The sequence below is a fragment of the Trichosurus vulpecula genome, chromosome 3, assembly GCF_011100635.1.
Source record: "Trichosurus vulpecula isolate mTriVul1 chromosome 3, mTriVul1.pri, whole genome shotgun sequence".
NCBI lineage: Eukaryota > Metazoa > Chordata > Mammalia > Diprotodontia > Phalangeridae > Trichosurus > Trichosurus vulpecula.
Genome location: NC_050575.1, coordinates 438,898,141 through 438,970,229, shown reverse-complemented (window position 1 = coordinate 438,970,229; position 72,089 = coordinate 438,898,141).

Genomic DNA, 72,089 nt, shown 5'->3' with positions numbered 1-72,089 from the left:
GGACTGTTCACATCCATAAAACCAGAGATTCTTGACATAGCTCAGAAAAGTCCGCATCTATTTGAGAAATGGTTCTATTTATTTTCCAGAAGAACATGAGGGAAGGAAGATTTTTGAGGAAGGGATAAAGAAAAGTCAAACTAAAGAAAAGACCCTTCTCCTAAAGTCAGTCTTTGCTTTGCTAACTAAACTGGTGTGTGGGTGTGTGGGGTCAGTATATGGGGGTAGGTTGCTGTAGATTGTAGTATTGTAGGATAAGAAATTTAGAACTGAAAAGAACCTTATAATTCATGTCCCATATTTTACACATAAGGAAACTGAGACAAGGAAAGGAGGGCAAATTCACAGAATCATAGAAGTAGAGAATTAGAAGGGGCCTTAACATCCATCTAGTCTAACCTACACTTGAAAGAAAAGTCCACTATATCGTGCCTGCCAAGCACAGAAAAAAGGTCGCAAATGTAATAAGTGACAATGCTGGGATTTGAACCCAAATCCTCTGAGTCAAAATCCATTGCTTATTCCCCTAGACCACTTTGCATCCTTTGTTCTTAACTCACCCAACACCCATATGCACATGAGAGTACAAAACCTATTCCAGAGACCTCGAGAAATGAAATGTAGACCATCTGAGTCTCTGCTCCTCTTCCCTTGGCCAAACTAGGAAGCGGCAGGGCCAGTCAGCATGCATTTATTAAGCAATGATTATAAGCCAGGACTTGAACCCAAGCCTTCTGATTCTTAAGCCTAGAGTTTAGTCCACAGTGCCTCTCAGTGAACAGATCAAGATTCCCTGATGGGGTACAGCCGTCTGTCCTTCCTTAAACATAAGGAATAGATATATAGTTACAACTCAGACACACGTTTGTGTGTATGCATGTATGCATGTGTGTATACGTTAGTGTGTGTGTATATATACTGTATATATGCATGCAGTATATACTATATATATATATATATATTTGTATATGATGGTACATATAGCAGGTAAATATATTATGCAGGAGGCTATATGCTATATATAATCCATTACTTTTACATATATTGCTGTGTATGTATGTGTGTTACATGTCAGTATATATTAACATACACCTATGCACCTGAATGTATATGTACATATTGATATATTTACACACACACACAATCCACACACGTATATTTGTATATACTGAGTGTGGTTTAATGGGAATACTACTGAATTTTGAGATACAGGACCCGAATTTGTGGCAGAGTAGACGGAATGCTGGACTTGGTGTCAGGAAGACTGGTATTCCAATTTCCCTCCTGACATTTGCTGGCTTGTGGCCTCAGAGAAGTCACTTAACCTATCTGAGCCTCTGAAAAAGAGGACAATGAGAGTACAGCAACCTCACAGGGCTGTTGTAAGGATGACTTAGGGGAACATGTAAAAGCAGAAGCCAACCTTAAAGTGTTATAGAAAGGCTACTTACTGCTTCGGTTACTTTTATTATTGCTACTAAGAATAAGAGTGATAATCCTGGCTTTACCATTTATTAGATGTATAACCTTAGGCAAGTCACTTAATGTCTTTGTGCCTCGATTTCCTCATCTGTAAAATGAGGAAGGTGGACTCAGTGACCTCTAAGGTCCTCTCCAACTGCGTATGGCCCGTGATCCCATGAGCATGGCACCCTAATTGCTTTATTCTCTACTCACGATGAGAAGGAAGTTGCCATCAACTTTTTTTTTTAAATAACCTCAAACTCATCTCCCTAACACTCTCCTTGGGAGTGAGCTTCTGAAAATTAGCAGCAGGAATTTGACATTCCAGTTTGCACCTGAGAGCAGACTGCCTGCCTAGAGCAAATGCAGATGCCGAGTAACTAATATTTCTTTAAAGAAAAAACACATGGACGTCTAAGAGGGTTAGCAGAAACCAGCTGTTAGGCTAATTCCAGAGATGAAATTATGAATACAAGCTCGGTGAAAGGAAACCTTTATGTATTAGAAAAAAGAAGAAGCAAACAGCTCCCAAATCAAAATTATTTTTTTCCTATTAACAGCCTCGAAATTAACCAAGGTGGTACAGGTGAGGGGATGGGAAGGAGGAAAATTGTTTTCTTTTCTCATTGCTGGGACTCCACTAATATAATAAACGTCAAAATGAGGAACACCTTCCCAAATGTTGCCAAAACAGGGTTTGGGGGCATTTTCTCGGCCTCCCCCCAAGGACACATCGCTAGGCGCTCTCGCCCGTATTCTGTAGACCTGACATTTATTGTGTGTAGACCATAGACTGCTCAGTTATGAAAGCAACCTGACGTGCTCTAAATAGGAAGTATTCTATCAGCACTGAGAGCTGTTGGTAAGGGACACAGGTGTTTTTATCCCATATTCGCTTGTTGGTAAAAAGGCTTCCTCCCCCCTTTGTTTAAATCCCCCCAAATTAACAGAGATAATCACCTTCCTGCTCTAAATCCTCATAGTCCAGCTACAGCTATCAAGCAATTTTCTCCTTGGACAAGTACCAATCAAAAGTCCACCTGCCCTGGGAGAAGGTGAATAACACGTAAATAACACGTAATTAACCAGGTCTCATTTGGGGAGAACACGTACATTCTGCCTCTTCTCTAAAGGATGGTGCTGTCTTTATGTTGGAAGGCAAAAAAGAGGAAAAGGTTTGCTGCCTATAAACACATTTTTATTTCCTATAAATTAGAGGGAGGAGTTGAGAAAGGAATAAAATAAAAGGGGTATTTTAAAGCTCATCCTCGGTACGCATAAATACTTTAGTTTTCAGATAAAACAGGAAGTTGCCAAAAGCAACAGACGTTTCGCAAAACAAGCCCCTGATCTGACAAACATCTACCTCTATCTGTATCTCTATATAGATGTACACACATACACACGCATACACACACACACACACACACACACACACATGGAGAGAGGGAGACAGATGACAGAGAGAGAAAGAAATACATATCTATAGATATGGAAATATGGATTTAGATCTCATAAATACAGATCTATAGATATCTATCTATACATGTATGTTTATTTATATATACATATATGTCTATGCATATTTTGTATGTATATATTTTTCTTTTTTAAAAATTTTCTTTTTAATTTGTGGAATAAAACAAGCAATTCCATAACATAGTATAATAAAAAAGATGATTGCACATGAAACTTCAAATCTATTATATACAACTTACTATTCCTTTTCAATATATAATAAATTTATCATATAAATTTCTTTTTTCCCCCTTCTCTCTTCCCACCCCCCCCATAGTTTTCCAATGAAGAAATCAAAACAAATTGTATGTATATGTAACCTAAGTTCCAGAGCTCATTGGTATGAGATTGTTGCTTCATTGGTGGAGATCAAGGCCCTGTGCCGATGTGAGGCACAGAACAAAGCAGTTAAGAACACGACAGAGGAGAGCTGCAGGCTTTTTGAGTCTCTTTGGCTTTCAGTAGTTGTTTGGTGTGTTTCTGGCTTCCAACTTTGAGAGAGAAGATGGATAATGCTGACCCCACTTTAGACTGCTGAAAGGAGAATAAAACTCTGGGAAGAAGCTGATGAGAGTAGCTAGCATTATCTATCATATCTCTATCCCCAGCTGGTTACCAAAGAGTTTTCCCCTTTGGGTGAGTTCTGGAACTCTCTTTCCTGGTTGAGTTGTTACCTTGCTCTCAATGGGAAAACTCCTTTGCTCTGTTTTGTTTGGTATATATTCTCCTTTGTATACTTTCTCTGCTTTCCATTTTGCCATTGACTTGGATAAATGAGTTTCTTTGCTACCTGCTATGTGTTCATTGTGGAACTGGCATTTGGTGGGAAAAGTGTCAAGCCTTACATATAAAGCTTGGATATTCCTTTCCCCAAGACTGAACAGCAATCAGAAATTTACTTCAAACCTGAAAATCACATACTATATACCAATAGTATTGAAAAGTTAGAATTGCATCCTGCTATCCCATCTCTCTGAGGAGATCAGTTAGCAAGTTTCCTAGTCCCTCTCCTGCCTCCCCTCCTGGCAGGAATTTGTCTACCTTGTAGAGGGTTAGGAAAAGAAGCTAGAGATATCTGTTCTACCTCCTTTAGAGCCACCCATCAAGATACCCCATGCTACATGTGGTGACAGCAAATCACTCCAGTATCTTTGAGAAGAAAACCCCACGGACAGTACTGGAGTGATACGGTGCATGAGAATACAAAGAAATGATTGAGCAACAAAAAAAACCACCATGTGGGGATGACCTCACTTACAAAAACCTAAACACGTGTATATATTAAATATATGTACAGAAAGCAATATCTGCATATGTATATGTGTATGTATGTGTGTATAGGTGCCTTCCGTTTTTACTCCACTGTCATTTCTGCAAATGCTTCACTGCTCCCCACTCTCCTTCCCGCTCTGCACACGTACTAGGAATCAAGCTAACACTTGCACCAAATTTTAAAAAGGTAAATGAACACCCAGGCCAGTGACAAAGTCTGCCAATGAATGTCTGACACATTCTTTGTTCCCCATCACTCTGCCAAGAGGATAGACGTAGTTTTCATCATCTTCCCCCCAGGACCATTACTATATGTGGGTTTTCTAGTGCTTATAATTATTTTAACTCTTGCTTCAATAAAATAATCTTTTCCTGGTTCTCCTTATTTCATTATACATCAGTTCATTAAGCTCTTGCTATGGCTCTCCAAATTCCTTCTATTCCTCGTTTCTTATTGTTCTATAATGTTCCATGCAATGCTCTGCCTCTCCCTTCCCTTCCTAAATTGGCCACTGGACAAAAGCTCGTAGTTTTGTTTCAGGTTCCTGTTTGCTTGCTTTTAGTTTGTGTGATGGCCCACTATTGTCCCTTTATAGGAAAAGGGGTGAGAAGCAGTATAGTGTAATGGATAGACTGGGAGCCATGGGGTCAAGAAGCCTGGGGTCATAACCTACCTCAGTCACATCCTGACTGTATAACCATGGACAGGTAACTTAACACCACAGTGCCCCAGGCAGCTATAACTATAAGTGCTACATTAGAATGAACTCTCTCAGTGTCAGAGGACCTGAGTTCAAGTCCTATCTCTTATATTTATTCCCTATATGATTTTGAGTAATTAATTTAAGCCCCATGGGTCACTTTTTCCTTATCTGTAAAATGAAGGGGTGGGACTAGATGGATGGCCTCTGAGGTCCTTTCCAATTATAGAGCTATGATCTTTAAGAGTTGATCATCTGTACTAATGAAGGGCATTCCCACATTAGAAGTTCCTAGCATTGATGAAAGGATGAAATCTGATGTAGAGACCACCGAAACACTCTCCCTCCACCAATAAACAAACAAACAAACAAATAAATAATAAAAGTAGGGGAGACTACATTAAAAGGAGCCACTCTTGTCTAGAGTTCACACGCTGCAGGATGGCAGACCTTAGGGACAAGAAAGAAACTCATTTACATGACCAAGGGCCAATAATATTATAACACCCCAATGAACCCTACCATTTCTTTTTAATGTGATGGCTCTGAAGGACAGCCTGAGGCTGGTGACTTTGCACAGCTTCTCATCACTTAAACCAATCCATGGGCAAGTCATGGCATCACCTTCTTGATGTCATAGTCCTCTTCAAGAATGAAGGACAAACACCACCAATCACTTCTAAATGATGTAGCTGCTTTCTTGGCAAGAATTATTGTTTTTCTCACACAAAGTCTTTAGTTAGAATAGCTTGTAAGATAGCAGGGCTGAGGAAGGAGAGACCTCAAGTCTGAAGAACCTATGGACCTGTGAGCTCTGTTTACAATCACAGTGTTATACTTTTGTTATCGGCAACACATATACCCAGTGCATGCCGCTGGTCGAAAGAAAACCAAGCAAGGATGTCTAGATGCCTTAATGTTATCTCAGTTATCTTACTAGGCAGAATCAGCTATAAGCAGTCTTTTACCATATGAAGAACCTTTTTAATAGAAATCAATTGACAGGATATCATTTTCAGATAAAATAATCATGATTCATCAGATTTAGAACTCAATGGACCTCAATAATCAAGTCACCTTACTTTCTAGGAGAATATTTTGGGAAGTTAGAATGCCCCGAATCCTCCAAACCCTTGTCAACTTCTAAGGTCCTCCACCAACCAAAAGAGGAGAGAGGCAAGGAGATCTGGCAAAGACCAAGGCTTAGCCAAAGAACTTTCCTTCCCCTTCCCCACCCCACATGGTTCCTCAAGAGGGTCGATGATTTCATTGATCGTCTATAGACACCACTAGAATGTGACCAAGTTTATTCAATCCACCAAAACACACTCTAGTTGAATGAAGACTTTGTCCTGCCTAGTCTAAACTCTTTGATTTATTGATTGTCTGATTAATATATGTTCTTACCTTGTCAAAATATCATTTACTGTATGTGGAATGGAATAATAATAGGACTGATTTCCTCAATCAAGTCTATACATGCGTGTATATTTATATAATTATATGTGTGTATGTATGTAAGTGTATATATTATACATCTGTGTGGATATGTGTGTATTATGTATATATGTGTCCATGTTATGCATCTGTGTGTATATGTACGTATGTGTGTGTATATATGAGTGTGTGTGTGTGTATAAACAAGGTGGTGCTGTGGATAGAACATTGGCCATAAGTCAGGAAGACTCATATTCCCAAGTTCAAATCTGGCTTCAGATGCTTAACCAGCTCTGTGAGCCTGAGCAAGTCACTTAACCCTATTTTTATCAGTTTTCTCATCTGTAAAATGAGCTGGAGAAGAAAATGACAAAGGACTCCAGTATTTTGGCCAAAAAATCCCACAAACAAATAGCATCATGAAGTGTTGCACCCAACTAAACAGCAACTGTATATCTATATCTCTATCTATCTATCCATATATATAATATATACACATACGTCATGCACACACACACACATTCATTCATTTAAGAGGAGTGATTTTTTTCATTCTCCGTTTTAGTGCCCTCAGTGTTAAGCTCAACTCTTGGCACATAGTAGGTGTTAAACATATACTTGCTAGTTTATTGATAAATTGGCCTCACAGGGCATTTCAAATTTCAAATCTAAAATATTATGATGAAAAAGTGGTGGTTCTGAAATCATGGTCATGTGACAAGAACAAAGATTTGCTGCTGGATGGCCTGAGTGCTGCCCCAATATGCCTGGAATGGAACCATGCTGAGAGGCAGGCCTTTAGTACATTTGGTAGATCCCTTTTTAAAGGATTTCTGGGCAGTCCACACTATCTGTATACCATTGGTGGGACTTCTCATATCCATTTGATGACAGATCAGCAAAAGGACGGTGCCCTGTTCTGGAGGCATTCTCGATTTAATCTCCTGACAAAAGGCAGACTGCACTCCACATTCCTACGATCCCCACTGGCAGCACTGAGATGGAAGGGTGCTGTGGAAAGCTCAATGTTCAATTTCCTTGCTTTTGTGGCTCTGTGCTCTAATTCTAGCCTGACTCTAGTGCTGTTTTGTAAATTTAATTTCCTGCCAACACCTCCAAATAGCTATCTCTTCAGCATGACTTCCTTTGATATTTTTGATATTAACAGTGAATTCATTGCCTCCTCAGGTGGCTCTAATGAATAACGTTGGGGAAGTCCCTCTGCTTTCAGATCAGCCATTGTCCCCATGATGTGAAAAGCCGTAATTTCCTCGGGCCTCTAAGAGATGTTGGGAGGGAAAGGGAGTTGGGAGTAAAGCTTGGACTCAGTCAAAGGGCCGCGCTTGAGGACCTAGAGGACCACATGTGGCCTTGAGACCGCAGGTTCCCCACCCCTGGTATAGGCTGTCTGCCATGCCCGGAAAGCCCTCTCTCTTCACTTCCTCCTTTTAGAATCCTTTTTCTTTCTTCAAGGATCAACTAAGATGCCACCTTCATCAGGAAGCCTTCCATGATGCCTCCCTCTTCTTCAAACAGCCTTGTATTTAACCTTCTATTTACATATTGCGCACACACACAGACACACAGACGCATACACACACACTGGCAGCAGAATACAAAATCCTTGAAAGGAAATATTGTTTTTTTGTTTTGTTTTTCCCATAGCAGATGCCTAATTTGTTCTCACAGAATTGAAGTGCCACCTCCAAGGAATCTGGGAGACACAGAAGAAAGACAACTGATTTGGGAATCAGAGTATTACCTGTGTGGCCTTGGGTAAGTCACCTCTTCTCTTTGGGTCTGAGCTTCCTTACTTGTAAAATGACCAGGTTGGCACATTTGACCTCAAAGTTCCTCTCCAGGAATGTTAAGGATCTATGATCCTTAACATCCAGGGCTAGGGAAACTCAACTGCAAACATATGTAGTGTCAAGAGCTCTGAGTATATATCAGGAGACACATTTATTTAATACCTCTGTATCCCTGAGCAAAGCATTTTACTTTTTGGGGCCTCAGTTTCTCCAACTGTAAAATATGAATTGGAACTGCCTTAGATGACCAGCCGGAAATCTTTAGATCAACACATAGACAGGCTGAAGCCCCATTGCAATGACACCTAGGCATCAGGGTTGCCCCTAGCTCAGGTAAGTTCCTCTCCAGGTAACTTACTTTAAGAGTTCACCAGAGAGTGATAGGGCCCTCACTTCTTTTCCAGATATAATCTCTTCCCAAGCACGGGTCATCCCTGAGTGGTGGGATTAGTGTCTGACATTGCTGAGGAGCTATCCAAATACCTGAGTTTACGTGTTATTCCCCAGCGAAAGTGGCCGCTCATATTTCAAGCTGCCAACAATGGGGAACGCAGCTTAGTCCTAGTCACACCATGGGAGACGGAAGTCTATTTATCAAACAATTATCAATTACCTGCATGGTTCCAGCTGTGTGGGCACATAATGAGCTTCTCATATTTCTCTGGGAAGTTTTGAGGACAGAGTGTGTGTTGGCCCAGCCTGAGGATGTTCAGTAAGACAATCAAATCTCTAGCAGCGAGGGCCACTGTGGGGTGTCTGCAGAGGGGAATCTAGGGGAAGGGGCGACTGAATAGCGAGCTCCATGAATGGAGGACGACAAACTCTGAATGGCTCGCTTAGAAATTAGAGCAATAAGGGACCTTAGAGAGTGTCTGTCTCAACCCCATATATTTGCAAATAATGAAATTGAGCAATAGAGAGAGTCACCTAATGTCACACAGGTAGCAGTCAGTCATTTTCAGTCATGTCCAGCCCCCATTTGGGGGTTTTCTTGGCAAAGACGTTGGAGAGGTTGACCGTGTCCTTCTCCAGCTCATTTTACAGATGAGGAAACTGAGGCAAACCGGGTTAAGTGACTTACCAAAGTCTCACAGCTAGTAAGTGTCTGATGTTAGATTTGAAGTCAGGAAGATGAGTCTTTCTGATTCCAAGCACAGTGCTCTATCCATTAAACCACCTGGCTGCACTAGTCATGTCTTACAAAATGAACGCCAAATCTAGGTTATACAGCCACCGTCAGCTTTCTCAGCTTCTACTATCATATTGTCAACACCCCTGGGAAAAGTTACAGAATCATGCCAACTGGGTGCACAAGAAATTCGTATTATCTAAACTCAACTAGGTTTCATGAATACACATCAAACTCTGTATTCTTCTTTGATTGATGCTATGACTTTCCCTGAAGCAAGAAAGGACTCTCCCTTTTATAGAAGGATGGACCGTATGATTCATTTAAGCAGAATTATTGGAATAATGCTAGCTTACTTTTTGGTACTTTACAGATTATGCCATGATTTAACACATATTAATAATGGCTGGTAATAAGAGTTGACATTTATGTAGTACTTTAAAGTTTGCAAAGCACTTAATCTGCATGATCTTATGGGATTCTCCCAGCAACCCTGTGAGGTGCATGAAGGTATATATTAGCACCATTATTCTGTAAGTGAGCGAACTGACTCTCTGAAGGATTAAATGACTGGGATTTGAACTTGGGACTCCGGAGCATGAATCCTGTACTCTTGACACTATACCCAGATACTTCTCCAGAACCACTCAGTGCATTTTAAATGGTGCTATTTACAAATCTTTGATTTACACACATCTTATTAACACATCACCTTTCAACTTTCCAAAACTATCTCATAAAGTAAAGCCCAAATGGCACTTTTACTAATAATATTTTATCCTAAGACCTGTGGCAGAAACTCTGAACAACAAGAAAGCAGAATTACTGAATTTCTATAGGCTTTCTGTGCCTTTTGAGAAAGGCAGTTTTTCTGTTTCAGAGCACTCTGCTTTTTCTTTGGATATTTTGCTGGAAATTTCTTTGTAAATCACCTCAATAAAGACAAAATAACTCCCTCTTGCAAGATCCCGATTTCTATTACTTTATACGTTGGAACACGGATGAGTTTTTCAAATCAATATTACAACAGAAACGTGGCTATTACAATACAAGGTACGGTGGACGGACACATAAGGGGTTGGTTTATTTATTATATTTTTGCAGAGAAAGGGCAGAAAGGAGGAACAGAGGAAATCAACAGCAAAGAATGGAGAGAGAGGGAGGAGGAAGAAAAGGAGAAAGGAAGGGAGGAGGGAGAAGAGAGAGGGAGTGAGAGAGAAAGAGGTAGAGAGAGGCTGCACATGGCCTGTGTCCCTCAATGCATGGAACTAAAACACAGCACAAAAGGAATCAGCACGGAGAATATAATTAATATTGCATGGTAGCAGGAAGCTGTCTGCTGTAGTTTAGGAAGGAGAGAAGAACACCATCCCCCACACACTGGAAATAGAACAGAAAATATAGTAAAAAAAGGCTTGAAGCCTGAGGTTTATTTAAGAAATGGAGAGAGTACCATAACTACATTAAAAATGGAAATTAAATTAGGAATACCACATTTCTTGGTGCACTTCTCCCCCTTGGCTAGCAGCACCTGTTGTAGGTGCGTGTGCATGCACACACACACACACACACACACACACACACACCATTTTTCTCCTGGAAAGCTGCTTTGCAATGTGGTGCAGAGCGTGGGGTTCAGAGGGTAAAACTGTCACAGTAAGGGCCCTCTCACAGTGCACTTGCATTGTTGAGAGAAGCTTTTTATAACCCATAAAGGCCATGGAAATGAAAGCTTGATAACAAGTAACAGGAGCCCCTCTGATGACTTTGGAAGAGCAGTCAAAGGGCTTAGAAGGGCCTTGTTTTTACATAAAGCCAAAACAGAAGGGTTTGAGACCTTTCTACCAAGCTTACCAAGCTTTCAAAGATTCCAGATGACAGGATGGCCCTAACTTCAGAAACTTTCCCTTGGTCCACAACAATTTTGATTCTCCCTGCCCTACTGCACTCCACCCAAACTGGCAGGGGTGGGGGGGGGGAGGAATTAAGCCAATAAACCAGGTGGGGATCATCAGGAAACCTTGACAATACAATGTGCATTATTAGATCTCAGAAACTTGGGAACCTTTAAGGAACTGGTTCAGTGCCAAAGTTTTGTAATCCTTTAGGCAAATGTGGGAAATGTTAAGTGAGCTACAGCTTTGACATTTCTACATGCCGTACTTGGGGGTAGGGGGAGGCTTCCCAACCTATACTAGCTACTAAGCCTACCCACCAGCTGCCTTGAGGGTGTACCAGGGAGAAAACTGTCAGCCAAACTCATTACCACGAGGAGAGGAAGCATGGCAGAGAGGGTAAAACGATGAACTGAAAATCGGGAAGATCTAATTGGGTTTGATTCCCACCTTAGCTACTTCCCTGCTGTGTAATCCTATGCAAATCACTTAACTTCTCTGGGTCTCAGTTTCCTCATTTGTAAAATGGGGGGATTAAACTGTTATGGCTTTTTTTCAGCTATAAATCTATAAACCTACAGATTAATATCATAGAGGGAATGGTTACTGCTTTCTGGGAGAATGTTCATTTTCATAATAATAATGATTATGATAATAACGGATATCTTCCTAAGGTCTGCATAGTACATCATCTCATTTGATCTTTATAACAAATCTGTAGGCTAAGTTCACTAGGTATTACCACTTAGAGAAGGTCCTGGTCCCAACAAAGGCATCTGGAGCCATAGAATTTAGTCTTGGCCCCTGAGAGAGAATTTAATCTGATTTTCCTCCTTAATGGAACAAGTCAGCACAGAGATGGGAGGTGATTCAACCAAGCTCTCTATCTACTACCCCATGGGACCTCTCCCACCCCTCATCCTTACTGTCTATTCCTCTTACTATCATGATCAGTCAGCATTCCATTCTATTCATTCTGACTTTTCCATTTTGCATTTCATAAAAGTCTTGCCAATTGTATTTGTAGCCTTCCTACTTTCTGATTGGTTGACTGTCAGTTCATGCTTGTTGATTACATTTGAGTATTTCATTAAATAAATCAAATTAAAGGCTTAGTGATTCATGGACATTTATTTAGCCATCCCCCAGCTGTTGGGCATTCAGATTATTTTTTAATAACATACAGTGTGGTTATGAAAATCTTTGAGCAATTTTTTTATACCTTTAAGGATCTTTTTGGTCATTGAATGTGTAATCTAATATTATGCTTTTCCTGTGCCACCCCTCCCCTAAGGTTGGCATCCCAACAAATGTTGTAATTATGAGATTCATATCATTGATAATAATGTTAAACCACAGAGGACTACTCTTCAATCCCTGGGCCACTCTACTGGAGACCTAATTCCATGCTGGCATCGCACCATGAACACCTACTTTAGCCATTCCACCAGTTCCGAAGCCACCTAGCTCTGTTAGTATCTAGCTTATATCTTCTTGTCTTTTTCACCAACATAATCCAGTAGACTTCCAAATGCCTTGGAAGCTTTCTGAATTTCAGGCAAGCTGAGCTTTCAGGGAATGCTTAAGGGAGACCCACCTTAACTCATGGCATGATGAACGAGGGTACCCAAACAAGCCTCTCTGTTTGATCATTCATATCTTCTCCTCTCGTGGATTTAGAATTCATGGAGTTGGGGGTAGACAAAGAAGAAACCAGAGTTAATTCTAATGGAACCTTTTCTAAAGCCATTTTGAGACCTAGAAGTAAAACCTAGTCTCTTATAATACTCATCCAGTAGGTCCAGCTTTGTGCACAGCATAATTCATGGAAACGTAGTGTTCTAGCCAGACCAATGAATAATGAAAGAGGTTTGCATTCTTAAGGACTTGTTAACAAGGTGTGAGCTACCAATCTGTTCCCTCTGGCCCAATTTGCTGAAACAGAATTGGAAACTAGACTTGTTAAGTTATCCAAGTAGATGGGTTAAGATAGAGATCTGATTGAGGTAATACTTGTATACAAGCAGACAATTCTCATGATCTAGTAAGAAGAATCCAAAGGAGTCTTGAAAGATCATAAGATAAAAAAGCATAGATCCAGGGCAAGATGGGAAGTCAGGGGCCATTGAATACAACCTGAATGTTTTTTTCAGGAGATTGAACTGAGAACCAGAAAAATGAGGTGACTTAGGACCATAGCATCATAGTTTAGAAGAGGAAAAGTCTTTAGAGGCTATCAAGTCCAACCCTTTTACCTTACAGAGGAAGAAACTGAGTGGAGGCACACAACTTAGATATCTTGTCCAATGTTATATAGATAGCACAGAACAGAGCTGGTATTCACCTTCAGGTCCTTCCACTCCAAGGTCCTGGACCATAATGCTGCTGTCCAAAGTCTTCTACAAAAGAATGTAAGGGCAAAAGGCAGGACCAGGAGAATGGACTACGTTAGGATGGGTATCATTGGAGGAAACGTATGTGAGAATGAGCGAATAAAGAAGAATATAGATAATATATTAGTAAAGTGCTTAGCTCAGAGCCCAGCACCTAGTAAGCTCTTCATCCTCCTTCCTTCCTTCTTTCCTTCCTTCACTCCTTCTGTTTTTCTTCCCTTCTCTCCTTTTCTTCCTCCCTTCATTCCTTCCTTCCTTCTTATTAGAAGTGTTTTACTAAGAAATAAAGGTAACGTAAAACCAAAAGGTATCAATTTAAAAAAAAAAGATATGATGGAGAAAGTAGGTGGAAAATGTTGAGTTCCTGAGGTACCATGGTAGGATAAAGTGTTGACAACCTAGAGGAGACATTGTTAATGAATTCAGTAAGTAATCACTGAATACCTGGTAGTATATGAAAAAATCATGCTCTGGAAGGCCAGACACCAAGAAAGTAAAAGAAGGTGGTAACGATGTGTGACTCCAAGCCAGAAATCTTACCAGAGTGAAAATTAGAAAACTTCCTGGGTCCTGTTAGGGAAGTGATGCTGTGCTTCAAGCAATCCTACTGAAAATCTAATTTTAGAAATGGAAAGGACTTTATCCACTCCCATCCCATTTAGAGGGGAGGACTCTGAGACTCAGAGTGGTAAAGTGTTTTGCTTACAACAGCCAGCTAGTTAGGGGAATAGCTGGGGCCTGAACACAATCCCAACTCTCAGTCTAGTGCCCCTTCCACTACTCCATAATACCAGAAAGTCATTTAGTCTTTCTTTGCTAGAAAGAAAAGAAAACCAAAAGAGGGGTGATATTTAGATCTACTCTGAGAATTCCTGCTGAGGATCTCTGAGTACGCTGAGGGTCATGTGGAATGCAAAATATAAATGAGCCCCTCTCAGCTGTCAGACTCTCACTACATTTCAAATTCTGACTCTGACCCTTACTAAGTTTTGGGACCTTGGGTGAGTCACTAATCCAAACTCTTTGGACCCCAGTTTCATAGACACAGATCATAGAGCTGGAAGTGGAAAAGACTTCAGAGACCAACTAGTTCGACCTTTCATTTTATAAATGAGAAAACTGAGACCCAGAAAGGCTTAGTGATTTGTCTAAGGACACACAGGTAGCTAGCATGAGAAGGAAAACTGGAAAGCAGGACCTCTGACTCCAGAGTCAGTGTTCTTTCCAATATGCCACTTGCTTTTCCCTAAATAAAAAGGTCAGAACAGATGACCTCTGGCGTCCCTTCCAGCTCCAGATCTACCCATCTACTGTCCTGTGAACATTTCCAACATGCCCCTAGGAGCCTCTATCTTGAAGAAAATAAGCCTGTTCTGGTGAAATGATTCACATCATTGTTACAGGGGTCTCATCCCATGTCCATGTTTAAGATACTGACTCAAAATGTGGGAGAAAGAAAGCTCCAGGAAGGCTTAACTACAATAAAGTAGCAGCCAAAGGGACCATTAGACTGGTGACAAATTGGCCAAGGGGCATGACATGGGGCACTTAGCCAGCTGATGTATGAAAAAGACTTTGGGACAGAGGTCAGGGATTGTGACATATAACTCTCAACTAAGCAGCCTTTTATAGAGCTTACAGGATAAGAGATGTGAGTATAAGAGAGCACATGGAACAGGGAACATCGAATGTGCAATAATTACTGACTTGGTGAAAGGAGAAGGGAAAAAGAAAATGACGATTTCAGAGCAGAGGGCAAATATTCCACCAGCAAACCAGCTACAGGAGATCAATTAAAGAAATGGCATGAGAGCTGGGGGCAGGGGATGAGGGCATGGGGGTATGGAGAGAAGAGAAGCAAGAAGATTTTGTAAGAGAATACCGTTGGTGTCCTTGTTTAGTAGAATCAATCCAGTGCCCAACTCTCCATGACCCCCATTTGGGGTTTTCTTAAGAAAGATGCTGCAGTGGTTTGCCTTTTCTTTCTCTAACTCAGATGAGAAAACTGAGGCAAACAGGGTCAAATGACTTGCCCAGGGTCACACAGCTAGGAAGTGTCTGAGACCAGATTTGAACTCAGGAAGATGATTCTTCTTGACTCCAAGTCCTGTGCTCTATCCACCCAACCACCTAGCTGCCCCAAGAGAATGGACTCATCTAAACTGGAATGGGAACACCTCACTGACCTTATAGATGATAAAATACCCACAAAAACTGTACCCTGGCATCTTGAGATTTTCCATATCTAGTTTATGGGAAAAAAATTGCTATCATGGTAGAGACAGGGACTTTTTCAGCCAAGAATAGATGACCTGGAAGCTCCCTATTAATCACATAAGAAGAAATGGAGGAGATTCGCTTGTATCTCTCTCTCTCTCTCTCACACACACACACGCACACGCACACGCACATGCACACATGCACACATGCACACACGCACACAGTCAGACATCAAGTGACCATATCAGCCCTCTTATCGATAGTAGAGGTCAGAAGGCTCTACCTATAACTCTCACCTGCTGTTTAATTACTGGCTTTCCCAAGCCTCAGTTTTACCTTTTTGAAAATGGAGATAATTATTATTGTAGCACAATGCTGACGGCTGTGGTATTAGGATGACCAGTCTGGGGCTCAAGGAAGACCTAAGAAAACTCTCTTCCTTCGCTTCTTTGCAGAGCTGGGGGACTATGGATGTGCAACGCTATAAATACCGTCAGACTCAGCCAATGTGTTGGTTAATTATTTTCTTCACTCTCTTTTTTTTTTCATCTTTGTTACAAGGGAATGATTTCTGGGTAGGGAAGGGGAAATGCAAGCAGAAGGGAAGGTGATATAAAAATCAAATGTATTGATAAATGAGTTAAAAATAAAAATATTTGTGGCATCTACAGCACAGAGTCGTTTGGAACTTAAATGAAGTAATGCAATAAAGCATGTTTATATATGTCAGTTACTATTAGAAGGAAAAATTATAATCTGAAAATTGGGGGAATGACTGGTATCATGGGCAAAATTAATAGAACAAAATAGACTTTTCTCCTTTCAATAGAGATGTGGGAGACTAAGGGGTAGAACACTATACATGCTGTCAGACTTAGACCAAGTGTCATTCAGTTTTGTTCAATTCCATTTCTTTGTTACCAGGGAGGAATAGGCTGAAGTGACAGGTAAAATCAGAAGGCCTCAATGATGCCCCTCCCCCATGAGGAAACTCATGAACTAATCACCACATCCCCCAAAAAGGACCCATTGGGATTTTCATAAAAATGTCCAAAATGGCCCTCTTTCTGCCTCCTTTACCCAGAATTCACCTCTCCATCTCTGTGTTTTCTCAAAGCCCATGCCACCTCTGCAATGCCCCTCCTCCACACCTCCAGATCCCTATAAGATTCACTTAAAACACATTCTGATATTGCTTAGCTGTATAACTGTGGGCAGCTCATTTAACCCTCTCTGCTTCAGTTCCCTTTTCTGTAAAATGAGTTGGAAAAGGAAATGGCAAACTGCTTCAGTGTCTCTGCCAAAAAAAAGAAAAAGAAAAAAGATTGCAAAGAACCAGACGTGACTGAATCACCCCAACAAGAACACAAGTGGTAAGAGACCATTCTGGACTCCTCCAATGATCTGAGCCTTGGACTAAAATCATTCTGCATTTATTTATTATATAGCGTGAGGTTATCTGTGAACATCATTTCTCCTCAATGGAACCCAAGTTTGTTGAGGGCAGGGACTCTCCACTTTTGTTTTTAGATTTCCAACACCTTGCAGAGTATTGGATTTTCCTCACTTGGGAATTTCTCACACCAGAGAAATCTAATTTCATGTCAGTATTGTGTGTGTATGTGTTCCTAAACACACACACACACACACATACACACACACACACACAAATTTACACAAAGACACACACACACACACACATTTACACATACACACACACAATACTGACATAAAATTAGATATCTCTGCTGTGGGAAATTCCCAAGTGAGGAAAATCCTTTCACCAAAGCAGATCACCACCTTCCCTACAATTTGGACTCTTAAAGAGTTGGCAGTGAAAAGTTAAGAGACTTTGACCAGCGTCATCATGCAGTCTGAATGTGAAAGAGATTGGACTAGAACCCAGGTGTTTCTGATCTCAAGGACAATTCTGTGCCCACTCAGCCATCATGTAACTCTCTTGGCATCTCATAGATACAACAAATGTTTGATCTCCAACGCTTAATACAGGGCCTGGAACTCATCAGATGTTTGACGAATGCTTTTTTTATTTTGACTTGATAATTACTTGATTGGACCTTAGACTCCCCTACCCTTCCCCTTCCAGGAGTTCAGTGCCCTTAGGCTGCAGAAGCCCTTTCCTCCCCAGAAGGAAAGGGATCTCATAAACTTTGTCATAAAGACAAAGACTTATTATAGACCATAGCTTTCTCCCCTGATGTCCTTAAAATCATGATTTAGGAAACAGCAAAGGAAACTTTCTTTGTTTGAGCTCTGACCCAGGGCAAAGCACTGTCAAAGTCACCAGCCACTCTCAAGTAAGTATCGTTCTCCTTCATCACCATCTGTTCCAGTTAACCTGGGCTTTGGGCTCTCCACCATTAAGATGACATTGTCTCTCTCTGTGTCTTTCCATAGCCTCTCCCTTATGCCTGGAATTATCTCTTTATTTCTGCATAGTGGACTCCCTTGGCTTGTCCTTCCTTCCATGGCCAGCCAGGTACCAGCTCCTGATTGCCTTCCATCAGTTCTTGGCAACTTCTCAGTCTTGAGCTAACTTGGTCTCATTTTCTATCAACTCTTCTGACATTTCTGAGCTGCGTGACCCTAGGCAAATCAGTTAACCTCAGTTTCTTCATCTGTAAAACAGAGATACGAAAAGCATCTCCTTCATAGAGAGTTAGTGTGAGGATCAAATAAGATGTTTATAAAGTGATTTCCTAACCTTAAAACATTTGATAAATGTACCTATAATTATTATCACTCTATCCCAGAACTTTCACACCTGTAGTACCCAAGTACCCCATTATACCGCGAGCTCTTGGAGATCGGGGACTGTCTTTTGCCTTTCTTTGCGTCTTCAGCACTTAACGCATTGGTGGGCACATAGCGTGCACTTAAGAAATTTTTATGGGCTATTGAATATTGGTGTGGTATCCTGAGAGTATGATGTCAGTTCCCTGAGGGCAGGTAGTATTTCACTGTTACCCTTCTGTCTTCAGAATCTAGCAGGGGCCCCGGTGCACAGTAGATATAATTCGTTTCCCCTTGTATTGCAATGCATTGAGTTGAAGAAAACAGTTATATCCTGGGTTTGCTCCTAATGGCTCTCAAGATTGGATTATAGAACTTTCAATGTGAGCATTTATACCTCCACAATCTGCAAAAGCTACACATCGGGCCTTGATTTATTGTTTTGGTGATATTCTACACTTAGGAAAATGATGGAGTAAGTGTAAATTATGACAATTAACCTTAAAAATTGGTCATAGACCCCTTTTCTTTAGTCTTAGGAAAGCTAGTTGTTAAACATTTACCAGCACACCTTTGGTTGTGTTGAAAGTCCCCAAAGATCACAGTCAAAATGTTCTTAATTTTTATGATGAGCTCTCAACAGGACAACCCAGACACACCTATGGTCTAAAGAGAGGTGCAGAGACAGAAGCAGCTGATCAGGTTCTATGAAATTCTTTGTGTCTTTGTATTGTCGTTCTAGTTTGTTTGTTCATTTCTGAAATTAGATGGTTAAGTCAGTATCGAACTTGATTTTCACACATCCTGTACACCAGCCGAACTGGTCTTCTTCTCATTCAAAAGAATATGCCCCACATTTTTCTGCCTCTCTGTCTCTGCTCACAACATCCCCTCTGCTGGGAATGCCCTTCCCACAAATGTCCACCAACTGAAATCCTACCCTTGCTGTAGACTCCAAATCACTTCTGGCCAGATAGCCATCATGATGACTAAAAGCAGTAGCCTGCGTTGGTGCTTGGTAGTTGAATTGGTTCCTCACAGGCAACTTCATCTTTAAGGGACTGGGCTTCTCTTCGCATACACCTTCTGCCGGGAGGTGCTTCAGGAAGAAGCCAGACCGGCTGCTTTGATCAATAATGTAGAGATCTTCCAGCAAGTCCACATATGGAGACTGAAGACAGGGTTGAAATGCAGTTTAGTGTCAACTACCTGGGGTGAGTCTGACTCACCAACTTCTCCTCAACCTCCTCAAAAACTCAGCTCCCAACAGCATACAGCTGTGGGCTTATTCTAGATTTGACAAATATGGAAACATCAGCTCGGAAGAGTTGAATAATGCAGTACATGATAATAAAAGTCTTAGTTTGAGCCTGCTTAAGCTAGCTAACGCTATTTTTGCTTGTTCCTGTGTTTGTTTTAGAGTTTGAGTCTTTGTTTTTACTCCAGATAACTAGCCTATAACTTAGAAGGTATTAATGTAAAGGGTTTTAACATAAAGACACTAAATCCTGTTGTTCAACCAATCTTGGGAGACACACATGACTTCCTATATTGATCATGACACCTTTTCAATGGACTTAAAACTTCATTAAAATAGGCTCAGAATCCAAAGCCTCTTTCCATGGAGGTAGAAAATATCTCAATAAGTTCTATAATTTATGATAAGAACAAACTCTAGACCAAGGCATAGAAGGCTTAGTCACAAAACAAACAAACATAATACAGCATAACAAAAAGTAGAGGTTTCAAAGAGGTAAATGTTGCATAGTGGTCAGAGGGTCCACATCAAAGCTAGGATGACCTGGGAGGTTTGTCTCTATGATACATACCAGTTATATGGCCTGGAGCATATCTCTTTGCTTCTCAATTCTCTGTCTGTAACAGACATGTCAAACACAAAGGCATTGTAGCCTCCACTCCCTAGTGCCAGAACAAGATGAAAATACAATTGGAGAATACTTAACAACATAAATAAGGTAAAATAAAACTCAGAGAATGTTCATTTGTGTCTTTGTAAATCAATATGCCCTGGTAGAGATCTTCCCCGGTTTTGAAAACTTTTGTTCTCAGGATGCCTTTTCATTCTTAAACATTATTGAGGACCTCCCCCGCACCATAAAAGAACTTTTTTACGTACATTACAGTTGTCAATAGTTAGTGTATTTGAAAATAAAACTTTGCATTATGGAAATGATTTGGAATTTGCAGAACCCCTGGGAACTCTCATGCCTTGAGAAGCACAACTCTAGACTCAGAGTCTAGATTTCAACTCTAGATTTCAGAGAAAGGGCAGACCATCACTGATAATGAGAGTTTCTTTCCCAAGGAATTCCCTAGGACAGTAAAACCAGAGGTCCAATCCATGTCCTTATATTATCAATGAAGAATGATGGCTAGAATATTTGCATATTAAAACAGATTGAAAATATGTAAGGGAGAGAATTATTGGTAAAATGAATGTCACCTGCTCTGTGCCCAATCCACTGTAGTGGTGTGATAAATAGTCAACATGACATAATCTTGGGTTTACATGAAAATTTCATTTAAACTTTGGAAATGTCTACAATGAAAAATGCTATCCAAGGATATTTTGAGGTTGCAGAAAATGCATTTATTAGGATGTTAACATGAAATTAACCTGGAGAAACCATGAGTGGCACAGTATAATCAAAAATATAATTGCTATTCTGCTATGCTCTTAACAGAACCCGTGTCTGAATCAGAAACTGGGCCAACACAGTGCTCTAAGTAGGAAGCAACTACGGAGATCTTTAAGAGATAATAGAGACCAGGACACGTATTTAAGGTTTTAGGACAATAGTGCTTTAGCTATTAACATTTGGCAGATATGGGGTAGAAATCACTGCCATGCTCATACGAAAACCTGCACAGAGATATGTAAAACAAAAAGAAAACTGTAAAGAGAAGCTATAGCCACACCCATGAATGTGCCCCTTGTGTACAGCATTAATTTTTTATTTAGAATAAATATTTGAAATATTTCAATGGTTCTGTGATCTTATTAATGTATGTATTACCCTAAATGAGATTCCATTCTATCCACGCTACTCATTCAATTCTCAGTGGTATCTTCCCATCACTTCATCATTGAAAGTCCTACTTATTTTCTTGGTATCCTTCATTCTTGCCAGGTGACTAACTCATCTTTTTTTTTAAATCACATCTTTTTGTTTAATTACAGCATACTTTTCACTTAATTATTATTGCTAACAAGATACCAATCTCTGTTGCTTCTGTGCTGCTGAAGGACCTTAACTGGTATCAGTGACCTTGAAATTTTGCATACTGGGGCAATGTCCTGACCACCCTACCCTAATTATAGTCATGATAAAGAAAGGTGAGTTATTATTAATTCAATAATTCTGATTCTATTCATTTTATTACAATACTCTGGCACTACATGGAGAGAATCATAATTGTTTATTTGTATCAATGCTACCTCCTGATTAACGTGAATAATGAATCCCCTAAAGTGACTGCATATATTCAAATTGGCATTTAAAATTACAACTATGTAAAATAGAGTCATTGCTTCCAGCCCAATGGAAATATGTCATAGAATTAGGGTTAGAGCAATTCATGGGATTCATTATTGGCACTGATTGGCACCTCGCATATTAGATGAAGACAATAAAACACATGCCATCTTCATACGCATAATACCTCATGAAGATGATGATAAACTTTATTAGATGAAGGTCATGATGCAAATATCGTCTTCTAAATCAAGACTTGTGATTTCCCCCAGTAGATTCCCAACAGTTGGGGAAAATAGACTTCCCCCCAATACTTGCTCCTTGCGTCTCCAGATCTCCAGTGTCCAGCACATACTGTGTGTATGTATTTAAATCCATACCTGGGATATCAAGTCAAGTCAAATCAGCTGGCACTATTAAGCATGTACTCTGTGCTAGCACTGTGTTAGGCATACAAAGAAAGGCACAAAACAGTCACTCTTGAGGGGCAGTCTCTCCCTCCCCCACTGATGCAGAGCAATAAGGCAGCAACAAATGTTCTGAAAAGAGTTACCTGCAGCATTGAGAGGTTAAGTCACATGCCCAGGCTCAGAGTCAATAAGTGTGTGAGGCTGAACTTGAACCTGGGGTTTTTAGACTCCAAGGCTGGCCCTCTACCACTTTGAAACCCAGCTGTCTGTCACGCAGCCCTCATGCAGCTACAAGCAGACCACCAGACCACCCAGATCTGCCCTTTACTTCTGAAAATTCTCAATTCCAGAGAGGCCCCAATGATATGAACACTCACCCAAAGAGGCAAGAAACAAGGGGAAAGCAGTTGCCCAAGAATGGAGGAATGAATGGATGGATAGATGGATGTCCATGCAAATAAAAAGGAACACATCATAAAATTAATAAATAAATGAAATATACACACACACATATACCTGTTTATATAGAGAGATACACACTTATAGTACAATTCAAGGAGGAAAAAGGAGGGAGGGAGAGACAGCAAAAGAAAGGAGAAACACAGAGAAAAAGAGAGAGAAATAGAGAGAGAGAGAGAGATTCATCATTCATCAACAATCACTCCTCAGCAGCCAGGCTTTCCTTAAAAGACAGGCTTGCATTCTGTCTGAAGCCCCGTCCTCTGTGAACGAGATTGTTTCTTTATTCTCTGAACAGCTTCATGTTAAGATCTAAAAAACACTCCAACTGTTTGGATAAGAATGCAGTGGGGTATGGGGATCCTTAATATGTACTATAATTCTCCAAAGACCATGCAAAATGTCTGCTGGCTAAATGGCTGTCACTCAAGATTAGCGGCAACATGAGTTGGTTTCAATCTGTTTCCTACCAAAGGGAGTCTTGTAGGCTGATGACAGCATGCAGGTTGAAGCCAAATATAACAGTGCTTTTCTTTTTTCCCCATTCATGAATAGACTAAAGAGGGGTTAATTAAGCATGTAAGTTCAGCAAGTTTCTTAACAGGACCCTGCCTGATTTATTTGTAGCTTCTTTAATAGGATTGGGGGGGGGGGGTCCCTCCACTAGAAATAGTCAGAGCTGGCACAATTGTAGAGAGCAGAGACATGCAATAATTGCAGTACCGACTTCATTCATTCAGCAGGCATTCATTATCAACTGACTGTATGCAATGCCTTGTGTTGTCCTGGGAACACAAAGACAGATCCTATCCTTAAGGAACTTGCTTTCTGTTAGGGAATGAAGAAGCTGGTACCAAGGCTGCCCTGATTAAAAGGATGAAGGCAGCAAATAATAGATTTAGAACTGGAAGCAATCTTACGTTGTACCAGAAGCGAGTGAGACACACCACAGAGGATAAGTTTTAAGTGGAGAATTTATTAGCCGGCGGCCATTGGGGTACTGCACCACAAATAATGGCCATGTGTTGGGGTGATGGCTTGACTTATATAGGACATGTGGGGGTACAGTGATTAATTATCTCCTGGAACCTACAGGCCAGGTCACTGGGTGAGGGGGGGAACAGGAACAAAGGTCCTGGCTGGTCAAAAGATTCAGTCAGGTTATCGTACTAGTGGGATAATCTCATTTACATTCCTTGGTGGAGTCACGGAGCCCCAGGGATATCTGCTAGAAAGGGTCTGCCAGGTTATCCTTCAGTGGGATGGTCCTATCTATTGGCATTCCTTGGTGGAGTCATGGAGTCCCAGGGGGTTTGCTAAATGCCAAAGATATCTGAGTCCATTCTTTCAGGGGGTGCTTGTCAGTAGCTAGGGGTTTCTCAGGGGTTCCTAATTTTCCTTGTATTACACTTAAAGGTCACCTAATCTTTTATCTGTATTTTACAGATGAGGAAAGTCAGTTCTATAGAGGAGAAATGACTTGCCCAGCTTCATAGTTTCTGTCTTCCTGACTATATAGCTCCCTTCCTTTGTGTCCTAATGTGGCTCCCAGTGATGATGGTCCTACCCACTCATGAACAATGCAGGACTTTACATAGAGTGAAATAAAGGGCATTCTCAAGACAAGGCTGATGTTCCAAATATCCTTAAATTGCTGCCTTATTGGTGCCCTTCCTAGTTACTTGGTTTAAAATGTCATCTCTCTCTCCTCTCCCCTTACCATCTCTCACCAGCTCCAAGGAGAATCACTTCTTTGGGGCAGACACAAAAGGCAGGTTAATTACTTTGAAAGATCACAGTTAAAATGCACATATGCCTTCTAGAGGTATTTATCAGAGAAATGTCAAGGGTGGCAAAAATTCTTCAACCTCTTCTCAACTAGAATCCATTTTAGATCCACTTCTAATCCATTCACATTAGAATCATGGAATGTTATTGAAACTGGGATTGTCCTGGGTGTGCCCAGATTATCTAATATGGAGATTTCCTATGTCTCTACTGTATCATCGGCTGCATAACAAAAACAGGCTGCATCTACAAAACTGGCTAGATTTGGAGAGTCCTTCTGTTCCCTCACTCTTCCCTGATCCATTCAGAGGATGAAGACCATGGTTGTCCGCAGCCTAGGCATCAATATCTGAATCAGAAGAAAAGAATGTCTTACCCTAGCTCCTTAGATATTAGGCCTGGGAGTATTTGTCTCTATTGGAACTTTAATGACCTTGGAACTTGGATCTGAGGAGGGGTGTTGAGCCAGCCAGCCCATCCAGGAAGACCCAAGAAATCAGGATGCCTGATGCTAGATCAAGGCTGGGTGGGTGTTGGGGTGGAGGTGGGGTTGGACTAGGAATTGGGGGTTGTTATATAAGAAGTGAGCTAAATTGAGAACCTAATCCCTTTCTCCTATTCAGAAACTGGGGTGGTATTGGGGAGGATTATGCTTCTCACATGCTGGGGAAGCAAGTTTGTAAGTGTTAATATACCTTTGAAGTAAATATCCCTTTGTAAAACCTAATCCATGTGTTAGCAGCTCAATGGAAATGGTATGCAAAGGACCCTCCTGCACTTTGCAAACAGGTTTAGTAGGGGCTAAAGCCATTGGCAGAGAGCTGAGACAGCCTCAATCCCCTTAGGTATACTAAAGGATTCTGGGGGAGGGGTGAAATCTAATATACTCAGTCTTGATTCAGTGAGGGTAATGGTGATTAATGTTACAGCACACCTCGAAGGGGGCATTGGGCATCTAGTCCAATGCTCATAGTTTCTATGTCAAGGAAACGAGGCCTAGTCAAAGGGAGTGATGTCCAATCAAATGACTACAAAGTGGGAAAAGCAGAAGTTACAGGCAGGACCCTGATATCCCAGGCTATTTCCTACCCTATTATTGTCCCATAAAATGGAAGGAATGGCCCTGAAGGAGTAGAACAGGTGGGTCAATCTGGCAACCACAGATGCATAAAGCCGAAGCCCAAACCAGAATAAAATGGGATTACGGGGTATTTAACAAAATAAATAAAATTACAGTACAACATAGGTAAAGTTAATTTGTGACATTCTAAATCAATATGCTGCCCACAGGAATTTGTTTCTATTTGGGTTTGACATCATTGGACTGCAGAAGATGGTTAGGTTTTGTTGGGTACCAGGGAAGAAGAATGGGGAACTCTCCTGGGACACTTCTGTGAAGGGATTTGGGTCAGTCTGTCTGAGTACACTGGAAGTTCTAGAGTGAAGGATGCTACCAAAAAAACAAACAAAAAACCTCAACGGCAATAACCTTCCTTATAGATCTCTAGAGAACTTAAGAGCTAGGTTGTTTTACAGAAAAGGAAATAGCCTTGAAATGATAAACAAGCTGGCCCAAAGTTACACAGGTGATCCTTCTCAGAGTCAAGATTCATGCCCCGGTCCACAGATTTTAAATCCATTGTCCTTTCTACACATTAATGACCTTTTTATAGAGCTTTCAGTTTTGTGAGGCATTTTCCATATCTTACCTCATTTCATCCTCACAATACCCTGTGAAGTAGTTGCTATTATCATCCCCATTTTACAGATAAGAAAATTGAGGTTGAGGGAGGTTAGCAGTCAATAAACATTTATTAGAAGAGCTTATTGTAAACCAAAGGGCCAGCTAGTGGGCACAGTAGCTTGAGTTCGAGGCCTGGGGTCAAGAAGATTCACCTTCCTGACTTTAAACCTGGCCTCAGACACTTAGTAGCTGTCAGGCAAGTCACTGAACCCTGTTTACCTCAGTTTCCTTATCTGTAAAATGAGCTGAAGAAAGAAATAACAAACCACTCCAGTATCTTTGCCAAGAAAACCCCAAAATGGGGTCATGAAAAAATCAGACAGGACTGAAAATGACTGAACAGTAACAACTGTGAGCCTGGCACAGAGCTAAGTCCTGGAGATTAAAAAAAAAAGGCAAAAGGCAGTCCTTGACCTCAATGAAATTGCACTTTAATGGGTGAGACAAGCAAGCAAATACAAACAAGCTATCTGCAGAATAATAGGAAGTAATTTGTAGTAGGGCAGTAATTAAGAGAGGTTGGAAAAGGCTTATTTTTAGAAGACAGGATTTTAGTTAGGTCTTAAAGGATGCCAGGAAAGCCAGGAGGTAGAGATGAGGAGGGAAAGCATTCCAGGCATGGGGGAGAACCATAGGAAATGGCCCAGAGCCAAGAGGAGGAATGTCTTGTTCGCATGGAACAGCCAGAAGGTCAGTGTCACTGAATTAAAAAGTATGTGCTGAGGAGTAAGGTCTAAGAAGACAGAGCAGGGGAGCAGCTAGGTGGCACAGTGAGTACAGCACCGGCCCTAGAGTCAGAAGAACCTGTGTTCAAATTTGGCCTCAGACACTTGACACACTTACTAGCTGTGTAACCTTGGGCAAGTCACTTAACCCCAATTACCTTGCCTTTCCCCCTCAAAAAAAATAAAAGACATGGAAGGGGGCTAGGTTAGCAAGGACTTTGAAGAACACCATGCTTGGAACACTGTAGATAGCACTAGCATTTATTCCTTGCAGTACTCCAGACTAGGAGTACAACCTCCCCTGAAGCAAGCCACCTACATTCTGCCTACATCCATGGTGGACTTGAAGGACCGTCCTCTGTCCCTAGTTGAAAAAATTTAACTCAGTAGCCTTCATTTTTCTGACTTAGCCAGGGCAATTTTATTATTGCTTCTATCCATAAGGGGAGAATTGGACCATGGACACACAAGCAGTTCTCATGGTCATGTTCTCCATGTAAGTAGAGTATGACCCATCAATTTTCAATTTTATATCTGGATCGAGATGCATTTTATTGTCCTAGGAAACTCCCAAATGGGAAAACTCCATCTACAAGTGCGGAGAGGGCTCTTTGCCAAACCATGTCATTCCCCGCCCCCTCCCTCAGTGGTCTGTATAATTAAAAGTCACTTGGGCTTCTTTGATCTGAACTATTCCGATAACTGTCTCATTTCTCTGAAGATAGAAATCAGCCTTGACATAAGCCCTAATGAATTTATTTTGTCTGTTTATGAGCAAGCAGGGTTACCATAGTCAGGATTCTTTGAGCCCAAATCAGATCACGCTACACAAAACATCCCTCTGTCTATGAATAATGAATCAAGTCCAGATTTGCAGCCAGGTCCTCAGTTCTACCAGGGGGGAACTTATCAACTGGCCTAAATAGCATTACCCTAAATATTTTTAAGTAGAAACGGAAGGCTTTGCTAGTTTTCACAAAAACTCCTGAAGAGCTCAGGCAAAACAAGCAGCAAGTTATTTCTGGTTTTTAACTAGGGAAGTCCCTTGGCATTTCTATGAGAGGGCTGCTTCCCTTCTTGCCCCCACACTTCCAGCCCAGTCTCAGACAGTCTGGCTTCAGCTCTGGCAGGAAGTATAAATGGGTGAGGGGAGACTCTCAAGAGGATGGTACTGTCAGTGAATTCAAGTTCCAGGGAAGTAATTTCTCCCATCTTCAAAAGTAGAGTTCTTTTTTAGATCTCTGCAGCAGGAGGCTTGGGAGTGGGGAAGATGTTGGACTTTTAAACAAAGAAAACTGAACAAAATTGTAGAGAATGGAAGAACTAATCAAGTGAGAGGAGGAAGGGAGAAAGAGAAGGAAGGGATGGGGTGGGGAAGGAGAAGAGGACAGGGAAGAAAAATGGAGAGGAAGAGAAGAAGAGATTAGATGGGAAGAAGAGAAGGGGGGAAAGAAAGAACAGGAGAAGAAGAGGAGAAAAAAGAGGAGGGGAGAGGTGAATAGGAGATAGAGAAATGAAGGATGAGAGGAATGGCAAGAAAGATATAAAGAGTAGGATAATGGGAAAAAGAGAAGAAGAAAGTAGCAGAGAAAAGACAAAGTGTATGGGTTTAAGTGGATGACCAGAAGGAAATGGGGAAAGAGATAAAGAGGAAGGAGAAGGAAGAGGTGGAGAGAAAAGGGAATTAGAGTGAGAGAGAAAGGATAGGGGAAGAAAAAGAAAGGGGAGAAGAAAAATAAAGGAGAAAAGAGTGAGCGAGAAAGGACAGGGGAAGGAAAAAGAAAGGGGAGAAGAAAAATAAAGCAGAAAAGAGTGAGAGAGAAAGGACAGGGGAAAGAAAAAGAAAAGGGAGAAGAAAAATAAAGCAGAAAAGAGTGAGAAAATACAGAGGGAGAAAATGAGGGGAAGTAGAAAAAGAAAAGCTAAGGAAGAAGGAAAAGAGGGAAGAAGAGGGAGAAATAATAGGAGGAAAAGGAAAATAAAAAGAAGGGGAATAGAGAAAGAATGAGATGGAGAGAAGATGAAGAGAACCAGAGAGGAGGAAGGGAAAGAGGTGATTTTAAACTCCTTTGAAGGAAAACTTTTAACTTCTTATGAGGGGAAAAAAAAGTCAAGCATTATAGGCTATTTTGAAGAGGAAGGTGAGTGAATAGCAGTAGGAATTGATGAACTAATAGCTATTTTGAGTGCCTAATGTTTATAGACCCTCCTTGTGCTCATAGGCATAGGACATAAAAGAGAAATTCAATATGGATGTCAACTCATTTAACATCACAAGCATTTAAGTGCCTACTGTGTGGCAAGCATTGTATTAGGCACCAAGGGAACAAGGACAGAAAACAAAACAGTCCCTGACGTCATGGAACTTATATTCTACTGTTTTGTCCTAAAGAACCTAGCTACACATAAAATGATAACTAATAAAGGGAAGCACATGCCCAGCACCATATGAATAGTATTAAATATGTGTCTCCAGAATTCAGGGTCAGGGTGCTTGAGGAGTGAGCTGAGGTGGTCAGGAAGATGTGAAAAAGGAAGGTGGGGTTGTGAGTTGGATCTTGTAGAATGAGGAGGGGACAGTATTCAGACTGTTGGGGGAAAGATCTTTCAAGTTGGAAGTGGGAAAGATGGTGGGAAGGAAGGAACAGAAGCTGGTCATATGAAGGACTCAGTCTTACATGCATCACCTAATAATGCTGGAATAAAGCTTTAAGTCTGTCAAAGCTCTTTCTTCATAAGGACCCAGTGAGGTTTGTGTTGGAATGCTTACTTTCTCCATTTTCCATATAAAAAATCCATGCCTGGCAGTTAAGGGATGTTTTCCCAATCCCACATCTAGGACTGGGTCCTCGGAGTCCTTCCTCCAGAGAAAAGTGGAAAGTTCACTGGCAGCAACTGAAAGAGGACCCCTGTCCTGACTCCCTTCTCCTTACACACTGTCTTTGAGATGATGGGAAGAACAACCATAGAATGATTATAGGAGCTGAAAAGTTGCTTAGAAGTCTTAGAGTCTATTCCCCCCAATGTTCAGATGAGAAAACTGAGGCCACAGGAGATTAAGTGACTTATCCAAGGTCACAAAAGCATAAAGTAGAAGAGTCAAGATTCAAACCTAGGTCATCTGACTATATAGTCAACACGGTTTACCCCATACCATGCTGTCTACCAGGGCCTAGACTAGGGGTGTGTGTGTGTGTGTGTGTGTGTGTGTGTGTGTGTGTTTTATCTTGCTTTGTTCCTGCATGACTCATGTGAATAAAGCTGGGGAGAGCAGCATGTCAAGAAGATTATCTCATGGCACTGGATGGGCATATCTGATCTAGTGCATGAGGACACGCTTTTGTCCAGACACTGCAAGTAGACAAATGAACGATCTAGGCCCCAAAATGGAGAGGAGAGAAGCTGAATTGTATCTGGGAAATCATGCGACAATTCCAAGAATTGGAAGCCTCTCCCTGCCACCAAATTTCGGCTTTTTACACATCCAAACTCTCCCTGTTGTGCGTCATAGATAGAGCACTTTAAAGATATGAGGAGCAGAAATGGATAGACCATTCTATGACCTGGACACTCAGGTAACAAGCATGTATTAAAACCTTCCTGTATGCCAGACACCCCGCACCAAGGAACACAAAGAAAGGCCCTCAGTGACCTTACCTTCTAAATGAGGGGCCAACAAGTAAATAACTAGATACTTAAGTGATATATAAAGTAAATAGAAGGTAACTAAGAGAAGAAAGTGCAAAGAGCTGGGGAACAAGGAACAATATATAATAAAAGATTTGAAAGCATGAGGGTAATGAGTTCCTACAATTATAGATTTAGCTCGGGAACTGACCTTAGAGGTCAAGTCCACTACCCTCTTTTCACAAATGGGGAAATGGAGATCTAGAGAAGTGAAGTATCTCACTTAATTTCACCATCTCAAGCAGTGTCAGAGGAAGGATTTGAACTCATCTCTTCTTCCATACTCTAAAACCAGAACTTGCACTCTAAGCTAGAAAGTTTGGTAGACTTAGAGATCACTAAGCAAGCACGTGTACGCTCATGCTCACACATGCCCATGCACGCCTAGACTGATTCACTGTCCCCTGAAAAGGCCCATTCCCTTTTTCTAACACTTCTAAAAGCAGCCAAGGAAAAGTCCTGAACAGAGACCTAATTATGGTCCACAGGGCTTCTGGTCACAGTGTCCCTTCCTGAGAGAACTAGGACAGAGAATTCACAGTAACTTCTAACACAGAATTTCCATTTAACTAGGACACCCCAAGAGCTAATGGTCATGTAACTTGTGGCTTTTTTAGTCTGAGAACTTGGAAGCAGCCCATTAAACAGTGAGAACAGGCATTCTAGGGACTAGGCCATTTGCTCTTTGGACTAGAAGTGAGACCCTTCAGAAATAAAAGCAGAGACGGAGAAGAGGCCTTGTTGGGAACCGTATTAAGAAGACTAATTCCAATAAATAATTCTAAACATGCATCTGTATTTTCATAAACATGTGGCCTATGTCCTCAACCAGACTGAAGATGTCTTATGGGCAAATCCCTTTTGCGTTCCCCATTTCCTTCTTGCTCAGGACTGGGGACAGAATTGGCAAATGATTAAGGTTTGTTGAATGCAACCTAACCGGATGGTACCTCCTCGCTAAGGTTCCCTTGTATCCACTCTGTATCTAATGCATTCCCGTTTCTGCACAAGTTGTATTCCCATTATAAAGTAAGCTACTTGAGGACACGGATCGGTGATTTCCTTTCTTTATATCGTTAGCACTTAGCATAGTGCTTCTCATGTAGTGAGTTATTGTATAAATACCAGTTGATTGATTGTTGAATGGAAACTGATAGGCTTCTAACAGAGCCAATGAGGCTCTCTTAATGCCTCATTGAAAATATTTATTAAGACCAGCTAACATTTATTTACTTGCTAACATTTTTTTAATGCTTTAAATTTAGCCAAGTACTTTAGATGTGCTATCATTTAATTGATGTAACAGCAGTCACTAGTGCAAGGTCATCCTGAAATACTCCATGTTTTAATCTTGCTTGACTTTGAGGAGGGTGTTCCAATAGGAAAGGGAAATCTACCTGTTCTCCACATGTCCTAAGCACTAATCCCATCTCTTCATTGAAATGTGGGCCGATCAAAATAAAGTAGGTGGGGCAGTGGGGAGTGCACTGGACTTGGAATCAGGAATCCTCATCTTCTGGAGTTCAAATCTAGCCTCAGACACTTACTAGCTGTGTGACCCTGGGCAAGTCACTTAACCCTCTTTGCCTCAGTTCCTCATCTGTAAAATCAACTAGAGAAGGGAATGGCAAACTATGCTAGTAACTTTGCCAAGGAAATCCCAAAAGGGGTCAGGGAGGGTCTGACAGGACTAAAATAACCGAACAGCACCAACAACCAATTAAAATACTTAGGGAGGAGCAGAAGGGCACTGAGCCCACCCCCTCATGATTACTGTGCCCTTATGTGGAAGACGCTTACTGCTGTCCATAAAAGCAGGGGCCCAGCAGCCTAGGACCTTGGCGTGTTAACAAGCCTCTTTTTAACATCCTTGTTGTGAATTCTGACTTTTTAATCAGGGTTTTCTTTAATCAGAATTTTCATTTTAACACAATAATATGTGTTATTACTACCTCCGTTTTATAGATGAGAAAATAGATGGTGAGAAGAAACTTGGAACTCAGGACTTCCTGCCTGATTCTGACTCCATGACTCTGTGGACAGAACACACTGACTCATCTCTTGATGAAGCTTTGGATTTAATCCTGACCCAATTTAAACCTAATTGTCTCATGGAGGGACAATCTGATAACTGGATGGTGCATGTGCCAAGTCCTTCCCACGATGCCCATCACAGCCTATCCCTATTTCTCCTTCTGGTTCAACTCTTGTCTGTGTCCTCCTATTAGTTTACTTCTGGGTGGGGATAGAGGCCCTCCTCAGGGTCTTTTGGCACTAAGTGGATACCAAGGGAGCACATAGGTTGTCCCCCAGGCTCCTTCTCCTCACCTAGTTTAGTCTGCCGGCTCTTGCAGATAACCCTTTTTTTCCCCCTGATAGCCTGGCTAATGCTTTTCCTCTCATTCATCCCTCTCTCTGTGGTCTGCTGTAGCCAAATCACACCCACCATGCATTTTTTTCTTGCCCTTTGGGTGACCCTCAAATTTAATGTAGCTTTAATTGAAAGAAATTGAATTTTAATGACTCCCAAGCTTCTCCCTGAAACAAAGGCCTACTTTATTATTACTTTTTTAATGTTCTTCTGGTGATGTTGTGTGGTGGTGAGTCATGAAATACCACAGGGTCTCATACAAAGAATGGGTAGAAAGTTGTTTAGCAATGCCCTAATTTCCCTCATTCAGAGGGATGATCAGAGAAGCCCAGATCTGAATGGAAAGTCAAGATAGTCCTGGGTCTCCCTGCTGCCTTCAAACAATAAAGCATCTAAGGCCCCTTGAATGATGGTTGACTCCTCTGACATATACCACACTGGCAGAGGTGTGCCAGCCCTCACCCCCTCTCATTCAGGGAGCTGTAGCTCCTCCCTCACAGAGGCCTAGGGCTGTGCTGGTCAGATTTGGAAAAAGGACCCATTAATACTAATCAGACTAATTAGACTTCTCTAACCTTCAGTCTGGTTGAAGGTTTCTGTAGCTTTCCTTAAGTACCTTCTTTGTCCGAAGAACAGATCTGGGATTAAAAGAGAGGGATCAAAATAAAGGGAAGGCAAGGCCAGTGACTTTGCTGAAGAGAAAAACATGTACTCATGAAAAATGTCACAGAACAATGATCTTATCCAATTACAATACTTAGTTGGCACAAAGATTTACATATAGTGCATTGTTTGACCTTGATAATGTCCCTGTGGTTGTTAGAATTATTAATCCTCCCCCATTTTACATTTTTGTATCATGTCAGTCATGTGGGACTCTTCATGACCTCATTTGGGGTTTTCTTGGAAAAGATATGGGAGTGGTTGGCCATTTCCTTCTTCAGCTCATTTTACAGATGAGGAAACCAAGGCAAACAAGGTTAAGTGACTTGCCCAGGGTCACATAGCTAGTAAGCACATGAAGCTGGATTTTAACTCAACTCAGATCTTCTGGATTTCAGGTAGGTGCCACCACCTACCTGCCCCAATTATATATCAAAACAAATTAAGAATTAAGAGTTAAATGACTCACCCTGGCTCACCGGGATGGTACCGATCTGAGGTGGGATTTTAACCTGGGTATTTTAGACTCCAAGTCTAGTGCTGTGCTTCATCCACTAAACAGTTGGCAAAAATGGCAGCAACCACCACAACAATGACAATATTAATAATAAGCTATCAATATCCTTAGAGCTGTGGTCAAATATCATCCATTCAGAACAATGGAAAGATGAGGAAGGCTGGTGCAATTCAGTGAAGGGACTAAACTACAGACTCTTTCAAATAAAGCATATCTTAAAGCAACACCAATTATAACAACCTTTCAAGTCCAGTATTTAACAACTTGCTGTGAACATAGTGGGGGATAGTGGGTGGTGGGGCTCAGCAGAAAAGCCAATAGAGGACCAAGACTAGAATCAGGAAGAAGGGAATTCACATCCAGCCTCAGACACTAACTGAGTGACTTTGAACAAATCACATAAATCTATGTCTGCCTCAATTTCCCCAGTTGTCAAATGGAGATAATAATAGAACCAGCCTGTCATGCTCATTAGCAGGATAGGTCTGGAGAGCTGAGAGTCTGGCACAGAGGGCTGTTAGTCCTTCATTTTTGAAGAGGACGCCGGCATCAGGATGGGATTTAAGTGAGGGCGGGCTGTGCAAAGACACCAGCCTCACTTTTTCCTCCAAAGCCCTCTGGGCCCAGTGGCAAGATATAGATCAGGACAACTGGAGATGGCCCTGGATGCAGTGGGAGATATTGGCTTTTATAAACTAAGGTCTTTCCCTGGTCTCCGTGTGACTAAGACAGTGCCCACTTAGTGATTAAGGCTACGTAAGAAATGAAGCAAAAAAATGGCCCTGCATGCAGTGAGAGAGATCTTGGCTTTTACAAGCTAAGGTCTTTCCCAGGTCTCAGTGTGACTGAGACAGTGCCCATTTAGGGATTAAGGCTAGGTAAGAAATGAGGCAAAAAAATGGCCTCTTCTATGTAGTCCAAAAAAAAAAATCAACCTGGAAGGGGAAGACTTTCAGGACTTCTCCTGGAACAGAATAGGTGTTTAATAAATGCTTATTGCCTCCCTCCATCCTTCTCGTCCTCCTTTTTCTTCCTTCCTTCCTTCTTTCCTTCCTTCATTCTTTTCTCTAAACCTAAGCTTTACCCAATGTACCCATAGGTGAGATAGCTTTAAAAGGAATAAAAATACATACATACTGGTACAGATTGAAAATAGACAGACAGACAGATAGATAGATAGATAGATACTCAAATTACTATAGAAAACACTGTGAACTTTTTAAAAAATCTCTTAATATGTGTGTGATCCTTTTAGACTTCAACAAATAGTTCATAGTGTCCAGGACAGAAACTGTGAGACTGAAGGCTGAGGCATTTTCTGATGCGGCTGACTCAGTGTATACTTTTTGGGGATCTCAATTTTTATGAAAAAGCCAGCAAAGACAATGAACTTGACACCCCAAGGCAAAGACTTCTTCTCTCCATTTTCCCCAACTACTCATTTTCATAGACAAATAGGAGAATAAAGAAAAACAAAATAAAACCGGAGAATCTTGATCCTCAGAACTCTTTGGTGATTAATCATTGCAGAAATGACGATTGCCTCATTACAACCTAGCTGGAAGAGATGAAGATATGCAAAAATATCCACTTTCTGCTTGGAAGACAGGTCCCTTGGGATGTTGAGGCACTGGGGGAGTTAACCTGGAGAACTAGGGATCCTTCTTTTGATCCTAAATCAAATTTCTTCCCTTTTAGCAAGAGCACAATTATATCTCAGCTAAGAGTTGCAGCTGAACCTGAAGCTGGACATGATAAACATTACATCTGCCCATGAGACCAGGAAGTCCTTTGGATTTACCACTTAGGTGGAGCAGTGGATAGAGCACTGGACCTGGAGTCAGGAGAACCTGAGTCCAAATCTGGCCTCAAATACTTACTGGCTGTGTGACCCTGGGCAAGTCATTTTATTTTGTTTGTCTCAGTTTCCTCATCTGTAAAATGAACTAGAGAAGGGAATGGCAAACCAGAAACCCCAAACGGCGTCAAAAAGATTTGTACAGAAATGGAATGACTCAATGATGTCAAAAGCAGTGAAGAGCACACCTACCCACAGAGGCACCTAAAGGACCCAGCCTGACTGCCGAGTTACCCGTCTGTCCCTGACCTTAAGTCCAGCAATGAACTTCTCCAGGGCTCTGGAAAGAGAACAGACTTTCAGGGCCTGCCATTTCAGAATTGTACGGAGCACACCTGTGGTTTTCGAGGAGTGTGCTTTGAATCAGCTGTGCTTGCTATGTGATTTGATACATGGCTGTGATGAAGCAGCTGAGTCTATTGGCTGAGTGTTAACCAATGAGGCTTGTGAGGTAGAGAAGCAGTAAAGTAGGAATGGACACACGGGGGTATCCCTAAAGCCCAAAGGGTCTGGGGGACCTGTCTGCAAGAGTGAGCACACGGTGGAGGAAGAATGCCAGAAAGAGTACGACATATACTTCTTTCTATTAAAATTAAGATTCTTGATAGTTTTTAATCATGGCTGTTCCCATCATCTTCCTCAGGTTTCACTTAATTGTTGGTCTTTTCTTGATCTTTCCCCAATGTGTCATTTTCCTCAGTCCTCTGTTGGTAGTAACATATGATGATAGGCAGCACTGCAAACTCTAGCCAACTCAGATTTGAAAAAAAAAAGTGTGTCTCAGTGATCCACTTGATAAGTATTTTGTCTTCTAATTCACTGTTGGTGGAGTTCTGAAGAACAATTTGGAACTATGACCAAAAGGCTAAAAAATCCTCTGCATACCCTTTGACAAAGTAATATCACTAGTAGGTTTATAACACAAAGAGATCATTAAAAAGAAAAAGAAAAGGACCTATATGTACAAAAAATATATAGTAGTTTCTTTTTGGTAGCAAAGAATTCAAAATTGAGGGCATGACCAACCATTTGGGAATGATTGAACAAGTAACAGGATATTGATTGCGATGGAACACTATTACACAAAAAGAAATGATGAAGGGCGTGCCTTCAGAAAAAAAAAAAAAGCCTTGAAAGACTTCCATGAATTGAGGCGGAGTGAATCGAGCAGAATCAGGAGATCATTGCACACAGTGATAACAATATTGTAATGATGATCAACTGCGAAACACTTAGCTGCTCTGATCGATATGATGAGCAAAGACAGTTCTGAAGGATTCAAGATGAAAATGCTTTCCACTTCCAAAGAGAGAACCAACAAACCTACCTTCTCAGTACGTGGAGGAGGAGCTAGAGAGGGGAGAGGTTGGAATTCATTTTTTAAAACGAATGCTTAAAATAGATAGATATATGTAAGTATTGAGCCTCACTTATTCACTCAAGAAGTATTTAAGTGTTTACTATTAGCCAGCCACTCCTAAGGAACAGAAAGCAACAAGCAAAACTGGTCTGCATTTGAGCTCACGTTGCAATGTGAGATGAACATAGGTACAGGCCAGATATATATGAGTGTTTCTTACCCTAATGTATATGAACCTGTGTGTATCAAATTTTAATGACTATTTTAAAATAGAATTTACTGAACTGCCAAACGGGTCCAAAGATGGCCTTGGCAGTGAAAAACACTAGAAATCTGGGGACCCTTTAAAGGTTTTGCAACAGAAGACAGCATTTAAGTCTTGAAGCAAATTGTATCCTACCAGATAGAAGTGAGAAAGGAGAGCAGGGTAGTTTTTTGTTTGTTTGTTTGTGGGGGGGGGGGGTGGCACTGATAAGCAGTAGGGAGAAAAAAAATACTGATTTGAATTAGAATGACCTGGATTCAATTCTTGCCTTTGCCTCTTACTCCACGACCTTGTCATGTCACTTCACATCTCTAGGCTTGAGCCTACTCATCTGTAAAACCAGAGGATTAGATCCAATGACCTTTAAGGTTCCTTTCAGCTTTAATTCCAGGATTCTATTACCCTACTCTGATGGAAAGAATAAGATCCTCACGACTCTTCAAAATGGACACGTTCATAGTCATCAAAGGGGATGTGCCCATACGAAAAGTAGTCAGCTGCCATTTTGTTTGCATATGGTAGGCTGACCCATAAATTGACCTTGAGGGGCTATCCAAAACATTTAATGATACATACAATTCAGACTGTCTTCTTCCCCCAGAGATAGTGTAGAATGGGCAGAGAAGAGAAGAGTGCCAAGATGAGCTGATCCTAAGCCATTCAGCCCATAAAACAGTAACATGCAAATGAGGTCAGATAATGAAAACATTACAATTCCCATCAGGACAACATGACATAAAAATGTGTCCTACCTATAAAAGCCCTTTAGATGAAAGAATTAATTGCCAGAGTCAAAAGCTAAGGTCTATGTAGTAGAAATGAATAATTGAATTAAAAAAAAAGACTACTCAGTCATTAATTTTCTAATCTTCATGATTGAGACTTCCAAGGTGAGTCAGGAAGAACTGAGTTCAAATCCAGCCTTAGACATTTACTAGCTATATGACCCACTTACTAGCTATATGGTTCTGGGCAAGTTATTTAACCCTGTTCTCCTCTGTTTCCTCATCTGTAAAATGAACTGGAGAAGGAAATGGCAAACCGGGCTAATACCTCTGCCAAGAAAACGCCCAGTGGGGTCGTACAGAGTCAAGTTACAATTGAAAGAGGACCCAACAACAACAAATATCTCCAACATTTTCCCCAATAAGAATCCCATGTACTGGATCTGGATACTGGTCAAGTCCAAATGTATGGGACCCAAATTCGTACGTTCTACTTCATTCAAAAAAATTAAAATAATAATGTCTAGTGCAGGAGTGGCCTTTTTTGTTGCACAAGAAATCCAGCCCAAGGAGGATACAGTATCCAAAAAAGCCTCAGTGTCTGAATCCCACTGGGCTCATAGCCACTCCTCTAGGCTGGGTGTGACTTGATAGTCCTCAGGATAATCCATTTGCACAAATAAAAAAAAAAAGCCCGATGAAGGACAGCACCCAAATATTTTCACAAGGAAAAAGAAGTAATAAAGTGAGATACATACAATTCTCCTGACATGGCAAGAAAGAAAGGGGAGGGGGGAAATGGGGCTTTTTCAGCATTGACATCTTGATGGTCAGGGGGCTATTAATAAAGTCTCCGGCACAACTAATAGACAGAAAGACTATAACACAGAAATAGAAATGCTGTTCTCAGGTTCCATCTGCTGCAAATTACCATTCGACCCTGTGATTCCATTGATTTGCTTGCACTATATCAAATTTTAATCACCATAAACCATGGACTAATACAGATCTGCCACCAACAAGTGCCCTTAGCAGAAGGCTCTTATTATTTTGGACACTCTGAAATGTTTTAAGATTGTCAGAGGAGGAAACTGAGAGATACATGAGTTTCAGGGAAAAAAAAATGAAAAAGCCTTCTTCAGTTTAATTCATAAAAAGTGCTTAGGGCTCGCTGGTTTAACAAAATAGATATTTTTTTTAAGCCACTAACCAAAGAAAAAGGGAAGAATATGTTTTATGTTCAAAGATGAGGTGCAATTGGTCTATGCCTACAGAAATGGTATCTTGGAAGAAAGGATGAAATTGTCCATTTCTCACTGATCTAAATTGAAAGAGATTAATCCTTTGGTCTCACCATTCCTGAGATTTTTGCAAGGTGCCCTTGCTATGACCTAATTCCCAAGACATCTCTTAACAGCTGTGTTCCTGTTAATGGCCTCAACCGTTCTCCCAGTCACCCAGGCTTGAAACATCAGAGCCATCTTTAACTCCTCCCTCTTCCCTGCTTTCATTCCCCACCCTCAGTCTCAATTCAGTAAGTGGCCAAATCCAATCCTGTGGATTCCCCCTCCCTGGTATCTTTCATACGTACCCAGCCCCACCTCCATGCTCACTGCCTCCAGTCCCCTCATCACCGGGACTGCCTGCAGCCTCTGCAATCCATTTAATATAGGACTACTAGGTTCAGCTTTCTAATGCACACTTTCAACACACACACACACACACACACACACACACACCCCAGCCCCCATCCCACCCCCACTTCCCTTGCTTGAAAAAGCATCCATGCCTTGACACTGAATAAATCCAAATCCCAAATTCCTTAGGCTGACATTTAAGGCACTCCTTTCGTTGACTTTTCCAGCCTCATCCCACAATCTGCCCCTTCCTGTGTCTCATGCTTCAGTCATTTTGAATCACTTCAATTCAATATGTATTGAGGGGCTACTATAAGTCAGGTAGAAGAGGTAGCTTGGCATAGGACCCTGGATGGCTAGCTTTGAGATCCAAAGACCTAGATTCGAGTGCTGGCTGTCTCACGAAGGCTCTGGGATTCTGGGAGATGCAATTCAATTCTCAGGCAACTGGATAGGAATTTAAATTACAGAAAAGTTGCCCTGCCTGTAATGGAAAGAACTTCCATGCCAGGAATTCACCACAGGTTTGGACAAGTGTGTGTGTGTGTGTGTGTGTACATATATGGGGTCTACATGTAAGCATGTGCAAGGTATTCTGATGAGCACTGTAGGAACAAAGACAAAGAATGAAACATCCCTTGCCCTTAAGGAGTTTAGAGTCTACTGGAGGGCTAGGAAGGTCAGAGCTGATAAAAGGAGGTGGAGTGGATAGAGTACTGGGCCTAGAGTCAGGAGGACCTGAGTTCAAATCCGGCTGTCTTACCCTGGGCAAGTCACTTAACCTCAGTTTTTGCATCTGTAAAATGAACTGGAGAAGGAAATAGCAAACCATTCCTGTATCTTTGCTAGAAAACACCAAATAGGGTCACAAACAGAACTGAAATTACTAAACACACACACACACACACACACACACACACACACACACAATCAGCAAACGCTTAATAAGGACTGTTTTATGTTATCATGTGCTGGGAATGAAAAGACAAAAAAAAAAGAAACAATGCTGCTCTCAAGGAATTTACCCTCCTTCTGTGGAGAAAACACACACATGAATAAGTGGGGTAAATTCCTGGTGAACAAATTTTCCACCAATGATGCAGAGGGGGCAATTCTCCCCCAATTTATAGAGATGTTCAGGAACACTAGAGGTTAGAGGACTTGCCCAGAGTCACACAGCCACGTAAGGAAAAAAAAAATGAAGTAGATACAATTTAACAGAGAGAAATTTAATTGGTTCAGAGCACATACATGCGCACACGCACTCGCGCGCGCACGCACACACACACACACACACACACACACACACAAACTGGGGAAAGAAAGAGGAGAGATCAGGAAATTCCTTGTTTAGAAAGCAAAACCCAAAATATACTTGGACAAAGCTGGAGATTTGAAGAGGCAGAGCAAGACAGGCATTCCAGACACGGAGGGCAGCACATACATAAGCGTGGAAGCTGGCCTTATTGGGGATCTTTGTTCACACTGTTCTTTATTCCTGGGAAACACTCCTCTTCTATCTCCTCCAATTAGAATCATGCTCATTATTTAAGGCCCAACTCAAATGTCATTTGTGTAAGTTGGAGGATTCTAACCTAAAACATTACATCTTTATTTTCACAAACCTCTATCTTAAATTTCACATTTCCTTCACTGATTTCAAAGTATTCTTCTGAGAAGAGGTCCACAGGCCTCACTAGAATGTCAATGGTCCAGGACAGACACAAAGGCAAGGGCCCCTAATCTGGCAGCCTTCTTCTCTCCCATCCACTCACCCAAACCAATCCCAGATTGGCACCATGAAGGCTTCCTCTTAAAAACTCTCCAACCCTTGTTTATGCCATTCATGAACCTTCACACACTAATTAATATTAATTAAATCAAATGAGTTACAGCAGATGATCTCTAAGGTCTCTTCCAGCTCTCAATCTAATGATGGAATCAATCCTTAGTTGGGGGATGAGGTAAGGAGACCATTAACCACCATTGTATCCAGTCTCTCTCCTTCCCGGTCCTTTCCCTGCCCTGGCTCACTGAGCCAGGTGACTCAGGGGATAGAGCTCTACAGTTATGATCTAGAACATCTGAGTCTGAATTGTGCCTCGGGAGGCTGACTAGCTGTGTGACCCCGGGAAGGCCACTGCACCCTGTCTGCCTCGTCTTCCTCATACATAAATTAGGGATAACATCAGCACCTCCTCCACAGGGCTTTTGTGGAAACCAACGAGATCAAACAGGGAGAAGTGCTTTGCAGACCTTATATAAATTGCTTTCTCGTTGTAATTGTCAGTTAACATTATTATTGCTATTCACAGGAGCGAAGATTTAGAGCCGGAGGAGGACTTAGAGGCCATCCCGTCTAACCTCCTCGTTTTACAGATCAGGAAACTGAGGCCGGTGAAGTGAAGTGAATTGCCCAAGGCCCCACAGGGAGTGAAAGAAAGGAGATAACCCAGGCCCTATCCAGCATTCCAAGGCCGGCGTTCACTTTATTATGTGCCTCCATCACCTTAACCAAATATTCTTTCTCACACTTTCATGATTCATGAGGCATGTTTTCCCACACCACAAACCCACCATACACCAAACTCCTTCTTCCTTGAATACCCCACCCTTATGTAGTCAGACTGGCAGTGGATCTCTGGTTTTCATACTTGTTTTTGCAGTGGCAGAAAAAGCCCAAGATGAGCCTCCTGGGACCGGACACCCACTGCCCTCCTTCCAATCCCTTGACCCTTCAGGGGGCTGATCTTTTCACAAATAATGCTGATCTCAGTCATTGGCTCTTTCCAAGATACATACATGCATACAAAAACACATGCAGAGCACACACGTACACAATATGTTGAGGTATGGACATTCGTATGTGCATGTATGGATACATACAAGCATGTGTATATGTGAATATATGTTATATACACACATTCATAGTATAGTATATTCCTCAAAAATTAGAATGGAGCAAATGGAAGCTAAAGACTTAATGAAAAAACAAGAAACAATAAAACAAAACCAAAAAAAAATTAAGGGATGAAATTAAGGGATGAGAGAGTAACATACTGAGAGAGGGAGATAGGGAGAGATAGAATGGGGTGGATTATCTCGCATAAAGGTGGCAAGAGGAAGCAGTTCTATGGGAGGAGGGGAGAGGGCAGGTGAGGGGGGAATGAGTGAACCTTGCTCTCATCAGATTTGGCCTGAGGGGGAATACCATACATACTCAGTTGGGTATCTTACCCCACAGGAAAGAAGAGGGAGAAGATAAAAAAAAAATAAAAGGCGGGGGGGATGATGGAGTGGAGGGCAGATGGGTGTGGAGGTAATCAAAACAAACACTTTGGAAAGGGGACAGGGTCAAGGGAGAAAATTCAATAAAGGGGGATGGGTTGGGAAGGAGCAAAATGTAGTTAGCCTTTCACAACATGAGTATTGTGGAAGGGTTATACATAATAATACATGTGTGGCCTAGGTTGAATTGCTCAACTTCTTAGGGAGGGTGGGTGGGAAGGGAAGAGGGAAGGGAATTTGGAACTCAAAGTTTTAAAATCAGATGTTCAAAAACAAAAAAACTTTTTGTATGCAACTAAAAAATAAGATACACAGGCAATGGGGCATAGAAATTTATCTTGCCCTACAAGAAAGGAAGGGAAAAGGGGATGAGAGGGGAGGGGGGTGATAGAGGGGAGGGCTGACTGGGGAACAGGGCAACCAGAATATATGCCATCTTGGAGTGGGGGGGGAGGGCAGAAATGGGGAGAAAATTTGTAATTCAAACTGTTGTGAAAATCAATGCTGAAAACCAAATATGTTAAATAAATAAATTGCATTAAAAAAATAAATAAATGAATAAATAAAAAAAAAAAAGACAATGTGAAATATCTCATTGGAAAAACCACTGACCTGGAAAAGAGATCCAAGAGAGAAAATTTACAAGTTATTGTACTACCTAAAAGCTATGATCAAAAAAATATCCTAGATATCATCTTTCAAGAAATTATCAAGGAAAACTGCCCCAATATTCTAGAACCAGAAGGTAAAATAGAAATTGAAAGAATCCACTGATCACCTCCTGAAAGAGATCCCAAAATGAAAACTCCCAAGTGTATTATAGCCAAATTCCAAAGTTCCCAGTGAAGGAGAAAATATTACAAATACCCATAAAGGAACAATTCAAGTATCACGGAACTACAATCAAAATAACCCAAGATTTAGCAGCTTCTACATTAAAGGACTGGAGGGCTTGGAACATGATATTCCAGAGAGCAAAGGAGCTAGGATTATAACCAATAATCACCTACCCAGCAAAACTGAGAGTCTGTGTGGGGAAATAACGGATATTCAGTGAGATAAAGGAATTTCAAACATTCTTGAAAAAAGACGTGAGCCAAGTAGAAAATTTGACTTTCAAATGCAAGACTCAAGAGAAGCATAAAATGTAAACAGGAAAGAGAAATCATAAGGGACTTATTAAAGTTAAACTGTTTACATTCCTACATGGGAAGGTGATATTTGTAACTCATAAGACCCTTCTCATTGCTAGGGTAGTTAGAAAGAGTATATATAGACAGAAAACACAAATTTGAGTTGAATAAGAAGGTACGTTATTTAAAAGAATAAAATAAAATTATGGAGTGGGAAAGGGATGTATTAGGAGAAAGAGAAAGGGGGATATAGAATGAGGTAAATCATCTCACATAAAAGAGGCAAGAAAAAAAAACTTTTACAGTAGAGGGGAAAAGTAGGGGAGGCAAGGGGGATTGAGTGAACCTTACTCTCATCAGAATTGGCTCAAAGAGGGAGTAACATATGCACTCACTTGGGTACAGAAATCTATTTTACCCTGCAAGAAAACAGGGGGAAGGGGGAAGGGGAAAGGAGAAGGGGGGAGGTAATAGAAGGGAGGGCAGAGTGGGGGAGGGGTAGTCAGTAACAAAACACTTTTGAGGAGAGACAGGGAGAAGGGAGAGAGAGAAAAGAATAAACAGAGGGATAGGATGGAGGGAAATACAGTTAGCAATAGTAACTGTGAAACAAAAATGAAGCAAGTTTCTCTAATAAAGGCCTCATTTCACAAACATATAGAGAACTGACTCAAATTTATTAAAAAAAAAAAGAGAGCCATTCCCAAATTGATAAATGATCAAAAGATATGATCAGTTCCCTAATGAAGTAATCAAAGCCATCTATAGTCATAAAAATACTCTACCTCACTTTTGAGGTGAATTAAATGTAATGCAATGTAAACGTAAATTAAAATTTGTAAATATAAATTAAAACAATTCTGAAGTATTACCTTATACCTATTAGTCTGGCTAATAGGACAGAAAAGATAAATGATAAATGTTGGAGGGAATGTGGGAAAGATGATTCATTAATGGATTGTTGATAAAGTTGTGAACTGATACAACCATTCTGTAGAACTATTTGGAGAGAGAGAGAGAGAGAGAGAGAGAGAGAGAGAGAGAGAGAGAGAGAGAGAGAGAGAAAGAAAGAAGAAAAGGAAGGAAGGAAGGAAGGAAGGAAGGAAGGAAGGAAGGAAGGAAGGAAGGAAGGAAGGAAGAAAGGAAAAAAAGAAAAACCTATACAGTCATGGGAACCTATGAACAAATGTACAATCTTTATTCCTAAACAAGGATTCTGTACTGAATTCTTTTGTCCTTTCCTACTTCGTGGAAGCATCTGGGAGATTGAGAAAGAAATCATAAGTGTGCCCTTTATATCTGTACCTCAAATTGAGAGCCAGCCTTAAGCACCTGATTCCCTCTCCCAAGACTCCCACCTTAGCTGCTGTAGTCTCTAGAGCTACCTCTTCAGTACTCCCAAGTCAAAGATACATCTAGCCAAGGGCCACAAAACCCTTAGGGCATGCAGCCCCAAGGTCCTACAAACACCATCACCCCTCCATAGCTCTTACTTTTACAGTCACATCATGTTTGGTACCAATGCCTTTCCTTCCTTTCTCCCTGGACTCTTCGACTCTCTGAACCTTAGTGGGGGAGGAAAATTTGGCTCTTCCTTTTTCCAAAGCCTCATTAAAAGTAAACTATTCTTTCTAAAAATCAGGACTGATTCAGATGGTCCAGGACATATAATTGCCATAGATAAACCTACAGATAGGTAGACAGATCTATAGCTAGCTAGACGGATAGATAGAGATAGATTTAGATCTGCATAGATCTAAATCTATCTCTCTATCCATCTACCTAGCTAGCTAGCTATTGATCTATCTACCTATTTATACCATCCTCTTTATTCCATGGACAGAGAATTGTTTCACTTCCTACCAATCCTTCCATGTATTTAAAGGATTTACTAATTATTTAATTCAATTAATCAATCATTGAATAAGGGCTCACTCTACACCAGGTACTGTTTTAGGTGCTGAGGATACCAGGACAAAAGCAAAGCAGGGCCTGCGTTCAAGGAGCTTAATTCAATACAAAATGTATATGAAATCAATCCCATACAATGTCAAGGGAAAAGTGCACAAATAACTAGGTGAATCAGGGAAGACCCCTTTAAAAAGGTGGGATATTAGACACCTGACAAAGTAGTTAGGGATTCAAGAAGTTGGGGTGAGGGGCAAGGCGTTTTGGATATAGAGACTAGCCTGCTCAAAGGCCCACAAAGCATAGATAGGGAATCAGGAACCTAGACCAACAAGTGGGTCAGTTTGGCTACAACATTGGGAGGGAGCAAGAGGAGGAATATGGAATCACAGTTGGTCAATTTTTCTACATTTCTAAGGCTTCTTCCTGTTTTGTTCACACTTTCCTAAATTGTGGATCCTCCCAGCTTTTCTTGAACTCTTCCCTGCAATGTGGAAGGATGTGTGTGGTGAGATAGAAGACTTTAAAAGGTTCTTGATCCACCTCACAGAGGATCCTGTTCAAGAATGAAGAAAAAGAAGGAAGCAATCTGAATTCTGAAGCAAAATGGAACCAAAAGGCTAGTCCTACCTCAGCAAATACTCCAGTGAAAACATCTGAATAACAAATGTTTTCTGACTCTCAGATGGCCAGCCTCTCATAATAAGCCAAATTCCCTGGGAACCAAAAAAGTAAAGTTAGTTTAAAACTCTCTTTCTCAAACCCTGTTTCAGATATTGAACATTTTCACCATTCAACAAACTACTCTGTAGAATGAATTTCATGCATTCTCAAAATGTCTGAGTTGTGAGGGCCCGCAATCCACACATGTGTAGGGGTTCCCCTTAAATATCCCTGACATTAGTAACCTAGATTTCCAGTAAAAGGGAACTTACTACCTACGTGCCAAAGCAACCCTCTCAATTGTGAGCAGCTGTAACCGTTAGGACACTTTTGCTTATAAAAATCTCATGTGAAAAAACAGACAAACAAACCAACAACAACAACAAAACATTATCCATCTACCACGGGCAAGACCCTGTACTAGGGCCTGGCAATTCAGCGAAAACACAAAAATAGGATTTGTTCCTGTGGAGCTGACATTCTCTGCTGGAAATATTGTAAAACAAGGGTATTGGGCAAGGTTACCTTAAGGTCCCTTCCCTATCCATAGCTATATGTCTAGATCTGTGCCTATCTATCTCTGATCCTATGTAAAGAGATATTAGATAGATGGATAGATAGACAGACGGACAGACAGAGACAGACAGACAGATAGGTAGCTGTATAGAGAGAACAAGACTATTAAGGGGACCAAGAAGGACTTCATGCAGGAGACAACAGGCTGAACCTTGAAGGAAGTTAAGGATTCTGAAAATATGGAATTAGTGCATTTTAGGCATTCTGGGCATGAGGAATATCTGGCCAAAGCAATGGTATGAGGATGGAAGGCAGTACAAAATCAAAATTTGCACCTCTGAGATTTCCACCCATTGGTCTTAGTTCATCAAGTTTTAAGTTCCACTTCATGGAAGTGGAGACAGTCTGACACCCTCCCCACCAACCTTTCCCCACAACACACACACACACACATACACACACACACACACACACCTCCCAAGGTACCAAAATTTCACAGGAGACTGCTTTTACTTTAAAACATTGAAAACTTCTAAATTAAAAAAAAAAACATTTATCAGGGAGAGTTAACACATTAATAAAGTAAGACCATGAAATCCCTTTTTCCACCTATTTAAACCTCATGTCCCTCTCTCCAGAAGGTTGCAGAATCATAAAACCTGAGAGCTAAAAGGGATTTTCATGACTTTGTAGTCCAACCTACACATAAAAGCCATCTCCATTATAATATGCCCCCTTCTTAGATGGGGGGACTCATCATATCTGTAGGCAGCCCACTGAACTGCCGATCAACTCTGATTATCAAGAAGTTTGGAGACTGTGCTTTATTTGTGTGTGTGTGTGTGTGTGTGTGTATCTATATATATCTATATCTATATCTATATATATATATATTTTTTTTTCTTTTTTCTGATATCAAGCCTAGACTTACCTCTTTGTAATTTCCCAGCCTTTGGCTGGTTTCAAGAAAAGAAAAAGAGGTAAAGCTAAGAGTGGGGATTTTGCACACTTGGGAAGCTCATTGGGAGAAGTTAAAGGGCTCTTCAAATCACCCATCTATATGTGACAGCATTTGGGTAAACAAGACAAGAGCTGAATTTGTCATCCAGGGACCTTGCATTCAAATCCTAGCTACTTACTGCCTGGGATGCCTCCCACCTCACTGCTTCTCAGTTTCCTTATCTATAAAACCAGGAAGTTTGGAGCAGATCAGAATTCTTAAACTTTTGTGTGTGTTATGGACCCCTTAGGAAGTCCAGTATAGCCCATGGACCCCTTCTCAGAAATATATATTGTTGCCTACATTGATGATTGAAGGAAATGCTAAGTTTCAGAATGAGTTTAGTGGAAATAAAGATTTTTTTTCATTCAAGTTCAAGAACCCCTTGAAATCTTCCTATGGACCCCAACTTAAAAACTCCTTGAATAGATCTCTAAGGTCCTGTCCAAAATCAAAGTCATATGATGACCAAGTAATTATCTTTGCAGCAATCTGCATAATCATTTACGTTCATTATATCATCTTGCATTCAGTAAAATATCAATAGATACTAATGAATGAATGAGTGACTTGGGGTTCAATGCACCTGAGCTGTAGGGATATACACCCTTAAGAAACCAGTACACTCCCAAGTAGACATAGGCTAACTGGGCCTGGGTCTAATTGGAGATAAAAATAACCCAGTGGGAGGAAATCAAGAAACCCATTGACATCTTGCCCATCAAAGGGGATGATTGGCAGAATGTGTCACTCTTCAATTAGCTGACAGGCATCTTGTTAACACAGCCATTAGTTGATTAAACACTGGCAGAAATTAGCTTGATCATGAAGAGAACTCTTGGCTTTGTTTTCTTGAGTGCCATAGGAAGACTCAGTACTCCTAGCTTTTTATGGGCTTTTATTTTGTTGTCTTTAATGTTGTTGTTTTTCTGCTTTTGTTCTCGAGGCTGCTTTTTTTTCTTTGCAATAAAAATACATTCCCCTCACCAGGCCACTGGTGAGCAAACACTGGGGTCAGTTTAATAGAGTCTTTTCCATCTGTGGGCTAGCTTCATCATCTGAGGGCTGCTCAGAGGAATTGGACCTTTATTTAAATCTCAGGAACTGTTAGATTTCACCCCCGCTCTGCCCAAGAGCATCAGAGACAGGTGAGTCCCAACCCAGCACCTGCCCAAAGACCTTACTAAGAATGTTCCCTTCAGGGAATAAAGGAGCCTTTGTGCATTTACCTACATCTGTTTTCCCAAGAGCATATGCCTGCTTTATTTTTGGCAACAGTATCTGGGTTCAGAGGAAAAAGAAGATAATTTGCCTCTACACTTTCCACTTGGAATGCCTTCTCTTCTCCATTCCACATCCTGTCCCCAAAAGGTTCTCCCTCATCAACACTCTTGGAAGCCCCGACTACTTCCAAGGCTTGGATCCGTTGCACTATCCTGTACCTGATGAGCCCAGGTGTTAGAGAACACCTATGCTCTAATCAATTTCGTTTGATTTCCTTTATCTCTAACTTGTATCTATTTACCTGTACATTGTCATCTCCCCCTGCAGAATATAATCTCTTTAAGGGTAAGGGCTATTTCCTTTCTGTCTTTGCATGCCAAGCACCTAGCATAGTACTTGGGAAATAGCAGGGGCTTATAAAAGCTTGTTGAATGAATGCAAACACTTGAGAGAATCGAAAGATATAAGAAAGGTAAAAATGCTTGAGAATAAAAGCATTAGCTATTTCTATATTCAAACAGAGCTTCATAAAATACTGTATTTGCTCACATACTTTACCCCTTTCCCTTCCCAGCAAATATTTTGCTATTAAAATTCAGAATCAGTCAGGAGAATTATGCTGAGGGAAGAGCTCCTGGCCACCACCGCTGCTGGGATACACCGACACTAATGTACTCAGTAATATCCCAGTGGCCCAAGTTAATGGAGCTTCCAGAAGGGACCTAACTTCGTCAAGTTGCTGCTTAGACAGGGAAGAGCGGGGCTCAGAACTGCACATAATATTCCCTCCTATAATCCCCTGACTCCCCACTTCTCACTGAATATTTTAATACTAACCAGGGGGAAAGGGAATCATGCCGATAGATTGCTTTCAGTGGTAGTGCTGATATAGAGAACCAGGGAGCTGTAGCTGATGCCAGAAGGGACAACACTCTTCCTTCTACATTTTTTTTTTTTACTATAAACCCAATCCAATCCAATCAATACAATCCATTGTAACAGAAGCCTAATACAGGGCAGTTCGAAGTAATGTCCTTGTTTTGGGGTTAGGGAAATGGGTTCAAGTTCTGTATGCTCTATACTGTCTTTGGGACTGTCCGAATCACTAACACTCTCAGTGGTCCAGGCAGCTATCTAAGACTCTAAATTACAATGTAGGTGCAATTCTACAGGTACTAATGAGTTCCCACATAGTGACTCTCCTAAACTAAGGAAATCCCAGTTATGATTATTTTTGTAAAGTGCTGTGGAAAGCACTGTGCATAGGCCTTGGGCCCATAGAATTTGAAAACCAGTGCCTGCCCTTAACCAGCTTACATTCCACTGGGAAGTGGGAACTAACACTCCAAAAGATAAGAATATTCATGATACAATGAAGAGGAGAACACTAAAAATGAAGAGGATGAGGAAGGCTTCATGTAGGAGAGAGCCAGTGAGCCGACTTGAAGGAAACCAGGGACCCATAGAGGATATGAGGAGGGAGTGCCTTTATAAGAACAAGGGACAGAATGTACAAAAGTATGAAAGAGGGAGCTGCAATGTTACCTTACTCAGGGCAAGATTCCAGGCCATGGAATAAACTTAGAAAGGCAAGCTAGAATTAGAACAGTTAAGGTTTTGAAGGCCAAGTTGTTTTGTGTCTGATCCTAGAGGCCAGAGAGCATCATTGAAGCCTGTTGGGCAGCAGCGCGACATAGGCAGATTTGTGCTTTAGGTAAACTATTTGTGGAGTACCATTCATTATGTCTAGAAAGTCATGTATTGATAGCAGTGCTCATACAGTCTCTAGATCTTTGGCCAACCCAGGGTTGATGAAATGTGAGATCAGATTAAGAACAGAGTAATCTAGAATGAGTAAATAATATAACCTCACCGGAGGCAGCTAGGAGGTGCAGTGGCTAGAGTCCCCAGCCTGAAGGGAAGAGGACCTGAGTCAAAATCTGGCCTCAGACACTTACTAGCTGTGTGACCCTGGGCCAGTCACTTCACCCAGTTTGCCTCAGTTTCCTCATCAGTAAAATGAGTTGGCAAAGGAAGTGGCCAACCACTCCAGTATCATTGCCCCCTCCCCCCCAAAAAACAAATAAAATGGGATCACGGAGAGTCAGACACGACAGAACAAAAATAATATAATTTCTCTGACGAAACTGATTAATGATTGATTGAATCACCGAGCTGTAAGGAAGCTCAGGGGTCGATTAACCCAACCCATCCTGGCAAAAGGATCCCATCTATAACATTCACAACAGACAGACAGCTAGACTTTGCTCCTGGCTTCCCTCTTTGTATTAGATCCAAATTGATCATATGTGTGTATGCATCCATATGTATTAAGGCAATCAGTATGTGAGAAGCTCTTTCCCACCCATTTGAATAGGCTTAAGGTGGGGCCCCAGGTGCGGCCCACTAAGGGAGTGGGGCCAGCTAAGAAGGTCTGATTAGTTCTTTGCTCCTAAGTTTGCCCCAAACCCATAGGTACTAGGTGGTAAGCCCATGTAGGTGTGAAGCTCCCAGGGTCCTAAGGAGAGGCGCTAAGACCAGAGCCAGTCATAGGAGCTTAAGTTCTGGTCCCTCAGACAATGCTTCATGATGTCTGAAACCATGTAAAAGGAGAGAACACAGCTTGGAGATTGAGACGTGTCGGAACCAGCGGCATCAACAGTGACGGTGACAGTGACAATGACAGCCAAAGCTGAAGGTGAAGCCAAAGGAGCTGAAGCAGCAGGCGATGCTGGTAGCGGGGCTGACCTGAGTGTGGGCTGGAAAGTGCTGAGTGAGGGCTTGAGGCCAGCGGGTAATCTTCTTAACGGAGAGGGGAAGCATGAATATGATTCGATTTAATGTCATCATGTTTTTCTGTAGCCTCCTGGTTACTCTTGTGAGGCAGACTTATTGGGCCTGAGAGCTTTTGGCCAGGATATCAAATTGGGGACATTGGTTTGTGGGTCTGCTACATTGGAGCTTGAATGAATGCTTTAATTCTTCTGCCTTCTACTTAGAGAATTCCTTATATCCTGCGGTTCTGAACTATTCAGGCATATACATGATTTTCTTTGAAATCATGAATTCTGCCTTCATAATATAATATGCATGTACATGCATGTGTACACACATAAATGTATATATATATACACACACATATATGCACATATATGTATATATAACGATGCATTATATACATATACACACGCACATATACTTACACATACATGAATGTACACATGTACACATATACATATGCACACACATACATATACACATACATATGCATATACATTAATGAATACATATATGTATACATATGTATCTTATTTGTACCTAGTTTTTTGCATGTTATCTCCTCTATTAGACTGTGAGCTCCTTGAGAAAAGAGACTTCTTTTTTTTTTTGACCTTTCTTTATCTCCCCAGCCCTTAGCACAGTGTCTGGCATACAGCAGGTGCTTAATAAATGCTTGTTGACTGAGTGACTTACAGATGTCTCCAGAGAGGGGAAAACCACTATGTCCTGATGTAGTTCATTCTCCTTTTGTTCAAGGTTGAGAATTAGGAAACCCACTGGTAATTTTGCTCTCTGCAACTATTCCCCATTACTCCTAGGCTTGTTTTTTTTTCTTTTCCTCTTGGATCTAACCAAAGAATTCTAAGTCCTCTTTACCATGAGCACCCTTAAAAATCCTTGAAGACAGATATCATGCCCTACTTGAGTCTTCTCTTCTCTGGGCTAAGGAGTCTGACTCCCTTCTTTCTATGGGCTACTCTCCTCTGGACATTTTCCTTCTTAACAATGTCTTCCCAAAACTATGACAGCCACAATCAAATATAATAGCCCAGAAAGGAGCTGACCATGATAAAGGACAGCAGGATCATCCTCTCCTGATTCATAGAAATTCTGCAGCTCCTAATGTGGCCCAAGTCCTCATGAACTCTTTTTTTTTTAACCACAATATCACACCATATGCTAACACATCTGGAACTTGCAATCCATTAAAACTCTTAGATATTCTTTAAACTGTTGTTTACTTATGTCTCCCCCATTATTAATCTCTGATCTATACAGAAATCTGTGTAGATGTCTGGTTAAGATTAGTATCCATAGAAAGCTTCCACAGTCTTTCAGAAAATCTATCGTCTTTCAGCCTCACTTGCCTAGCTCCATAAAGAGGGCTGTTTGCCCTGTCCTTCATTTAAGTTGCCCTCCTATGGACACAAGACCTCCAGATCATTGGTGTCCTTGGATTCATTCACATTCTAAATTCTCAATGTTGTTTAAATATCCAATACACATCTTACCAGGGAAATTTTTTCTCTGCAAATATACAGTGGTATAGAAATTCTAATTGATAGTAATTATGTAATTCAGGACTGCATTTTGATAGGGTGAACTAGAGATTCTTGGTATTTAGCAAGCTGCCCTTCCTGACATTTCGAAAATTCTCTACATTCAAGAAGGACATAGTAATAAAGTCAATGAATATTAATCACCCTAAATTATGTTGTTTTTTTCTTTTTTGGCATGTCAATTTTCTGGTCAGCAACTTTCAATATCTAGTCTGGATCAACCTGAAGTCCAAAATACTTAGCCTGGTATCTATAACCTTTCATAAAACAATTCCCCTGAAAGGTCTATGACTCTGAGGTAATTATCACCTCCTGAGGGGCTCTCTCTCTCCCTGGCTATAAAAGCTTGAATCCAGAATGCCTTCTGGATCTTACACACACACACACACACACACACACACAGAATAGACATCCTCTGTCTTAGGATATGAGGTCACAACTTATACTGTTCTTGCTGACCTTCACCTCTTTACCTAGGCAATTCAGAGTTTTGGGGTTTTAATAACCAATAAGCATTTATAAACACTTACTGTGCACCAGCTGCTCTGCTAAACACTAGGGATACAAGGAAAGACAGAAACAACACCTTCCATCAAGGATCACCCATTTGAAGGGATGTGACAACACATGAATACCTAAGTACAGAGATATACAGGGTACATGGAAGGCAACCTTAAAGTAGAAATGTTGAGGGCAAGAGGGAATGGAGCACTATGGGAAATAGACCACCCTAAAAGACATTGGATGAGTTGAGTCTTGAATGAAAATAGGGATGCCAAGAGGCAAAGGTGAGGAAGAAGAGCCCTCCAAGTACTGGAAACAGAAAGAAAAGGCCTAGGGATGAGAAATGGAGTGTTCTAAAAGAGGAAAAGTAAGCTAAGATGGCCAGATCAAAGATTGTGTGGAGGGTACTAAAATATAATAAGATTGCAAAGGTATGAAGGAGTCAATCATAAGCACCAAGTATACTAATTCATATTGGATCCCATTGGTAATAGGAAGTCACTGGAGTATACTGATTCCGGAGTTTGACGGATTATTTTTTCTATTATTACTAACCTATTATTAGTAGGGTTTTTTTTTTCTCTTTCTCTTTTATTCAGAGACCAGTCCTTGAAGTCCCTGAAGGAGAGGCCTAAGAATGCTGTTTTCTGGGACTCCACCCAACTGGGTGAGCTTATTTCTGATTAAAATGCAAAAGTGAATTGTGGCCCATTGTTCAACTTGAGCGGTCTGGGTGGAGATGATTCCTTTGTCCAGATAGCTAGAGGAAGCTAAGTCTCATTAAGCCATATTGTCTTCAGGAAAAGCTGAAGGCTTTCAGCCCACCTCCTCTCCTATCCCCTCATTGATTATCCACTAATCAGGGTTGATCTCTACCTGTCAGGAATGCCCACTTCTCCAAAGGTATTTAAGTATTCAATGATTTATCCAATGACTTCAATTTATTGATTATTTGTTAGCCTAATTAATAAATTGATAATCAATTACCCAGAAACTCTGTCTCTTGGGCTTTTCGCTTGCCTCAGGGTGAAATAAGTAGATTGTGTTTAGAAAATTGCTTTAACAGCTATGTGAGGAAAGTATTAGAATACAGAGAAACTTAAGGTAGGGAGTCAGCCTAGAAGGCCATTTTAATAAGCAAGAGCAAAATGTGATGAAGGCCTGAAACAATATGAATAGAGAGATAGGACCATATATTAGAGATATTATGAAGGCAGAAAAAAAAGAAGAATTAGCAACTGATTAGATGTGTAGAGTGGCTGAGAGTGCTGGGTCAAGGATGACGTCAAGGTTAAGAACCTAGGTCACAGGGAGGATGGTGGTAGCTATGAGAGCAATAGTGTGAAGTTCAGAAGAAGGAGAAAGACAAGTTTTGCTTTGTACCATGTTGAGTCTGAGATGGCTACTTGACATAGAGTTTGAAATGTCCAATAGTTTGAGATGCCAAACTGGGGATTAGAAGAGAGCCTAGGGAACTGGATATATAGATATGGAAATCATATACATAAAGATGATTAAGCACATGGAGATGAAATGATCAATGGGATGGAAAAAGAGAGGGAGAGGAGAATCCAGGGCAGAGACTTGAAGGACACAGGCGGTGGAGAGGCCAAGGATGAAGATCCAGGAAAGGGACTGAGAAGAAGCAGTCAAACAAATAGAGAGAACAGAACCCAGAGAGAGCAGTGTCAATATAACCCTGAAAATAAAGAGTACCAGGAAGGGAAGGTGATTAACAAGGCCAAATGCCACAGTGAGGTCAGAAGGATGAAGACTGAGAAAAGACAATCAGGAATCTACATGTAAGGTATGGGTATTTGTCATCTAACAGGCCCTAAAAGATGCTAAACTTCTGATGCGCCATTCTTGTTACAAGCGAGATGGAACAGTGGGTACAGCGCTGGGCTTGGGGTCAGGAAGATCTGAATTTGAGTCCCACCTGTGTGACGTTGACTAAGCAAGTCACTTAATCTCAGAGATCCTCCTTTCCCCTGCTCTAAAATAGGGATAATAATATTGTGTGCCTTACAGGCTTATTGCGATGTGCTTTATAAGTATAGAATACTATATTATTATTACAATTGGTATTATTATTGGTGGTGTTATTACGTCCCACTGGGTATTCTGTAAATCGTTACAACCTTCAGCAATGTATCGCTCAGTTTCTACTGTTTCTTTGAATAATGTGCATTGATCTCTAAGTCCAAGCTCCTTAAGCTACAGTTTCTAGAGGTAATCCCCTCGTCCAGAATTGCCACCATAAACCTGTCTATTTTCACAAATAAATCCACCCAACTTGACCATTTGTTCAATGATTCTTTGTCTCGATATTATTGGCTGCGCTCATGTGTCTGGCACTATAGAGGGCTTTTCAATTGCACACTTGGATGTTAGCCACTTCCTAGGATACATCTAGAGGTAAGGCACCAGTGGTTACAGTTGACAAATACAATGACATACGCCAGTTATCAGCCTTTACAATTGTTTAGTTACCTCTTATCCACTTGCTCCATCAAGATTTCCATAGGATTTGGATTTTTTTGTCACCAAGGGCTCTAAGAATATCTATCCATCTTCTTCCTTTTTGACATAGAACTGATAATATTTCTGTAGTTTCCTTAGGATGAGGGGTTCTGCTTTCTTAATAGAAATTTTTTTTTGTTATGATACTTTCTACATATTCTATGGCCATTTTACAGTTTTATATGTATACATTAAAATGACATTTTTTGAATTTGTAACTGTTATACATTTGTTGTACATATAGTTGTTATACATACAAATCAACATTTGTAAATGTTGATTGCTATAAATGTGGTTACCCATTCAGTTTTGAGTTTAGGATTCCAGTAAGTTTCTAATCATATCTGACCATAGTTTCCTGACAGTCTTAAACTTGATGTATCTTACTTTCCTGGAGGAAACTAAGGTATTTATAAATATTGCCTTTATCCATTGATTTGATTTTACCTACGGATTTAAGCTCAAAGCCTTAAGCCTGTATCTTTGCTTAGCATTTTAAAGAATTCACATTTACTGAATCTAAACATTGTAATTTCAAAAAGAAACATTCCGCAGGATGAAGGGGTTACCTAATGAGTTTTGGGGTGGTGCTATATAACTTGATATTAACTGTATAAAGCAAATGATTAATAAGATGTTTTGGTTTGACTCCCTTGATTTGGAAGGCATATTTAATTTATTTAGAAGAGACGATGATTGATTTAAGTCTAGCAGAAGCATAATGGGCTTAAATTTATCCCTGAAAAAAATGCTACATTTTGTGTCAATTGTGCCTGACATTGTTATCTTGGTGTTTTGTTTTAAATGGAAAATAGTTTTCCATACAGATATCTATTCTCAATCAAAATGCATAGCTATCCAGTTTCTCTTGAATCTCTTCCCCTACTCCCTTTGGGTTGAAAATCCCTAATGCCATAAATTGACATTCACATGACATGAATTTAAAGTGCTTTACCATCTAGGTCATCCTCTTCTGGAAACTCTGCAACTTATCGATACCCTTCTTTAACTGCGTAATCCAGCTTCTTGAACACAATATTTCATATGAGGTTTGATGAAAGCAGAGTACAGGAGAACTTTCATCTTTCTATTCCAGGAAGCCATGCTTTTCTTCATGTAACCTGAGATCATGTTCACTGCTCATACAGATTTGGAATGGACCCTCAAGGTTATCAGGTACAGAAGGGTCAAACTCACAGATTGAAGGCTGTATGCAGCCCCCAACCTTACCCAGCACAGCAGAACAAAATAAAAATATAATTGGGAGATGTTTAACAAAATATAAAAATACAAGACAACATAGAAATGGTAATTTGTGGTTTTCAGTGTCAATATTCAGCCCTCAAGGATTCATTTCTATTTAAGTTTAACATTGATCTAGTAGAACTCTTCTAATTTTACCAATGAGCAAAGTGAGGCCCAGAGACATTAAATCATTGGACCAAAGTCATATAGGTTAAGTGACAGCCACATTGTGTGATGACTGACTTTGATAGACTTGATTCTTCTCAGCAATGCAAGGACCTAAAACAATTCCAAAAGACTCATGATGGAAAATGCCATCCACATCCAGTGAAAGAACTATGGAGTCTGAATTCAGAGTGAAGCAGACTATTTTCTTTTTTTTGTTTGTTTTGTTTGTCTGTTTGTTTGTTTTCTCATGGTTTCTCCCACTTATTATAATTCTCCTACACAACATGACTAATGGGAAAGTATGTTTAATAAGAATGTATGTGTAGAGCCTGTATCAGAATGTAGGCCATCTTGGAAGGGAGTGGGGAAAGTTTAAAACTTTTGGAAGTGAATGGTGAAAAATAAAAATACATTAAGTAAAAAAAAAAAAAAAGAAATGCCTGTTCTGATTTCCCATCATGACTTCAAATTGTGGGTTCTTAATATCAATGAAATAAAGTCAGATAAGTTGGTCATTTGATAGCATTTATTAAATGCTTACTGTGTACCAGGCACTGGGTACAAAGATTTTGAGAGCCTTATCAATTTTAGAAGGCTCTAAGTACAGGCCTAGAATAGGACTATGTATATTTCAGTTGAATGGTTTATCACTAAAGGGGTTAGAACTCTGTTAATGGGTCGTGGTGCTGGTAGTGTTTCTTTGTTTTCCCAAGAAGAACTCAAGCCTGGCTACTAAGGCTTAATGGAGTTGTACTCTTCATCAGCAAAGGGAATACTAAAGAGAACAAAATTACTATCCACAAAATATTGAAGTAAGAAAGAGAATTGTGACCCACCAGGGACGTATAACTAGGCTGGAGAAAGTTCTTGCCTAGTTGAAGTCAAATCTGTGGAATCATGATTTTCAGTGAGCCACTCAAAAACAGACCAGCAACACTTTGCTCTTTGATACAGTTCAAAGGTAATCATTCTTTTTTGGTCAGGAAATACAAATAAACAAACAAGTCTTTCACTTTCCTAAGCTGATTGGAGATGCTCTTTTTGAGGTTTTGTGTGTGTGTGTGTGTGTGTGTGTGTGTGTGTGTGTGTGTAGGTCAGTGTATACAAACATAAATGTAGATATAGATAGATGTATATAAACACGTATGCATCGATATTATATATATACATATTTAGATGTTTGCATGTATTTGCATATTGCAGATATAAACATTAGATGAATTTTCTGTAGGTGAAATATATAGGATGAGTCTCTATATAAACATACATATCTACGTACATACACACATACAAATCTATGTCTCTTGTTATTGTTGAGTCCTTTCAGTCATGTCTGACTCTTTGTGACCCCGTTTGGGGTTTCCTTGCTGAAGATGCTGGAGTGGTTTTACCATTTCCTTCTCCAGCTCATTTTTACAAATGAGGAAATGGAGGCTAACAGGGTTAAGTAACTTGCCCAGGGCCACATAGCTAGTAAATGTCTAAGGCCAGATTTAAACTCACAGAGATAAACCTTCCTGATTACAAGCCCTGTGTATATATTTATACATATACACACATGTATATATGTATGTATATGTATTGTGCATTATGTATGTATATGTATGTTAAAATGTACATATATACATGGAAGCATGCACACACATATATACACATACAGCCTCTCCATCTACTCAGATCATATCCATTATTCATTCAAGGTTTATCTTTAGTCTAGGCTTCACTAAGAAATACCCTCACCTCCTGATTCTCATTTCTTTTTTCGTAATTCTGTAGCAGCTATAGTTTGGTTTTGCCTGAATATTTCTTGTCTCATGGACTCTGCATTGTTTGACACATCCTCATTTTCAGGCAGTTGAATTCTTAGATAAGCTTTGTTGCTGTCTGTTGTAATCTCTTAATTCTCCTTTTCATTCCCCCTCCTCTCTAGCTATGGTTTCCTTATTAATATAACATTTTGGATTTCCTGTTTTATTTCTTCCAAGTGCCTTTTTAGTCTTTGTGCCCTGAACACTCTTTTTTCTCAGGTTGTACTTGGGATTGTGTGGTTACTCTTTCTTTGGTTTATCTCAAAGGCTTCTGTATTAACTATGGTGCCTAGCTTCCTCCTGGGTAACCAGAAGACAATTAATAACTGCTAATAGATAGACTTTTCTGCATTGGCCTGTTTTGAGTTATTTTCCCAAAGAAATTGATTTGAACAGACTGAACCTAAACTTGAGCTGTGTCTCTAAAAACTCCTCTGAATGTTGTTGTCACATCACCCAGTCTAAAACTTATCCTCAATCACAGTCTCTATTTCCCACCACATTTTTTATAGCAATCTGTGAGAGAGAGAAAAAAAAGCAGGCATCTTGTTGGAAACTATTTATAGAAACTTTCTGATGAAGTGATGCCATGCACTGATTGCTTTTGAAAGGCAGGTCAGTGGAGAATCTATAGATGGTATTCTCCATTCAACAGTTGCTAAGGAATAAGAAGGTCTGAAGAGTTCTTCTTTATTGGTCATTCAAATGAAGGCATGTTAAGCACAGTTTCAAAATGAAACCTAGGCAGATTAACCTTTGGACTTACTGGGTAAATTTTTCTTTAAAGATAACCATAAAGGGATCCCATCAATTCAGTTCATAAATTCATCATTTTTGAGTTGGAAGGGACCTGAGAAGGTCACTGATTCCAACTTACTCATTTTACAGATGTGAAAATCAAGACACTAAGAGATTCCATGTCCTGCCCAGTCATGTAGTTATAAGTGAAGGAGGTAGGATTTCTGTTTTCGAGCATAGTGTTCTATTCACAGTACCATGCTGTCTCTCCAATTCAGTATGACCCACAAAAAATTAACCAAACACTTATCATGTGAGAAGAATTGTCCTGGGCATGGGATAGAAAAGTCCAAAGATTAAACAGTCCCTTCTACTGGATGGCAAAAGCAACAGTTATTCTATGTTTTCTCCCTACCCAGGGTATTTCCCCCCAAGAAAAATCATAGTAAATCAACAAGGTCGTTCTTTGGCTTTCCCAGCCTCCCCCTTCCTGTATCTTTCATTCTTCTTGGTTACTTTTTTATCTTTATAATCAGGTTGTAGTCCCTTTCCAGAACCTGTTTTCAGTTTTCTTCTTCATTCACAGTAAGGCAAAACCACTGAAACATTTTCAGTTGCTCCCCCTCCCAGGGTCAATTGTCTTTGAAAAGGGATAAGGAGACCTGGTGTGATGGAAGGAGCACTGAATAAGAAGTCAGATTCCCTGGGCCTCAACTCAATCATTAACTTATTGTGTCACCAGAGGATAATCATTTCACCTACCTAAGCCTTCATTTCCTCTTAAATACAATGACAAGTGTGGACTAGATCAGGGTGGGGAACCTGCAGTCTGGAGGCCACATGAGACCCTATAAGTCCTCAGGTGCAGCCCTTTGACTGAATCCAAACTTCACAGAACAAATCCCCTTAATAAAAGGATTTGTTCTGTAAAACTTGGACCCAGTCAAAAGGCTGCACCCAAGGACCTAGAAGGCCACATGTGGCCTTGAGGCTGCAGGTTCCCCATACCTAGACTAAATCTGTAAGCTTCCTTTCTGCTCTAACAATGCAGTATTGACCAGTAAATTTATAGTTGTTTGGTGCCATGGATTTCACAATGTTTCTGAATTGATGCTGGTAGGTAGTTATCTAATCCTCCTGTCCAGAAAGTTTCCGGGATCTATCCTAAAAGTAGCAATCTTATTCTGATGAAAGCTAATATTCCTAAACAACAGATATTTCTCTAAGAGGCTGCAGATATCTGAGAACTGAAGAAGGGGGCTTAGTGTTTATTCAAATGTGTTCAGATTGGACAAAATCAAACTTCTTTTTTCAACGCGACTACCCTGGCTTCTTATTTTGAAAGGATGCGGAACGAGATGCCCACACAAAGTTCTTGGAAGAGAGTACTGTGGGAACAAGTGAAATGGACTGTTCCTCTAATCATCATTAAATATTTAATGAGTTCAATGTATGTGTTAAGTGCAGAGAAAACCGAGAAGCTGCAGACACAATCCCTGCGCTAGAAAGATCCAACTCATTGTGAAAACATAACTCAGACATTCCAAAACACTAACCCAAGTCAGCATGTTGTAAGGAGCAAGTGAGTGATAAAGGCTTCAGTTCAAGAGAGGGCACCATCCACCAGGACTAGAGAGGCTGAGGAAAGCTTTTAGAGGAAACCGACCTTAAGATGAGTCTTAGGAAAAAAAAAGGTGGAATTGGATAAGTAGAAAAGATCTGGAAGTAGATTCCAAACAGGAAGACAAAGTAAGGAAAGGCATGGAAATGCTTCTAAGTAACAATAATAATAGAATCTAAGAGTTAAAATGAAAACTTTCACCCTAGTATTTGAACCTCCTCTCTAAAATCCCTTACAAGATATTATCCTGTCTCTAACTAAAGTCTTCCCCAATGAGGGGCTAACACATGTTGAGGCAGCCCATTTAACTTTTGGATATTTCAATTATTAGTAAGTGGTTCTATGTATAAATATAAAATTACCCTATTTGTAACCTATCGATTCTATATTTTCCATCTGTTGGGACATGGAATGTGTTTTTATATGATTAATAATTATTGAACCCATGGTAACTCCTAGTGATCACCATTTTCTAAGAGCTCATAAAGATCTAATTAATAATCAGTTCAAGAAGATTTTTAAAGTTAGTATAAACCTTAACAGCACATCGTTTTCTGTATCTTTTTATTTTCCCCTCAGTTTTGAAAATTAGAATACTATTTAACCTCCTGGTAGCTCACTCATTTTCCATATTTCCTCAAAGATTACTGATCATGGGTCATTGACAGTATCTGCAATTTCTTTCTATAATACTTTGTTTGTCTGAAGTTGCTAGGCGTTTGCCTGTACCAATTTCAATTTTCTCTTGTCTTTGTTTGTTCTACTTTTTTCTAATTTTAAGGATCACTCTCTCATAGCAGCTAGGTGGACCAGTAGATGAAGCACCAGGCCTGGAGTCGGGAGGACATGAATTCAAGTCTGGCTTCAGACATTTGCTTACTGTTTCATCCTAGGCAAATCACTTAATTTCTGTTTGCCTCAGTTTCTTCATCTGCAAACTGAGGGTAATAATGACCCTTACCTGCCAGGGTTGCTGTGAGGACCAAATGAGATGATAACTGTGAATCCCTCAGCACAGTTCCTGGGATGTAGTAAGCACTACGTAAATGTTAACTGTTATTATTAGCTGTTATTTAATAGGGAAAAATGAATAGCTGTAAATTCTCTGTTATCTCTTCTGCTGCTGACCACAGGTTACCCTTTCCTTGCTCATTATGTCCTTTTTTGTGCATTAGTGATGATGAGTCAGGAGTTAGGAAAGATTCAACATCAGGAAAGTTCAAAGCATGTTCTTTTAAAAGTCATTGCTTTTCTCTCATAAATTCCTTTGTTTTATGTGTGAGTAATAAAAGCAGACACTCATCAGGAGGAATTCTTGAATAAAATAGGGGCACAGTGTCCATTTCAGGGTGAGCAATCAAATTGTGCAAAGATCTAGAGACAAATCCTGGAGGAATTTGCTTCATTGAGTGTCGAGGGGGAATAAAGAGAAGTATCGAGCAGTCTGAAAGGTGTGTTTAACAACGACTCAAGGAAGCAAATCAAATTAGATCTTTCTTCTCTGATTCATTCCTCACATTACCTTGACTGTAGAAGGCAAGGAGAAAAGCAGATCCATGGCTTTAAATAATGTTTTAATTAAATTTTTAAATTGGTGAACAGAGGATATATTTCAACAGAAATTTATCTACAGCCTGTGATATTCCAAGGACAGTGCTAGGAACTGGGGGGTATGTAGACAAAAATGAAGTTCCTCCCCTCAAGGATCTCACATTCTACTAGAGAATAATATGGTCCTGGGTCCTGAAGACCTCACCCAGGCACAGTAACACACAGTGATCCCTGATCAATGTGAATAAGGGCACTTGTTTTACCAAATGTACCACAAGCAATGTTGCTATTTTATTTAAGATGGTAGAATCAGTCTTAAAAATCTCCCTAGCCTCTTTTCAGCTGCCACATTTTACTAAAATCAGTTGAAAATGATCAAATATCTTCCTGCTTGAATATATTTATCAATAATATTTCAATAGTCCCTAAAATTACCTCAATCACATTTTAAATTCTCTTGATGGAGACAGCTTCCATGTTGGAATTTTAGGGTCAGTTAAGCATTGATAAAATTCTTCACTAACTCTTTCATGCCACAGGGAAGGTTTTCACTAAACTTGAGAGAAGGAATCATTGAAGGATTTTGAGCTGAAAAACAAATGCTTATTATAGCAGAGCTGAATCTGTCACTGAGTCATAGTTAACCTCGTGACAATTGACTAATTGTTTTCTGATTGGGGAATGTTATTGTTAATCCTAAAATAGAAGGCATAACCCAACAAAGGGAAAACAGTGAGCAATTCTGCACTTTTTAATTCATTCAAAACAGCTGGGGAAATAAATGTTTCCGTACAAAGACAGAACCAACTTCCAAGAAAAATAAGATGCTTTGAAACCTACAGAAAGGTTGCCCGGCCTGCTTTCCAGTTATGCAGGTGAGAAACTAATAGAACTGACCTGGCCAAGTACCCGGAAAGCAATGAAGTTTCCTCACTCTACTTGAGCCATGACCAACAAAGTCAAGTGAACTGTCTTGGAGGACAGAGATCAGGTACTGAGTGACCAGAAGAAAGATTACACACCATTCCCAAAATTACTCAAGAGAGAGTGGGAAATAAAAGCACACATTATGGTCAGGACCCAATGAAGAAAGATAAATGCTGGGTAAGGAAGAATCTTCTGCTTTGTAAAGATGTGTATAAGTAGCATGTTCATCAAATGTTCTAATTAGACAAAGCTGGGAAGGATAACTAACATACTAGATAACAGCCAATACCCCAAAAGGTCTGGACAGGCTAGAATACTGAACTGAATCTAATAAGGTGAAAATTAATAAAGATCAGCATTAACTATTATATGTTTCTGGGTGTATGTGTGTATGTGTATTTATTCACTTGTTTATATAAATAAACTCTACCCAGTAATGTAGATTTGAAACAATAGTACTGAAAGGTTATTTGATTTGCCTGGCTATGGTCATTTAACCCTATGTGTCAAAGAAGGGATTTGAACCCAGGTCTTCTTGAAATCAAAGCATGGTTACGTAGCTATTTTGGCATGCTACCTCTTGACACCCTGGATTCAAAGTCCTTCCCTTCGGTTCATACAACTGACTTCACAAGTACAAGAGGAGGGTTATACAGGTGGAGAGTAGTTTATCTGAAAATTGTAATAATAATTCTGGGAGTTTTAATACACTCTTAACATAGAATGAAGTAACAGTGGGATGTAGAGGTCAGAAAGGTCATCTTGGACTTTACTAGCATCATGTTACTTTGGAGAGTAACTATTTATATTCTCACTGTACTATTCTCTAATGAGAACATAGTTTGGGTGTTGTGCTAAGTTTGGCATGTCCCAATTTCGGAAGGACTCCAGAAAGCTGGAAAGCATTTAGAAGAAAACCAGCATGGTGAATGTCAATGGGTCCAAGCTAGACAAATATTCAGGAAGGACCAGGGTATATTTAAACCCAAGAAGAGAAGACTCCAGAGGGTCCTGATGGCTCTGTTGGAGTATTTGGAGGATTGTCACATGAGGAAAAAAAATGAGACTTGCACAATTTGGTTCTAGAGCAAAGGAGGAAGAGAACTTTCAATGAGGCAAATTTCAGCTTGATATTGGTGTGTGGGGGAGGGGATTTTGAAAATAAGTGTCATCCTTAAGTGGCATGGGCTGACTCAGGAATTAATGGTCCTGCCTTACTGTGAGTCTTAAAGTAGAGACTGAGCTCCCACTTTCTAAGCATGTTATAGTAGGAGTCTGAGATGGCCCAGAAGGCCATGGATATTTCTTCAGAATCAGAGTATCACAGAGTTGAAAAGGAATCTCAAAGGCCTTCTGATCCAACTTTTGAGGAAGATTAAATTATGGAATGAAATAAGGTCAGGGATGCTGTAGAGTGCATTGGGTCTATGCAGTTTCTCCTCCATTTTAGGGAACTGTTTGCTTCTGTGACTATATCATTCTCCAGACCATGAATCCAAACTCCTGTGGTACAGGGGAGAAAGGAAATCAGGAATCAGAAGACTTCGGTTCAAATCATACTCCTGCATTAATTCATGAGTTCATGTTATCAATACCAAGTGACTTTGTCCAAGTCATCTTCCCTTGCGGGCCTCAGTAGTAATATGACGGCATTGGACTAAATGATCTCTAAGGTGCCTCTCAGTTTTAAATCATATGAGCTGCTGTTACCTTGAGCCCAAAATTCTTCTGCCCCTAAACTATGCCTTAACAGAGGTAGCATTGGATTTCGAATACAATAGACGTAGATTTTAAAGTTGTTTCTGCTATTTACTACCTTTGAAACTTTGGACAAGCCATGTAATATCTTTGGTCCTCAGTTTTCTCATCTGTCAAATGGCAGCGTTGGACTTAAAATTTTTTCAAACCTAAATTGTATCATTCTGTTATTTATTTATTAGTGCCAATTGCCTCCTTTACTTCTTAAGTCACTTCATCTCTCTGACCCTTGCCTGATCCAGTGACCTTGCTTCCTGATGATTTTCTTTAATACACTGGTGTGGACATCTTCATCATTATCCTGGACCATAGGGAAACTTGAGACCATTCGAGGAAGGAGGCAAAACCCTACCTACCTCGGGAAAGAACATGAAGAGAATTGTGTTGGTCCACCACTGGGGCCAGAGGATGGCCCCATTTCACATTCACAGACTGCCTTCTTCAAAAATGGCCCTGCTGGGATATAAGTTGCAGATTTATTTAAAGAGATGATACCGATTAGAACTCTAACAGAGCTGCCTAGAGGTATCTACTTGAAAAGACTTGACTTTTTGAAACACTTGATTGTCAGTATCAAAACAGCCTCTTTCAGCTGAGTGGGGAGATGTGATAGGTCAGAATGGAGCCTATTTTTAGCTTGAAAAACCACTGAACCAGAGAAAACTATAAAAGCTTGGCTGCCATAACAACACCCAAGTCTTAAGTCTCTGTGTTGGAGATTGTCATGACACTTTCCCTGAAAATCTGGGGCACATATATCCTAGAAACGTGGTTTCTGGAATGTTGCCTTTTCCAAGCTTTACGGTCTCTCTCTCTCTCTCTCTCTCTCTCTCTCTCTCTCTCTCTCAAGAGGACTTGAGTTTTTAGTCTGAGTTATAAACCAATCACTCATCAGACTTCAAATGGAAAATCCTTTAAGGAAAGTCAGTTTCTAAGGTTCCTCTATTTTGTTGCTCTCTGGGAAAATGATTCCCTGGGAATAATGGAAGTATTTTCAAGGGGGCTCATTTAGTTAATGAAAGCTAGTAATGCCTAGCTTATACCTCACCTCTTCCGTGAATACTTGCCTATAGTATATAAGGTACTTATAGGCACAGTTCATGTCAATGGTATCTGTATCTTTGTCGGCCATACATGATGACTAGCACATAGTAGGCACTTAACAAACGCATGCTGAATGATTTGTAATGGCAGTCTGCACAAGCTGTAGGCCACGTCACATTGCACTAAGTGGGGCTACACATAAACATTCAGCACTTTAGCACATACCATTTTGTGTTATTCTCTTTTTTAGGTGGGGCAGTAGGTGGCTCAGTGGATAGAGTGCTGGGCTTGTCACGAAGTCAGGGAGTCAGGAAGACCTAAGTTCAAATCCAGCCTCAGATATTTTCTAGCCATTGTGACCCTGGGGAAGTCATTTAATCTCTGTTTGCCTTAATCCACTGGAGAAGAAAATGGCAAACCACTCTAGTATCATTGCTCAAATCCAGGCCAGATAGATATAAAATTGGGAAGCATTTTTTTTCTGAAATATTTCTGGCTTTTCCTTCGAAAGCTTTATGGTGGAGAAAGACACTTGCCTTGCCTTGTCCACACCTGTGGATTGGAAGGACAGTGTGGTCCACAGGGTCATGAAGAGTCAGACATTACTGAGCAAAAGTAACTTTTTTGTGTGTGACTATTTTCTTGCTCCTCCCTCCACCATGCCCTGCCTCCCCACCTATTGCATAAGTTCTTTGAAGAGAAGATCTTATTCTCTCCTAACCTGAAAGCAGGTATACAGTAGAAAACCTAGTAAATTCTCTCATAACACCACCCCTACAGGTTGGCCCTCGAATCAGGAAGACGTGAGTTCGAATCCAGCTTCAGATACTAGGTGGGTGACCCTGGATAAGTCAGTTAACCTCTGTCAACTTCAGTGTCTTCAGCTGTAAGACTCAAATGAAATAACACAGATAAAGCACTTTAAGAATCTTAAAGCACAATATAAATGCTGACTACTTTGATGATGAGGATGAGGATGGCTATGTGACCCTGGTCAAGTCACTTAACCTCTGAGCACAGTAAGCAACTCTCTATGACATAGTTGCAGAGAAGGTGGATATGTTCATTGGTAGAAGGAATTTCTTCACCTGGGATTTCCCTATACTGACAAAATTATAAATCTGATCTTTTCCTCCATTGCATTGGTCTGTCAATAAACATTTATTCACCACCTACTATGTGCATGGCACTATGCTGAGGTAAATGCAGGAGATGCAAATGAAGGCAAAACACAGTCCTTGTCCTTGAGGAGGAGCTCACCATCGGACCCAGAGAACAACGCATAACCAGCCTAGAAGCCAAATATCCACAACATATATCATTGATCCACAATGTATGGAAGGTAAAAAAATGAACTAGGGAGCAACAGTTTCATACTAGCTGGCCTTTACATAGCACTTCAAGGTTTGCAAAGCATTTCACAAATATTACCTCATTTTATCATCACAACAAGCCTGGGGGGCAAGTGCTAGCGTCATCCTCATTTTACAGATGAATACCCTGAGATGTCAGTACAGAACAGGGTCAGAAAAATAATCTAGAAGGAGGAAAAAACCTTGCTTTGGCTAATAAGTCACCTCATACAGAAAATCATTCCAAGGTAGGGTCATTTTATGTTGGAATCTGCTGTCCCCCACCCCCTCATCTGCCATCCCATACACTGTGGGGGATCTCAATGGTGTTCCATCATCATAACCAAAGGACACTTTCCGCAATTGGAAACAGAGCCACAAAGTGTCTGGAAAAATCATGTCTGCCTGAATACCTACTTGTTGGTGGCATAAATGGGTATCGAGAGAATGTGGCCAACTGCTAAATGATGAGATGTGGCAAAGAAAGAAAGAGGGAGACAGAGAGAGGAAAGGAGAATGGGAAGAAGGAAGGAAGGAAGGAAGGAAGGAAGGAAGGAAGGAAGGAAGAAAGAAAGAAAGAAAGAAAGAAAGAAAGAAAGAAAGAAAGAAAGAAAGAAAGAAAGAAGGAAACAGAGAGAGGGAAGGAGGATGGGAAGAAGGAAGGAAGGAAGGAAGGAATAAAGAAAGAAAGAAAGAAAGAAAGAAAGAAAGAAAGAAAGAAGGAAAGAAATAAAGAAGGAAAGAAAAAAGAAAAAGAAAGAGAAAGAGAAAGAAAGAAAGAGAGAGGAAGAAAGAAAGAAAGAAAGAAAGAAAGAAAGAAAGAAAGAAAGAAAGAAAGAAAGAGGGAGACAGAGAGAGGGAAGGAGGATGGGAAGAAGGAAGGAAGGAAGGAAGAAAGAAAGAATGAGGGAGACAGAGAGAGGGAAGGAGGATGGGAAGAAGGAAGGAAGAAAGGAAGGAAGGAAGGAAGAAAGAAAGAAAGAAAGAAAGAAAGAAAGAAAGAAAGAAAGAAAGAAGGAGACAGAGATAGGGAAGGAGGATGGGAAGAAGGCAGGAAGGAAGGAAGGAAGGAAGAAAGAAAGAAAGAAGGAAAGAAGGAAAGAAAAAAGAAAAAAAAAAGAGAAAGAGAAAGAAAGAGAGAGAAGAAGAAAGAAAGAAAGAGGAAAACAGAGAGAGGGAAGGAGGATGGGAAGAAGGAAAGAAGGAAGGAAGAAAGAAAGAGAAAGAAAGAAAGAAAAAGAAAGAGAAAGAAAGAAAAAGAAAGAAAGAGAGAGAAAGAAAGAAAGAAAGAGAGAAAGAAAGAAAGCCCTTATCATCGTTTAGTCTCTCCTCTGGAAATGGGTCCTATGAGCATGAAAAACAGCTATGCTCAGATTATATCTATGTCCCCACCAAAGCCTAAACAGGGAATGATTAATCACTGTATTATTCCCATTATAACACGAGGAATTAGTCCAGTCATTAAATAAGGTCTTGGTTACTGCATTATTATTTAAGATAACTATTCATCAGTTTATGTAAAAAAAAAGTACCAGTAAATAAAATAATAGGAAGATATTGGCCAAGCTACGTCCCTGCAGGGTATGTGACATTTCCGCATATTATCATTTGCTGACAGGGACTCATGTCTCTAAAAGCATGAGATTTCTGAGTTTAGATAACACAGGAATACAAAACTTTATTTAATTAATGTACAAACTGTCCTTGGTAGAAAAAATTAGTCTGTGACTTGTGTTCTCTTTTTTTAACTGTGGCATCCATAATAGCTGAGCTCTACCAGAATATGACTAATCCAAAGTGCCCAGTCCTGGGGCATCAGCCCAGAAGAAATATTCACTGTTACCTTTATCCTAAGAATTATTTGTGTGATATGGCTTGGCACTGACTACATTGGATTATAAATTCTTCAAGGGCTGGACCTAATAAGAAATGCCTGTTGATTGGAGCCAGTTTTCTACTGGGGATAAGTTCATAGTAACAAGAGTAGATCACAGGGCATCATAGAACCCACAGAGGAAGGATGGTAATTCCATGGATGCTGCTTGGTTTGAAAAGGATGCTTCTGCAAGACTGCTCATCAAACACCAGTGATTCCCAGTTAGCTCAAGGACCAAATACCTCAAGGATCTTTGCAGATCATTTAAAGTCTTCTGCAGCTTCAACCCAGCCTACCATTCCAGCTTCATCATACGTTGCTTGCCTTCACAAACTCCTTGGCTCAACCAAAAATGAGCTTCTTATTTCCCAAAAGCCAACTATATCCAACTGTCCCTGATCCCTTCTCCTGTAGCTGCTGGTATCTTCCCACCAAATTACACTGTAACTATTATGTATATACTTATATGTGTCTAGTTTGTCTCCCATGATAGAATGAAAGTTCCTTGAAAGCAAAGATTATTTCAATTCTATTGTTACATGCTTAGAATCTAGCACAGTTCATGGAACAAAAGATACTTCACAAATGCTTGTTGACTGACT